This window comes from Gossypium hirsutum, chromosome D08 (genome assembly GCF_007990345.1).
Source record: "Gossypium hirsutum isolate 1008001.06 chromosome D08, Gossypium_hirsutum_v2.1, whole genome shotgun sequence".
NCBI classification, from domain to species: domain Eukaryota; kingdom Viridiplantae; phylum Streptophyta; class Magnoliopsida; order Malvales; family Malvaceae; genus Gossypium; species Gossypium hirsutum.
Genome location: NC_053444.1, coordinates 1125106 through 1197194, shown reverse-complemented (window position 1 = coordinate 1197194; position 72089 = coordinate 1125106). Strand labels below are relative to the sequence as shown.

Genomic DNA, 72089 nt, shown 5'->3' with positions numbered 1-72089 from the left:
GAGTTAAATTTAAAAACATAAACTGTCTCATTTTATTAACTGAGAATCCAATCCGAACTCCCGCACGCCGCCCAGTCTTAAGTTTGCTGATTAACTGAGAAGATAAAAACATATTCCACATTTGATATCTAAGTTGGTTCACATATATAAACATATTCCATACTTGATATCTAACTAATGTGGAACTAAGCTTTCCATTTTCCTCAACATAATTCACAAGTGGCTTACTTTGAGTATCAATTTCTCATTCATCACTCAACCATTTTGAGCATATGATATATCGTTGTAAAGATTTCATAGAGGAGAATATAGAATCATAGTTTTATGATTCAAATCTCCACATTTACTAATCGAGAATATGCCTCAAAGCTTCCAAAAAATCCATTTTTTCCAACAGTAGCTAACCTCAAAACGCACTTCAAATACAACACTAACTAAATTTTACTGAAAATGGGTCCACACAGCTTGGCACACGGTCAAGAACAATGTCGTGTGGCTCACGGCCTGACACACGACCGTGTGACATCGACAGTAGGTTTTTCGGCTTCGCGTCGTTCATTGATTTTTCGGGAATATTGTTACACACCTGACGTTTCTGGAAAACAACGATACGACACACTTTTAGACCCTAAAACCAGCATTCAAAATGAACTAATTAGCATCAATACACCAAAATTCAATCATTAAATTTGGCCACAAGCATTAAACATTCGACCTTAACACCAAGAACCAGCCCCTTCGAGGCATTCGATTACTTACCCAACAAAACAGCAACTCCTAAGGCTCACTAAACGTCGAAGGAAAGCTCATCTCAAGATTTTCACCTAAATAGATCCAAAATTAGTTAAACCGAAATCCCACAATCAACCCGCATACTTCGCATAATAACACTTAAGGAAAATAAACAGGGGAAACTTACAATGGGTCGAAGCAAAAACAGAATGGGTCGACGACAAAGGACAACTCCAAGTCAAAATGGCGGCAACAAAGATGAGCAAGGAAGATGGATCAAACCAAAATAGAAAATCACCGCGGAAGAGGGAGGAAATTTTTGCAGTAATTGAATGGAAAATTTGAAAAAGAACAATAGGAAGAATTTTGGCAGTAACAAGGAAACTAACGTGAAAAGAAAGAGCGGGAAGGTAGGGAGAAGTGGACGACAGTTTTCGAGAGATATTCAAAAATAATAGATAAGCTAGACATTCAAAGTCAAAGGTCGGAACAAAATTAATAAAAATTCAAGGGAAAAGATTCAATCGCAAGACCTTAGGCACACATAACTAACACTTAGCCACTTAACTAGTACAAATTACGTAACATAATTTTACACTTTCAAAATTAAAAATTTTAGAGCATTACATCTCTCTTGTTTTCTCCTCTTATTTATGGTGTTTCGGTCAATGAAATTCTTGTTTTTCTGTCGAAAAATTAAATATATATAAATATGAGTTAAACTTGGGCCAAAAACTTTCTTTCAAAGCCTAGTCCAAATAGAAAACAGACTTAAAACTTTGCTCAACCCATTTTCCAAGTCTTATATTTTTTAATCTCATTTTTATTCAGATGCTCTTATATTTCATACGAATATGAGTTGGGACAGATAACTCGACTCTTGAACAAGTCTAAACAGAATCTAATTATATTCAAAACCAATAACAAATCAAACACAATTCACATATAAAATTTTTGAACCATAGTAATTACCAAGAATATTTTCACAACCAAGGTCATATCCAACATATTTCCATTAAAACTCAATTCCTAGTTCAAGCATAATAGATTAGTTGTTTTAGAAAAAACATACAAATTCATACATACATACATACATACATACATACATACATACATACATACATACATACATACATACAGCTTTTCAATAATTAAAAACATAACCAAATTGATTATATCAAACAAAGGCTTGAAACTTTTCCTTTTTGTGAAAAATAAAAAATAAAATTCAGATTATAAAATTTTATTAATGAAAAACAATTGGGATCATATTAACCTAAATAGATTTTATTTTTCCAAATTCAATCTTATATAAAATAGATAAATAAACTGTAAAACTGAATGTCGATAATGGCAATATAGAACGATTGCAAAGCAATAAGGAAGAAAAATAAATTTACATGGAAGCCCTTTCGGGAAAAAAATCTATGGGCAAAGAAGAAAAAAAAACTCACTAATGTTGGAAATTGAATGATACAAGAGAAGTTTCGACTACATCTATTTAAAAGTTGAAAAACCTTATTCTAATCAAAGTAAAAAGTAGAGGAGTTTTGGCCCTCGACCTTAAACCCTCGACAAATCCCCTAATTTTACCACTGTATTATTTATTTAACACGAATTTGGGTCACACAACTCTAACATAAACTAATTTTTGAACAAATCTAAAAATACCCACAATTTTCATTTTTTTTCCCAAACAATAGCCAAAAATACAACAATAGATTTATATTCTTAATGGTATTAAGAGTTAATAAATTAATTTTTTTATTGGTTTTGTTATTAAAAACAGTAACTTAATTTAGGCATCCCCTCCACAGATAATTATATTGTTTAATTACCATCAATTTATAACTGAAAATTGTTCTAATTTATTTTTAATTTAACTGGGTTTCAAACCTTCAATTCCTTGGTTAATTAATTATCATCTTTGGTAATTTTAATCCTTGCTCCTACAATCCATGTCCAACCCAACAGAGGTAATAAACCTCTAAATCTTTTCTATTTTTTTTATTTTAGTTTTAATTTATTTTTTCTGCATTTTTTATAATTAATCCAGAATTGTTTAATTTTTTTAAAAAAAATGGTGTTTTTTAATTGGCAATTTGATAACACAGCTCTAGTTTTTAAGAATTTTAACCTATTCATTAATCGAATTTTAAGGGTGTTTCCGATGGCAGAACATGACATTAAGTTTTGGGGTCTAATTAATTTTTTTTTAATATTTAGAGTTCAATGAGAATTTTTTTTAAAAAGAAGGGGTTTAACTAATTTTTTTAAAATTGATGAGAATTTTCAAAAAAAAATTAAAGGATTTGATTAAAATTTTCAAAACCTTTATAAGGTTTAATTAGAATTTCCCAATAATTTTGTTAGCTTAAGTAAAATTTTGAAAGGTTTCAAAACCATTTTTCGCCCCCTCTTGCTCTTCTTATCTATAGTTACTGTTAGCTAAAAAAGTTGGCCAAACTGCATTTCGATCCTTCCAAAATTTTAAATTTTAATTTTGATCCCTAATTTCCGAGTTCGTTTCAGAACCGGCAGAAGGATGAATGGATAACAATTCCAGAATTCGGAGGGTGGGAACGTAACCCTCCAGGATCTACCAACTATTCCATGGAGTTCTCACAAGCTCGAGCCAACAGGAAGAAGCGAAAGGCTGATGTTTGGCATAGTCTTGGAAACGAACTCGATTTAACTGCAGATTCATTCCGACAAGACACCCAAGATTCTGTCTTTGTAAGATTTTTTCTTTGCATTTTCATCTATCTATTCACCTACATATCAACACTTTTAATTCATGCTTTGATGATATGTTCTTTGCTCAAAAGTTGGTATGAATTCAATTGATTTTAGCTTATTTAATCAGGGTCAAATACAATTTTAATTTTTAGGTCAATTTTGTATAATTAATCCCTATAATTTGTGCAAAATACATATTTAGTCCTTGTGAAAAGAGGAGAGAAAAATTTAGGCTAGGGTCTTTTTTTTAACTTTATTCAATTTATAAACCAGCGAAGTATAAAGACTAAATTCACAAGTTGAGTAAAATATTGGGACTAATTATAAAATTTAACCTAATTTTATGATTGACTTCAAGTTCAATTATTTCTACTCGAGTAGAGGTGTCCATGGGCCGGGTCGGGCCCAGAAAAATTTTGACCTGTGCCCGGCCCGGCCCGAAATATGGGCCTGAAATTTTGTCCAGGCCCGGCCTGGGAAAAAATTCCTAAGCCTGAGCCCGACCTGGCCCGGCCCATTTTTTAATAAACACCAAAAATTTATTTTAAAAATAAAAAATAAAAAAGTATATATTTATTATATTCGGGCCGGGCCGGGCCGAGGCCAAAAAGTGGTGACCGAGGCCCGGCCCGTTTTCTGAACGGGCCTCGTTTTTTGCCCAAACCCATATTTCGGGCCTATATTTTTACCCGAACCCTCCCATATTCCGGGCGGGCCGTCGGGCATGGATACCTCTATACTCGAGTATGAATTAATTTTTTCAGTATTAATTAAAAATAAAATATATTAAAAAAACACAATTAAGCTTAATAATTACTTGAGTCAAACATTAAGATAATTAAATTCGACTCAATATCAGGCCAACGGGAAGCAACAAAAGACGAAAAGCCTCGGAAACGAGCAGGATTTCATCGCTGCTTCATTACCTCCTCGTCATCCTCGACAACGAGACCATGAAGATTTTGTCACCGTAAGATTTTCATTTTCCATCCTGAATCATCAGTTGATTTAATACTAGTTCGATTATTTGTTTTCAAGTTTAGATTATTTTTTTTCAATATTAATTTAAAATATTTAAAAACTCGATTATGCTTAATAATCATTTGAGACCAACAATAAGATACTTAAATTCGACTCGGTATCAGGTGAATGATAAGCAACAAAAGACACAAAGCCTAGGAAACGAGCAAGATTTCATCGCTGCTTCAATACTTCCTCAACTGCCTCAACGACAAGACCACAATGATTTTGTCACGGTAAGATTTTCATTTTCCACCTAAATCATCCACTAATTTATCATGTTATTTTCTTAGGGATCTAACCCAATAATTGACTTAAAATGTATTCACGTGTCTGAGAATGTTCATTTGTATAGTTGAAGTCGGAATTGCAAGGTCGGGCCAACAGGAAGCAACAGAAGAAAGATGTTAGTCGTAGCCTAGGAAACGAGAAGGATTTCATCACTGCGTCGTCACCTCGTCGGCAAGACAACAATGATCCCGGGATGGTAAGGCTTCAATTTTCATCCTAAATCATCCATGGTCTATTTATTTAGCTACAACCGTCATTTAATATAATATTTTTAACCTTCGACCCTAGATTTTATAATTTTATCTCCACCCCTAATACAAAACCGCTTCTGGAAACCGAACTTCAGTTGGATTTGGTATAGCAACAAATTATATTTACATGTATATATGAATGAATTAATATAGATATGTCAAATTTTACCCAAATTCAAAAACTCAATTTAGTCAGTCCTAACTCAAATCCAACTCAACCCATTTTTATTATAAATAATCAACAACCAAAATCGGCCCAACCCAAATTTGAACTAATCCAAATCCAAAGTGACTTAAACCCGAAACAATTCAAACTCAAAATGGCCCGAACCTAAAATAAACAAAACCCAAATTTTCTTGAACTCGTAATAATATGACTAGAAAAATTTGGACCTCAAACCTAAAAACCCAATTCCAAAATGACAACTAATAAAAATGAGGTAAACTTAAAATTAACCTCAAAATTATAAAAACCAAATTGATTCAACAGTAAAAGTACGGTGGAGGCCCTTGTACTAAAAGTCGGATTATATTTTACACTCTCTACTCATAAAATGAGCAAATTAGTCAATGTTCGTTAAATCAAAGAGCAAAAAGGTCATTCTATCCATTTTTACGTTAAAAACTAGATCATAATGAGGTACATGTGGCACACCACATGTCACAGTTTGATTTTTTTGTCAATCTCGTTAGATTTTAATAGTATAAATGAATGAAATTGTTAACAGAAATAACTAATTTACTTTTTTATTTAACATATAAGGACTAATTTGATATTTTTTAGTGGATGAAATTCAAACCCAAATCGACCTAAAACTCTAAATGAACAAAACCCAAAATTACTTAAACCCTTAATAATGTCTGTAAGTTATTCTAAAATGGACAGAACAAGAAGTGGATGTCAGTTCCTGAATTTGGTGGCTGGGACAAACAACCTCCTGGTGCTACAAACTACTCCATGGTTTTCTCACAAGCTCGAGCCAACAGGAAGCAACAAAAATCTGATGTTTTCCGTAATCTTGGAAACCGCCGCGATTTTACAGCCGATTCATCACCTCAACCGCCGCAGCCTCACCAACAAGCCGACAATAACGACCAAGATTCTGCAGTCACCGTAAGATCTCCATTATCGCTATTTAAGTCACTTGGTTACAACCCGTTTATCTAGTAAAAAATGAGCTCGAAAATCTAATGACATTATTTGATTATTTTCGAAACCAACAGAACTATGCGTGGATGCTCGTCCCCGAATTCAGAGGGTGTGATCGGAAATCCACCGGATCGATGGACTACTCGACGGTGTTCTCGAAAGCTCGAGCCAACCGGAAACGACAAATGAGTGGTGATTGGCGTAGCTTAGGAAACGACGACGATTTCATCACTGTTTCATTACCACATGAACAACAACCTTACCAAAAAAAACATAAGGTTGTTTGTCTCCGTAAATTAAATTGCACATATTTTTTTTTGAGCCGAATTCGAATAACTAAATTGATATCTATTACAATGCAGAAGAGAAACAAGATATTTGCTTTCCTTCTTTGCTGCTTTTGGCAATGAAATTCTCGGAATTTCAGACATTGATTTGGCACGACAAGACAACTAAATTCCTGGGATTGCTAAATTAATTGGCCTTCATCTGTTGGGGAGCAAACAAATCAAAAAGGGTTCGTTTTTTTTTTTTTTGAATTGCCATGTAAATATCATTATTTGCATGTGCAATTGGATTGTAGGGGGCAAATATCTCGAGTAGCTCGCGAATGTAATCGAAATTTTTTTTATAATTTCAATACATATATATACTCGAGTTCGAAGTCAAATATGAAAATTCGAGAACCTAATCGAGTTTAAACATCGGATTTAAACTGATGTACCGGAGCTTTGAAGGAAGAAATGAGCTTAGCATCGGTTTTTTCGATTCCGTCGAAAAGAAAACCGAAAGGAGGCATTGGTATATACTTCCCAGAACCCGGTGCAACTTTCAATTCATCATCCTTCCAAACAATTCTTCCTCTAGAAATTGTGACCTCAACTTTTCCCTGAAAAACTCCAAACCCGAATTTATATTTAGTAATAATATAATTTTTGACCTTTCAACTTGGCAAATAAATCCACTTTGGTACATATACTATTATTTTGGTTCATTTTGGTACACGAACTTAGTAGCTAGATCCATTTTGATCCTTAAACTTGGATTCCATTAAGATGATATGACCAGTGTTCTTGAAACATGACTGGACTGGTCAATCGAATTGATTAGATCAATTGAGAACCGACCGATATATTGGTCCAAATAAAAAGGTTGCACTGATTGAATCAAAAATTGTTCAAAACTGATAAAAGTAAAATAAAAAATTGAGACAAAAACCAGTAGTTGAACAAATTAAACCGGTTTAATTTTTTATTTTTTATGAAATTTTAATTATTTACTTAATTATTATTGGTTTACCTGTTGAACCGGTCAAATAGTTTGAATTGCAAACCATTGATCAAACTAGTTCAACCACTAGTTTGGTTTTTAGAATATTTTATATGACATTCTAATATTGTACCACGTCATAACCTAAAAATAGACCTAGTTGTCAAGTTCAGAGGCCAAAATTTATATTATCCCTTATAATTATCCCGAGTTATTCGTATTTAAAACGCTTTGTAATCCGGCTAATGAGGGTATAATTTTTATACCTGTCCTTTTCTACCTTCGTATACATTCGTATTGGTTCTCGAATGATGAGATCTTGGATTTATTTCGAAGCTCGTTAAATATAATGATATCTGCATCGGATCCAACAAGAATTGCTCCTTTTCTTGGATAGATGTTGAAGATCCTAGCACTGCAAGTTACTGAAACATGACAACAAATAGACACAAAGATTGTCTATGAAGGAAAATTGTTCGAAGATGAAAAATCATTACCATTCAGTACTTGTTATCCGGACATAATCAGTGACAGAAATTTGGCTTGATTCCTGTAAAAATGCTCGAGGTGAGAACAGACTATAAATCTTGTAACCAATAGGAGGTAACTGTTACACTTGAAAGCTCATGTGCTGTTTGAGTTCGATGTGTGTACACACTTGCTTGCGTGTGTGTATGTATGAATGTTGGGGGTCAACTGTTTCCAGAAAATTTTTCAAAGTGTCGTCCATTAGGCAATCAACTGGTCTCTCAACAGTTGAAGGTATTGTCTCTCGTGCTCTATCGAGAGCCAACATATTGTGAGCAATTGTCATGATGGCCTGGTTCACAGAGCCGAGAGCTCCTCACCGTACATAGCCCAAGAGTGTGTATGTGTGTTGACGGGGGTGGATCTTTCTGGAAGAGTGTTCGAAATGTCGTCTGTTGACACCATTTTTTTGGATTGAAAACGGGGTCGACTTTGGCTTTTAAAAATGAAAACGAAAACAGGAGTCGCCACCAATCCTTTTTGATAAGGTGTGATTGGATCACCTCGAAAAGTGGTTGTTTTTAATAAACGGTTTGATTTTATTAAAACAACAAGTTTGGTCCACGAAATTCAGAAAAATGGATTCGGGAGTCGATTACGCACGAGGAAGGATTAGCACCCTCGATACGCCCAAAATTGGTACCTAATTGATTACTTAATGTCTTAGTGTCGAAAAATTAAAAATTTTAAAGAAATTTAAAAATACGATCCTTGTATTAAAATAAATTTTTTTGGGAAACGTAGCATATTTTACGTTAATTGAGAAGAAAAAAATGCTTATTTAGACACAATGTTTGGAATTCCCAAAACGCAAATAAAAATGCTTATTTAAAAGATATTTAACTATCTTGGATTAAAAAAGGATCACGACCAGTAAGTTAGGACACGATCCTTTTTTATTCCCGATATCGTTTAAAACCTGAATTTGAAGAGATTCGTGTTTTTTAGATTTATTGTGAAAATCGAGACCCAGTAAGTTAGGGTACGACATTCTCAAATCTAAACACAAGATTTTACTTATCCAAAGATCGTAATTTATGCGTTGAAAGAAATTAATCTAACATGAAATAATAAAACACGATGTTAATACTCGTAACAAGACGATATTGAATACAATAGTGCAAAAATAATACGAACAATTGCAACAAAAATAAGATAAATAAAAAGCACAAATCAATATTATACGAAATAGCAATGTATATGAGCAAATAAAATTAAAACATTCATTCACGAAAATGAAATAAATAAATAAACAAAGAAAATGTATAAAACTATAAAAAAATATAAAAGATATATATATAAATTATAAAGTATGAAAACATAAGTACATATATATAAATAAAAGTACGTGTGTATATATATTTCATAAAGATAAAAAGAGATACAAATATACATATTATAAAGTAAAACAATGTAAATATGTTCATATGGAAATATATATATGCATGTGAATTATGATAAAATAAAAGAGAAAAAAAATATATAAAAGTATACATATGTATTCATAAAAATTAAAAACAATATGTACGTATATATATATTAAAAAAAATCGTATGTATGTATATATATATATAGGAAAACAATAAAAAGGCATATAGATATATATAGACATATATATATAAATTATAAAATATAAAAATGCTTTTGTACGTATATATAAATAGATTATAAAAATGTATGTACAAGTAGAAAGCATATATATAGATATATATATAGAATAAAAAAAATACAAGAAATACAAAAAAACAAAGCTAATCAATATATTAACCCAATAGTAACGAATAAATAAATAGGCAAATAAAACTAATAATGATAATAATAAATAATAATAATAATAATAATAATAATAATAATAATAGTAATAAAACTAATTTAATAATAATAGAAATAACAATGACAGGACCAAATTGCAAATAAAACAAAATCTCAGGGGATAAATCAGAATCAAATAAGGCAAAGGATCGAATTACACTACGCTAATGAAACGGAGGGACTGAAATAGTAAATATCCCGCACTCCAAAACGCATCACTTTGCGTAGGACTAAAATGAAACGGGATTAAAGTTATGCAGCTAAATTAAAAAACGAAAAGGGACCAGATTGCACTAAGGCGCAAAAGCGAAAGGACCAAAAGAGTAAATAACCCAAATTTCAAAAACACGCGGATTTCCTGATCGGGTCGGGTCGACGCGCGGGTAAAAGGGCACTAAGGCCAAAACGGCGTCGTTTTGGCTACTGGGGTTAAACCCCAAAATGGCGCCGTTTCAACCCTTTATCAAACCAATTTTTTTAAAAAAATTTCATTTTTCTTTCTTCCCTAAAAAAAACTCAGAAATTTTCCCTCAAGTCTCTCTCTCTCTTTTGAACATTCGGCCAGGAGTCCGTTCATCAGCCGCCGCTTCGGCCGCCGCTTCGGCCGCCGGCTGTCGGCGACGGCGCCACCGCGCACGGTGGCCGGAAAACTAAAAAGCACTTTTTCACTCTTTTTTTTGGAGCAAAGCCCCGATTTGGGGTTAAGATAGCTCAAAAGGCTCTCAAAAGTCAAAAAAGAGAAGAAGAAAAAAAAGAAAAACAAAGAAAACCCTTTGGTTTCTCCTCGCCGCCGGTGGGGTCCTTTCGGCAAGCCAGTTGGCCTGACCACCCTCAAGACGGAGGAGTCCCCGATTACCCGAAAGGTAACAAATTTCTTTTTCTTATTATTTCCTTTATTTTGAAATAAAAAATAAATTAATAAATAAAGCACCTTTGTTTCTTTGAATCTGCTTTTTTGCTTTTATATTTCTTGAAATTGTGAAGAAAAGGGTGGGGGAACCCCTGTTACAGAGATGATACTTGGCTTTATAGCCAATGCTATTTTCATTTTCTTTTTTCATTTTTCTCTGTTTGCTACTGTTCTTTGCGTGTTTTCTTCTCATTGCAGGTGGAGCAGGTGCACGGCGCCGGTGCAGATGAGACGTGCGGCGATGGGACAAAGGCGGTGGCAGCAGGTCCTAGCATGCGGCGCCCTAGGGTTAGGTTTTTTTATTTTTGCTGAAATTGTTTTAAGTTTGGGCCGTTTGGGCTTGTAATATCATTTGGGTATTGGGCTAGTGTTTAAGTGGGTAATGGGTTAAGTTTATTGGGTAATGGGCCGGGCAAATATTGGGCTTGTACATCGTCTATCAGACAGTACTTGACCAGTCCCCAACAACTGAAGGTATTGTCCACGGGGGTTGTCTCCCGTGCTTTGCTAAGAGTTAGCATGTCGGTGAGCAACTCCCCTAAGGGTCTGCTTCACAAAGCTCGGAGTGTCTTGACTACACGTAACCCAAGTGGTATAGAGCACGGGAGACAAAATTTCCTAAGAGTCAATACATCAACTAACTAGCGAACGACACTTTGAAGGTTTCTTCAAAAAGAGTCAACTCCCCTTAATATATGTATGTACGTACGTATAATAACTTAAAGTTTGGATTATAACTCACCACCATTGTATCCCAAACAAGGTGCATCCTCTCCTCAATCCCTAATTCTAATAAGAAGAGTAAAAGTTCGGAAAGTATAGAGTGAATCAATCATAATTCTGAATGAAGCATAGAGGTGTTTATACACAAGGACGAATATAGAAATTCTTTTACGCGATCATAATTGAATTTTTTATAAGTCAAATATAATTTTATCATTTATTAATTTATAAGTTTATCATTTTTGAAGCGGTAAAAGAATTTCTATTTTCCATTTTTTGGGTGGGGCAATTGTCACTAATCTAGACTTTAGCCTAGCAAACAGTGTGGCTTTAGGCATTAAATTCACTTTAAATTTTTCTCAATCAACCTAAGTCCTCAAAAACGAAGTGTAATAACCCAATTTGCCCGGGCCCAAAAACACAAATAAAATAAACCAAATCAAGAAAATTAAAACTCCAAATGTCCATTTGCAAATAGCCCAATCTAACTCAATTAGCCAAGCCCATCTAATGTGCAAACAAAGAAACCCTAGTCTGCTTCAGCAGCCGTTCCTGCCCCAGCCACGCACACCTCTGTACGGCCACCTCCGTACACGCTACGTCCGCGCCTCTATATGTCGTACCTGCAAAAAGGACACGCAAATGAAACACAGCAGAGAACGAACCAATGAGGATTTTTTTATTTTCGTTATTGATTTTATTTGATTTTTTCGGTTCTTAATCGAATGAGGATATAAGAACCGAAAAACCCCTTTGTATTTTTCGCACAAGCAATCAGAATACAAAAATAAAAAAAACACCAAAAGGTGATTTCTAGGTTATTTTTCTTCCTTTTTATTTTCGCAGTTCGTTTTTTTCTTTTGTTTTGAGACTCCATCAGTTGTTTACTAAAGAAGGAAATGGAAGTAGTAAAAGAGAAAGGGCGTACCTCGTGACCGGATCTGTTGCTCTTTCTCCGTTGTCATCGGAGTTTGGGGCGTGGTCCGGAGAGTCTCTGAAGGAGGAGATGAACGTTGAGCGGCACCGAGGGAGAGAGCTTAAGTTTTTTCTTTTAAAAATGAGATAAAAGTGTTAGGTTGGGTTTTTTTTTGTTTTTTTGTTTTAGTTTTAATCACCGGATTTAAAACGGTGCCGTCTGATGACCAAACCCGAGCGGTGACCCGACCCGGGAAGGATCCGTGCACTATGGGTCGTTTGGTTTATTTATTCAATAGGTCCTTATGTGTTTACTCAGATTGCGATTTGATTTCCTTTAGTTGTTTGTAAATTGTACCGCATATTTGATTCTGTACTCACTTAGATCCAAACTTAAACTGTGCTGTTTTCTATGTTATTTTGATTATTTTAAATTTTTGCGCTAAATTGCTATAATAGTCCCTATGATTTCCAATGATTTTCAGTGCGGATGTTGGCTCATTTATTTCAAATTAACCCTTAAAATTTTGTTTGATTTCAAAATAGATCCACTTTCATTAAACTAATTGGTTTATTATCATTAATTTCATTTGTTGTTATTATTTTAATAGTATATATATATATTAGTTAACCTAATATTTCATATTTTCATATATATGTATATATAGCATGCGTTTTAGTATACGTATGTATATATATAATAACCTATTATTAATTTCAAATGATATTTTTATGCATAAAAACCTTATTCCTTTTAAATTTGTTATCTTATTTTAGTTATTTAACTTTTATATATTAGTACTGTATATACTTTTTTTATTAAGTTTTATTTATATAAATCCAAATGTAGATATTAATGTTAAGCTATTCACTTTTATTTTATTTCATGTTTTTCTATATTTTTCTCTTTTTTAAAATTTATGCAAACCTTTTATTTGTAGTTTGGTATTCATAAATTCTCGAGAGAATCGTGCCCTAACTTACTGAGCTTCGATTCTTCACTATGAATTTAGATAATCAAGTGTTTATTTTATTAAAACCATACAATTTTGTTAAAAATAAGGTTTTTAAGATTTCAAAATGTTGGATCCTAACTTACTGGATATGACATTTTGTTATCTCGATTTTAAAATAAAGGCAATATTTGATGTTTAAGAATTTCGAGAAATTGAACCCTAACTTACTGGATTCCGATTTCTCGATTGACTTAAATAATCAAATAACATTCTTAAAGTGCATGATTTTCTTTTAAAAAAAAAGGGGACAAATTTAATTTCAAAGATTGAATTGTAGCACCCAAACTCATTGAGTGTGACAATTTATTTCTTCGAAATAAGTGAGTCTTGTCGTTCAATTTAATTCATTCGAGTTTTCTCACCAAAAGATCGTATTTTAAAATATTTTCAAAGTATCGACACTAAGACATTAAACATTCAATTTGGTACCAATTTTGGGGCATTACGAGGGTGCTAACCCTTCCTCGTGCGTAACCAACTCCCGAACTTGTTTTCTCAAATTTCGCAGACCAAAATCATTTTTAATGGTGAACCGATCACACCTCAATAAAAGATCGGTAGCCACTCCCATTTTCCTTTTTAAAATCGATCCCCATTTTTTAAATCTAAAAAGGTGGTTTCAACACGAAGAATCTCACGGATAGTTCTCCAAGACACTGAAACTAAAAGGCATTTGTGTGCGGCTCATACCCCTTAAATTCGCCCCAATTTATATAGAAGTTATATCACAACAGACAATCACGAAAAGATCACAATGACAACCATTCGGAAATACGAAGGAAATTAAAATACAAAAACCTTTTTTGCATTTTACCATTGACACCATTCGGAATTTTTCGAAAATCGTCGATGCCGAAAGCTTTTTGTGAAGAGCTAAAGGTACAATGATCAGTTCCTACAAGCTTCCAATAGTACAAACACCAATATATGTTTGATACAAGTATATTTCAAGTTTAAATATGTAAATAGTTGAAAAAAATTGGCATACGTGCAAAACTCCAGTTGAAAGGGCAGCCTGTAAAGCCTTATTATGTCCTGATTCTCTTATAGGTGGACTCATAACATACCTGAAATCCTGGAATAAATTAGTACATGGTAAAATTTCACTTGATTGTAATCACCATTCTAATGTAACAACTCGAAATACTAAAATAATTAGGAAAGGGACTTGCTTTGCTGCAGTTATGAAATCAGGATCCCAAAGCTTAGAATCATCAAGGACCAATCCAGAAACCACAGGCTCTCCTATAACCTTTTTTCCCTGTAAAAACGAAAAAAAAAATCAGGCTTGTGTCGGATATTTATTTGCATCCGAGACTCGTTCGATAAAATACTAAAAGTGAAATAAAAACCCGTTTTTCGAGCTTTAGCTATCTCTTCCATAGCATCAATGCACATCACATGAACGACATATAGCGGCGTGTTCATGAAACTCGCCAAACGAATCGCCCTCATGGTTGCCTCGGCTTCTAGCTACCTCGAAATTACAATATATCAACCAAAAGAAAGCATGTGTAAGGTTGTTTAAATTGCGGTTGTGGTTGCGTTTTAAGTCATTACCATCGGAGGTCTAGAAAGGGCATGACCTTCTGGAATGGTAATACCGAGCTCGATCATTCTTTTTTGCCCTTCGAACACGGCATCGCCGTTTTCGGCATGAACCATAGCCAATGCACCTAAAGACTTACACCTCTTCATCCCTCGTAATAGAACCTTGTCGTCGACCATGAATGTCCCCTTGTACACCATGAAAAACTTGAAAGAGTTTATGCCTACGAAATTGTCAATAGCAATCGCGAAACAATAAGAAAAGAAAAAATAAAACACACCAATTTTACGGGCAGAGGTGTACAGGCCAATTTTGGGCCACCCCAAAACCCAACTAACCTACCCTAACCTAAACAGCCCAATACCCATAAGCCCAACTAATACATCAGCCAACCCAAAATTTAAACCCAAACAAATCAAAACCTTAAAGCCCAAATGGCCCAAAATCTAAAACATTTTTCAGCAAAATTTCAGCAGCAAACCCTAGCTGGCCGTCGCATGCCTCACGTGGCCTCCTCATCTGCCACGCCTCCATGCCACCATGTCGGCCACCATGCCCCTCAGCCTTGGCCACCACGCCCCACGCGTCTGACACTACCACCACCATGCCTTTGCCGCACCTGCAAACAAGAAAAGGAAAAGGAAAAAAATGGAGCAATAAACAGTAACAGAATATTGTATTTTTGGCTATAAAAGCCACAAGCAAAATCGAACTGATGGGGGGGGCTGGCCTTTCTTTCTCTTTTGTTGGCAGTTTTAAAAATCAAAAAATAAGAAAGATCATCAAAAGTCCAGAATCAAAATAGCAGTCCATTAATCGTTTGAATTCAATAGCAACGTTCAAAGCATACAAGTCAATCGAATACCAAAATCAAAAAATCGGAAGTTAAGAAAAAACTAAAGGTTATTTCTTTCTCCATTATTATTTCATTTTCGCTATAAAATCCATTTTACTGTATATATACATATAAAAGTATAAAAATATAAAAAAAATAAAAAAGAAATCAAATTTTTACCTTTCACCGGCGCCGGCGCCGGCGAGCTTCCGGTGACCCCCCGGCCGGAGCTCTCCCCTTCCCCCCTTATCCTCTCTTCCTTCTCTCATCTTTTTTTTTCTTTCATCTGCACAAATGAAAAAAAAAACAAAATTTTTAACTTATATAGGGGACCAAAACGGTGCGTTTTGGTCCCCCCCCAAGTAAACAAAAACGACGTCGTTTTTGAAGCGGGTCGGGTCGACCCGACCCGCACCAGGGAGGATCCGCGTGTTTTTCTTTGGAAGGGCTAATTGCACTTCTAGCCCTTCCGCTTTTCTGGGAGTTTACAATCAAGGTTTTTTTTATTTTTAATTTGGCCCCATGGTTTTGCCCCGAATTCATTCTGGTCCCCACGCTGTGCAGCGTTTTAATACCTGGGTTTATTGCGCTTTTGACCCTCCAAGTTGCACGCGTGTTACAATTAAGTCCCTTTTCTTTGTTTTTATTTTAAATTGGCCCCACAACTTCGATTTTATTTAAATTTTAGTCCTTTTTCTTACCTTTTCTCATTTTTAATGATATTGTATTTATAATTACCTATTACTTTATTCTGATTTTATTTTTATATCATTATATTTTATCCACTTTTATATTATTATTATATTGTTTTTATTACTATGGTTTATCTTTACTTATATATACATATATATTTTTATGTACATATAGCCTTTATATAGTTTTTTGATTACTTCATTTTAATATTATCGTTATCTTATTTTATTTTTATAATGTTTGTGTTTATGTTATTATATATGCATACGTTATATGTGTGTTTAAGGCCATGCATTTGTATAATCATGTTATGTATATAGTTTGCATATTGCCCCATATATATATTTAAAAATTATCTTTTATGCTATTATAGACATATTTCTGGTACCATTATTATATATATATTTATGTACATACTTATGTAATATGTGAACAGTTTTTTATTATATATTATATTATTATGATCGTCTCTAATACATATTACGTATATTTTATATATATTACGTAGGTATTTTAATGTTAATAATATATACTTATACCATTTCATGTACATATTCTTATATTGTTAATTATATTTTTTATACGCATTATTTCGTGTATGTATATGATTTTATTTAATAGTTAGTTTTGTATACTAAATTCCTACGTATATTTCTCATGTTATTTTATATATGTATTTTCGTTGTATATGTATGTATTATATAAATGTTTTAATCTTATGTGTTTTGCACATATGTTATGTATATAAGACTTTAACACTATATTTTATATATTATTATATATATTTTAATCTTATTTGTCATATTTTTCTTTTACACTATTATATACATGTTTCTAATATTATATTGTATATTCCTAATACTATTGTTTATATATCTATATGTATATATATGTGTGTGTATGTATTTGTGTAGTGTACAAAATAGTTTTATTATTATTCTTATCATTTCTAAGGTATGCATATACTATATATGTTCTATGTATGTTGTATGGATTTTTAATATCGCTAAATATATATGTCATCTTACCCACGCATTCTTAATATTATTATTATGTGTATACATTCATTATTTTAATTTCGTGTCCAATTCTATTATTACATTATACCTTCATCTTTTCTAATATTATTGTCACCTCGATTATTTGTTTCAATATATCCCTAGCTCTTTCATTTATTGATTTTTATTTCATATTATTTTACTTTGCATTATTTCGAAAATCGTATTCTTGTTTTGCTAATTAATTTCAATAATCAAGGCAACATATCGATTTAACATTAAGTCATCGAGTTCATCGCTACGTTGGGTGAACGTCAATTGACTCGTGTTAAAGCAATATACCCTTCTCAAAAACCGGAATAAACTAAAATTTCTCGTTTTTTTCCGGATCATAACTAAACTTTACATTGAATTCGCATTTTTGAAAATTAAGACAACATGTGTTTATGAGATACCAATTTTTGGGCGTCGCGAGGGTGCTAATACCTTCCTCGCGCGTAACGACTCCCGAACCCTAATTTTTTCTCTGGCTTTTAACGTAGACCTAAATTCAGCCTTCCTTTTGTTTTAAAAAATGAATCTAATAGGTGTCCGATCACACCTAGGAAAAAGGATCGGTGGCGACTCTCTCTTTATTTTAAAATCGAACTTCAGTTTCCAAACTTTTTCACTAGATCGCCACAATTAGCGACCGAAATCAAAATTTTTACGTCGCTACAAGAGGAAAAGAAAATTCACTAATGTTGAAAATTGAATGATACAAATTTCAATCATTAATTTAAAAGCATACCATTTTCCTTAACCATTATTTCCATTTCTTTTGAAACAGATTCATCCCAATGTCGAATCACCATATGAAAACCGTAATCCATACAAGATTTGCTTGCTTTCTTTTCATAAGCTTCGAACCCGGACATTAAACTACCATTAACAGGGTGAACAAAGTCGATATGCATCGTTGTTCCACCGGCTAGCGCCACGGCCTGACCACTAAAGAAGTCATCAACCGCCACTGTCCCCATAAACTCCGCATCTAGGTGCGTATGAGGATCGATACCTCCTATCGATGTCACGGTACATTAATGAAACGATAGAACACACTTAAATAATCGTATAAATCATATCTTATTCCTATAATTTCTCATATCATAATTATAAATTATAACCTGGCATTCCTGTGGCATCAAGTACCATAACCTCATCACCAACCTACCAAAACATGTTTAAAATGTATATTATGAAAGAAAAATTAAGATTTAAATTTGGTTAAAGTATTTGGGAGGTTCCTAGTAGTCCCTTTATTATTAAATAGATCAATTTAATCCGTATACTATTAAGAATTAACATTTACTGTATAAAAAATGTCATAAAAATTATTTTTCAACCGTAGTTGAATTTCAATAGTACAAGGACTCATTAATTTAGTGTTAGTAGTCAAATAATACAAATTATGGTTTTAGTCTCTCTATTATACTGAATTTTGGAATTTAATCTCCTACTTTAATTTGTCATATTTTGATCCGTTTACTTTTATAGTGTTATTAGCATCCAGTTAACATGTAAAACAAAAAACAGTGTAACAATTAACGGTGTTATCAATTTGGACTAAACTGTAAGAAATGAAACATGGACTAACCTTGATATTAGGCTTGACGGCAACAATAATACCATCCTCTACATAAACATCACCTCTCTCCTGCCGATGAGCATTCACCACAGTTCCTCCCTTAATCAATAGCTTTGATAACGACGCCGGTAACCATGAAATCCCACCGATCGAACCACCATTCCCGGTTCCAACTTCACACATCTGCAGCAACAATGGTTATGATCATTATTCTCAACCAATTTTCAAACAACCCAAAGGTGACAAATTCATAAATATATACGAGAAAATTGAAATTGTGTTTATTACCAGCTGGTGGCTTGATTGTGATAGGGAAATGGAGGCTAAGGGAAGGAGAAGATGAAGTAAAAAGAGAGAAATTATTTGAGAAATAGCCATGAAAATTGATCATTATCATAGATGTAGAATATATATATAGATATAGATATAGTAGTAGGCTAGTAAATGTGCGGTGTTCAATAATATAGAACCTACCTCAGTTAATGCATTTTTTAATTATGTTAGGAGTATGAAAATGATTGATTGTGTTATAGTAGCTTTAGACCTATGGGGTTACAATCGATAGAGTTTTGGACCTATATGTCACAAGATTCACTATGATTTTTTTATTTTTTATTTTTTGGTAAAGATCAAAATTGAATTATAAATTTTTAAGAAAAATATTGAGTCTTAACTCGATTGGTATAAATATTATTGTCAATATAGAAAAACATAAATTTAAGTGCACCGAAACACATTATCCTTCTGTTTATGGGACGAAACACTTTATCATTTCATTTATGACGCGAATGAAGTTGACATGAAAGGACAAAATCACAACCACATCAACTTTTAGAGTTGTGACCTAAATTCTAATTAAAATAAAATACAAATCGTAACCGAGGTACAGGGGCTAAAGACCCTTATGATACAATACAGACTGCACAAGAAGAATTCGTATAAAAATTTACTTCCTCATTGTATTAATTTAATTTAGACATCATAAAATTTCTTTTTCTTTACTCATGAATTTTTCCCCAAAAAATTTTCACGTATATTTTATTTTTCTCTTTTTTCTTATCATTACCGACATTCTATTTAATATAAAAAATTTATAATTTTCTGCACATTTTAATTTTTTATCCAACATCCCCATATTTGATATTTATTTTTCTTTAATTGAAATCAAAACAATTTTGTGCATGCCTTCGAAAAATAGAAAATATAAATGTATTAATCGGTTTGACGCCATTTGTAAATAATTTACCCAAACTATTAGATCGGCTCGACTCTAAATTTAATTAAGATCTAATCTCAATCCAACCAGTGAATAGCATAAGGTTAAACTAAAATAAAATTCAAATTTCCCAAAATTAACCCCCTAAACAAACATCAACCATGTTTATTTTTTCCGTAGTTGACGTACAAATTTGCAAACACCATTTGATCATGTATGCAGTGTTCATACACAGATTTTGTTTGAAATTATATCGAAGCTCAAGAAAATTCGCAGCCGGGATCATAACAATGTCGGATACGGATATATCTAAGCGCACGAAAACGAAAACAAACAACAATCGAACGAGCATTTTTAGCTGCTTTCGGCATCGGACGATCAAATATATTAACCGGAATAGATTCCAAAGAAAATTAAGCATGATTACAACTTATAGATCATCAAACATCAAAAGTTCATCATCTACAAGACAAAGCCGGAAAATCGACAATGCAATGCAACTTTGAGCGGTAAGTAGGGATCAAACATGCCATTAATCAGTTTCCTGATACAAATACGATACATAAATACGAGTAACTATATAGAGAAAGAATGACAAAGCAATTCACATGATGATTTAAGCACCCTTAGAAGCATGCCTGCAACTTTATTTTGATCCGCATTAGTCGACAATGATGCATAAGATGATAGCATAAGGATAAATTTGCAGCATCTTACGGAATACAGTATCGTTAGAAGCCAAACGCGATTCCCACATCGACCGTCCCGATTTTCACAAGTGACCTGCAAAACATCTTGAAGAAAACCTACAAACAAGTAAATTATTGCACACATTTCTCATACAAAACAAATGCAAAGAAACGATGTGTTCATGAAGTGTGCTGAATCAACGGCACACGGGACTCAGATAGAGCAATGGGTTTGGGATTCAGCATCTATAGAACATAACATACAAGAATCGGGCCAAGGGTGGAAACATTGGTAGGGATGATTTTGTCATACTAGGAAGAATTCATGAATGCATGCGAAATTGCAGATTTGTCCACAGATTTCCGATAGCGACATGGATCTATAGCAATGAATGATGGGGACAAAAAATTGTGGAAAAATGTTCTCAATATAAAATTGTTCTCTCATATAAAATCAAAAGCTTACAAACTATTTATAGGCTATAGTTTACCATTTAAAACAACAAAAAATTGAAAATATTAAAATCTAATAATAACCATAAACCAATGACTCTTGACCTTTCATTTTCCTAAACAAAAACTACTAATTTAAACCCATTAAAAACAATATAACTCTTGACCTTTCAACTCTTGACCTTTCACTTACATGACTCTTAACTTTCATTTAAGTTTATTTAACAAAACTCCCCTGTAAACTTAAATGCTTCTGCCATCCTTCATGCCGATTAATTTCTTGTAGTTGTTGAAGAGTATCATCGGTAGCGGTTTTGTAAAGATATCCGCGACTTGGTCCCGACTTGCCACGTGCACTAATTTCACACTTCCTTCCTGTACATGATCTCGGATGAAATGAAAACGAATGTCAATGTGTTTGCTTCTCTCATGATTCACTGGGTTCCTTGCCAACTCAATCGCTGATTTATTGTCAACTCGTATCTCAGTTGCACCAAGTTGTTGTTGCTCCAACTCACCCAACAAATTTCTGAGCCATATAGCGTGACACACACACCAAGATGCTGCCACATATTCAGCTTCACATGTCGATAGTGTCACGATTGGTTGCTTCTTTGAAAGCCAAGCAAATGCTGTTACCCATAAAGAACACATCCCGATGTACTTTTCCGATCATCTAAGTCTCCGCACCAATCACTGTCGGAATACCCAATCAACTTGTAATCTTCCATATTTGAATAAAATAACCCGTGTGACACCGTTCCTTGAATGTACCGTAGGATTCGCTTCAACGCCTTCCAATGTGAATAAACCGGCTCCTCCATGAACCGACTTACAATGCCAACACTTAGCGAAATGTCAGGCCTTGTGCAAGTGAGATAGCGAAGGCTTCCCACCAAACTTCGGTATTTACTTGCGTCGACTCGTTCTCCTCCATCGAATTTCGAGAGTTTTACACCTGGTTCTATTGGTGTTGATACCGAGTTGCAATGTGTCATCTTGTACTTCTTCAAAATTTCCTTTGCATATGCCTCCTGTGACACAAAATACCTGTCCTTTCTTGTCGAACCTCCAAACCAAGGAAAAATTTCATTAAACCCAAATCTGTCATCTCGAATTCTTGTGTCATTTTGCTCTTAAAATCCAGTATCATCTTACCATTGTTCCCCATAAAAATGAGGTCATCGACATAAAGAGCAACAAATAACATATTACCTCCATTCTTCTTCACGTAGAGGGCATGTTCATAAGGACATTGTTTGAACCCATTCTCCTTGAAGTATGTATCGATACGAGTATTCCATGCCCGCGGTGCTTGCTTCAACCCGTAAAGTGCCTTCTTTAATTTCAGCACCTTTTTCTCCTCTCCATTTTTCATGTACCCGGGTGGTTATTCGATGTAGACTTCTTCTTCGAGCACACTATTCAAGAATGCCAACTTGACATCCATTTGAAATATTGGCCATTTAAATTGTGCCGCTTGTGCAATGAGCAGCCGGATTGTCTCCATTCTTACAACAGGAGCAAATACCTCATCATAATCGATCCCCTCCTTTTGCTTATATCCCTTTGCAACAAGTCGCGCCTTGTACCGTTCTAACTCGCCTTGAGCATTCATCTTTCTTTTGAACACCCACTTCACACCAATGGGTTGACTTCCTTTCGGCAATTCTGTTAACCCCCATTTGTTGTTGCGGTCAATTGCTTTAATCTCCTCATCCATAGCAGTTTGCCACTTCTTGTCCCGTGCAGCCTCTTCAAAACTTATAATCTCGGAATCTGCCAAAAGACATACAATATGTACCTCATTTGTTGAATCATACAAATCTTGCAAACTTCGCATTTTTGGTTGTTGCGGTTCATCTTCATCATCGGTAGTTTCAGGATTTGTCGGTATGATTGTTGGTGTAGCGATTGATGATCCTCCATCTTTGGTGATAACCTCCGTTGAGTTATTCCAATCCCACTCGCTTGCTTCATTGAATCGTACATCACGACTTACCACAACCTTCTTACTTATCGGGTCGAGTAGCTTGTATTCTTTTCTTTTCTCATCATACCCAATAAAAATAAACATTTTGCTTTTGTCTTCAAGCTTCGTTCTTCGCTGATCCGGCACATGTGCATAGGCCTCACTACCGAATACTTTAAGATGAGAAATTGATGGTTTTTGTCCGCTCCAAGCTTCTTGTGGTGTTTGATCATCCAACTTCGCATGTGGACATCGATTTTGCACATAGATGGCACATTGTACGGCTTCCGCCCAAAATTCCTTCGGCATCTTCTTGCTCTTGAGCATTGATCGAACCATGTCGAGAATAGTCCGATTCTTCCTCTCGGCCACACCATTTTGTTGGGGAGAGTACGGTGCGGTTAGGAATCGTCTTATGCCTTGCTCCTCACAATACTCCATGAAAGCCGTCGAAGTATACTCGCCACCTCTATCAGATCGTACAGATTTGATGTGTCTACCAGTTGTTTTTTCGACCATCACTTTGAACTTTTTGAACACCTCCAATGCCTCGAATTTTTCTTTAAGAAATAAACCCAAGTTTTTCGTGAGAAATCATCGATAAAAGAAATGAAATACCTTTTACCGCTAAAAGATTCAGGGGTGATTGGTCCACATATGTCGGTATGAATCAATTCGAGAAGTTTCTTAGCCTGATATTCTGCCTTATTTTGAAACGAAGTTCTCGCATGCTTACCGAGCACACATTCTTCACAAAATTTTCCCTCATAGTCCATGTCTGGTAGCCCATGCACCAAATTCTTCTTTGCCAACTCGTTTAGACCACCATAATGTAGATGGCCAAAACGGAGATGCCATAGCAACGCCTTGTCTTCAACATCAACTCGCAAACATTTTCCTCGAACACTTCTCAGATTCAACCTGAACATGCGATTTCTCTCCATTTCAACTCGAGCGACCAAACACCCTTCCTTATCTTTCAAGTGTAACACCCGATCTTTCATAAGTACCGAATAACCTTTTTCCATGAGTTGCCCCATACTCAAAATGTTGCTCTTGAGGTCTGGTACGTAATACACATCATGGATTGACCCAATTAACCCATCATTTTGTAAATAACAAATGGTACCTTGGCCTTTTACCTCAACCTTCGACGCATCTCCAAATGACACATGTCCCGTTTCAACCTTTTGCATCTCTTTGAATAGGTGCTTGAGCCCACACATATGGTTGCTTGCACCCGTGTCAAGGTACCACACCATGTTGTTGGTGTTGACTTCGTTGTGTGCCATCAAGAGAAAACCTTCTTTTGCCTCCTCATTTTCTGTGGTTAGGTTGGTTGTCTCTTCCACCTTTTTCGAGAAGCGACATTCTTTCGCGAAGTGTCCCGCCTTACCACAATTGTAACACTTATCAGAGTTACAATCCTTCGCATAGTGACCATATTTGCCACACTTGTAGCACTCGACATTGGAATAATTCGACCATCCGCCTCTTCCACGACCACGTCTTATTCCCCGCCAATTTTGTTGGTTTGAATGCTCCTTCTCTTCATAATTCCCTTCTTGACCACGACCTTTTCCACCACGACCATTTCCTCGATCTCCACGACCACGGCCTCTACCTCGAAAGCTTTGAGAATAGAGAACCTTTTCGTCTTTGATTGATGCCTTGGTTTGAAGTGCTTGCTCGAGTGTCTCCTCTTTCTTCTTCTTCTTACGTTGTTCATGTGCCTCGAGAGAACCGGCGAGTTCATCGACTGTAAGCGTTGCTAGATCTTTTGACTCTTCTATGGCACATACGACATTTTCGAAACTGTCAGTTAACGATCTCAAAATCTTCTCCACAACTCGTGCATCAGTTAACGCTTCTCCGTTTCAGTTGAGTTGGTTCACCACGGTTTGAACACGCGTGATGTAGTCGGAGACACCTTCTGATTCCTTTATCTTCATGCCTTCCAGCTCGCCACGAAGAGTTTGAAGTCAGACTTGTTTAACTCGGTCGGCTCCTTTGTACACCTTTGCTAAAATGTCCCACGCTTCTTTTGAAGTTGTCGCACTTGCAATCTTCTCAAAGCCCGACTCATCAACGGCTCGAAATAACATGTACAATGCCGCCTTATCTTTCGACCGCATTTCTTTCAACGCCTTGTTTTGAGCCGCTGTATATCCCGCAATAGTTGTCGGTTCTACGAAACCTTCTTGGACCACCTCCCAACCATCTTGAGACCCGAGAAGAGCTTTCATTTGGATGCTCCAATTCTCATAGTTCACCTTTGTTAGTCGAGGCAATGGCACATTACTAGTCGCACTCTCCATAGCTCAGATACCAAATTGTGGAAAAATGTTCTCAATATAAAATTGTTCTCTCATATAAAATCAAAAGCTTACAAACTATTTATAGGCTATAGTTTACCATTTAAAACAACAAAAAATTGAAAATATTAAAATCTAATAATAACCATAAACCAATGACTCTTGACCTTTCATTTTCCTAAACAAAAAACTACTAATTTAAACCCATTAAAAACAATATAACTCTTGACCTTTCAACTCTTGACCTTTCACTTACATGACTCTTAACTTTCATTTAAGTTTATTTAACAAAAACAACTACTCAAACTAAAAAGTCCAAAAAAACAGCAGCATTGAGACGACGACGACAACAATCACAAATTCCACATTTACTTCATGCTTCATTACAAACCCGAACAACAAAACTATACCGGAAGAATCAATCGGAATCAAGTGAAAAACAAAACCCGCATAAATAGTTACATAAATACACTTAACACAATGTCATAATTTGATGATCAAAAAAGCACATTACAATGAACAAACATTAATTTCTTCTTCTTACCTATGTAATCTTCGATTCGAAGTTCGGAAATTGATAAAAAGAACATAAATTAACCCTTTTTGAGACCATTGTAAATATATGAGATTCAAGAGTTCTACAAAAGCAAGAATGTACCAAAAATCTTATGAAGAATAGACTACAATGCATCATCTTCACGAGTTTTTTTTTTTCAAAACTCAGTTTATTGGATTACCATAACCCAAACCACCACCGAGAAAACCACCACCAGTAGCGGCATAAACGTCGGAAGGATCGAGACCAGGTGACGAAGACGACCCGGCATTTCTCCCACCACCACCTAAATGCAATTCAGATATATTTGGAAACCCATCTCTTCCTTCAACTCCTTGATCATAAAGAAACCCTTTGAACACATGTCCACCGATCTTAACGACAGCTTGATATGCGTACTCGTCTTCACCGCCCTCAACTGCCGTTACTCGTACGCATTTGAACACCGCAGGCGCACGGACTTGCCCCGGCAATGTCTCCTTAAAACCAACATCTGCACAATGCATCCACATAAGTATTTAAAAACACTACAAAAGAATATTTTTGTTGATTTATATCAAAAATTTATATCGAAAATAATACGAAAGAACTTAACAAAACCTTGGTGGCTCGAGCTTGTATCAAAGCTTCGAGGAGGGGTAGTATTTGAAGTTGATGTATGTGAAGTGGTGGTGGTTTGTGAAGTTACAAGCCTTGGTTTTTTAGCACCGGAAGTAGACCCCGATGAGCCAGCTCCGGCGGTTGTAGCGGCGGCCGACATGAGCTGACGTTCTCTTCTCCGAGCAGCGGGTACCCATGTACTTTTAACGTGAGTAGGGCAATCAAAGCCTCGACTTTTACAACATGTTCTACACCTTCTATGGGTGCAATCTTTTTTAGCTTGATTCCCACAATCTTGACATGTTGCCCCTGAACTAGAACCAGAACCACCGCTACCTCCACCCATTCCACCGCCGTCACCGGCCATCATGGAGGGATTACTATTATCAAGGAATGAAGCTGGTTTTTTAAGATAATGTGAAGAACTTTGGTTCTGCCATAGTTGTATCCCACTGAACTTACCAGTGTCTTCCACATTTTGTGGAGGTAAACAAGGAGCCGCTGTAAGAAGTGGGATAACACCGACACCTAGTGCGGTGACAGCGGCGGCGGCGGAACTCGGACCGTTGATTTGTTCATTCACCATGATGGGATCTTGAGTATGATGATGATGGTGATGATGATGATGGTTAAAAGAAGCAGCAGGAGCAACGACGACAAAGTCCCGTAGACCAACCATCCCCATCTCAGGACCAGCAAGTCCATTGTTGATCGGACGTGCAGAAGGAGGCCATTGAGCCGGAGCCGCCGCAGTCGCCGCCGTAGAAGCGGCGTTGGGATTGAAACCGAGTGATAATAAATCATCGGGGCCAGCTCGAATTGCTGTGGACGATGACGTCGCCCAATCTGCAAAGGTTCCTCCTGTATCTGACGGTAGCTGCCCTCTTGTGGTAGCCACAATGACAACAACAAAAAAATAACAAAAATATATCTTCCTTCCTTTGTAATAAAAGAAAAAATCTTTTCTTACCATAAAACATACATAGATATCTATCTATGTGGGTGTTATATAAGGTAGAAGAAGAGGAAAAGTGGGGTCAAAAAAATCTCTGAATTTGTAGCAGAAGATATAAAAGAAAGGGTTTTTGGAAAGAGAGAAAAGAAAGAGAGATCTTGTTTGTTGGGTGCCTTTCCAATTAGTGCAGCAAGCAGTGTTTATATATATACACACACATATACACACATACATATATGTATATATTTATATCTTTAGCTTCTGCAAGCAAATCAACTTGGTACTGAAAGAGTGTGTTTTGATGAGAGACACTGTCACAAAGATTAGATTTTTGAGAGTGAAAAACAGCAAAATTTGCAGAGACTTCTTCTGCAACTGCTGCAGTCTTACAATATATAACAAAGCAAAGCAAAACAAAACAAAACAAAAACCTAAAAAAGCTCAGTGTATGTATGTATGTATATATAAACACACACACACACATATATAAAGCCAATTATGAACAACCCTTTTCCTGTTTTCTTCTGTTCTTTATCTCTATTATTCTTTTTCTGTTATCTCCCTTCTTCTTCATCATCTTCTTCTCTTCTTCTTTTTTTTCCTTCGATAGAAAGTGAAAATGAATTTGGCTTTCTTTTCAATCTTATTTCTTTCTCTTTCTCTCACTCACTCTCACCATCTTTCATTATTTCTTGCTTTCTTTTTTTCTTTTCTTTTTTTTTTTTGATTCTCTGACTCTCTCTCCAATAATCACTACTATTTACTATAGAAGAAGGAGAAAAAATAAATAAAGTAGGAAGGAGTTTTTGTTCTCTAGTTTTTGTCATTTTATGCCATCTTTTCAACTCTACACTTCTCAATTCTTTTCTTCTTCCTTTTGGGTTTTTCTACAAGTAACAATCATTTTTGTATTTTAAGTTGAGTTTTTTTTATTTTTTTAGATTTTAATACAATAATATATTAAGAGCGAATTTTAATGAGTAGCACATTTACTTACGATTAGTGTAAAATAACGGTAGCAGGAAAATTAAATACTATAATATAAAACAAAAAATAAGCATCGCACTTAGATAAATTGAAGTAGAGATCACCCAATTATATTTTTTTACCTAATTATGAAAACTATAAAATGATCATTCAATTATTCTTTTCTGGTCACGGGAAAATGAAAATACCCAAAAATCTAATATAGTCAAGTGATAAAAAAGATGAAATTTAATAAGTAACTGATTATTTTATAACTTTTCATAGTTGGGTGACAAAAAAACGTGATGGTATTAAAATAAATTTCTTATTATCAATATATCAAATGAGTCGATGTTTATTATTATTATATTAAGTATATAATTTTATGCATTGTCAATAAATCAAATAATGTCATCTAATTAGAAGTAAAAGATTTAATTTATTTTACCATTTGTCATCATCTGATTAGTTGATAATGCATATAATTGTACGTTGTCAATATACCAAATTAATTGCTCGCATCCTCGTACCTTTTGTATATTAAGGTTAGTCTTCTTTGAGTCGAGAGATATTCAAATAAAGTTTTCCTAATAATGACAATTTCGAGATTAAAATTTGGTTCAAATAAGGTTTTTAAAAAATAATTGGTGATCAAACCAATCAGATCACCGATCCGTCGGTCTGAATGATTCAATTAAATAGATCATTAAAAATTTCATAAAAATATTAAAAAAGACTCAACCATCAATTCAACCTATTTTTATCTCGGTCCATGTCAATTTGTAACTCAATTAATTTAAATTTTTCTTAATCGATACTTTAATCAATTTCTAATAAAAAAAGATTTGATTCGATACAACCCGTACATGCGTTATTCTCACACGGTCCTTTCCGTCGCGCGTCAGACTCCCCTTTCAACTATAAAAAAGCATAGAGCTTGGGACCGTCGCCTTTTGCTTCTCACCTACTGGAGCGTGTATTCCACGCTCATTAACTACCCAAAACTATTTTGTTAGTAACAATAAATTATTTTACCCACACAAAAAAATTATCATAAATTATTTTTAAAACACTAAAAATTGGGACTTCGATTCAACTGATAAATTAGTGGTTTAATCGTTTTGATTATCGATCCAATTTAAAAATTAGGTACATAAGTGTTGAATTTAGGGGTTTTTTACACAAATAATATGAAAAAATTAAAAAATTATCAAAATAATACAAGCTTTTTATTATGTATCAAAATGGTATAAATAGGAGTGGAGGGACTACCACAGGCAGCACCAAAGGTGCCACTGTCACAAGCGGCACCACCCCCCAATTATAATGGTTCCTTTCAGCCGCACGAGGAGAAGAAAGAAAAGGAAAGGAGAAGAAGAAGATAATCCATTATTTTTTTTAAAAATACCTTATTTTTTCTATTTTTTTCTTCTTTTTCTTTCTCCTTTCCCTATTCTCTTTCTCTCTTTTTTTTTTCTTTTTCCGGCACCGCCCTCTTCGTCTCTTCTTCTTCTTCTTGCCGCCTGTGGCAGTGGCACCTTTGGTGCCGCCTCTGCCACTGGCACCTTTAGTGCCGTCTGTGGCAGTCCCTCGACTACTGTTTGTACTATTTTGGTACATAATAAAAAGCTTGTATTATTTTGGTAATTTTTTATTTTTTTGTATTATTTGTGTAAAAAAACCCTGAATTTAGTCTTTATTCTCGAATTTATACTTTTCGACTTTTAAAATTTCAATCTTAACTCAAAACTATTAAATCTGTTAACTAAAACAACGTGACCTTTCATAAGTATTACGTGAAAATAGTGAGTTAACATAACATTACAAGCATGATAATATGTGTGTGGTATAATATTTTTTTATGTTATTCGAAATATAGATCATTTCAATTCCACCTATGATTGAAGTTATGAAACATACAAAATACAAGTACGATCCAACATTGTTTTTCATGCTATATAAAAGTGATATTAATATGAGGAATTTTTTTTAGAACAACAAATGTCTCGAATTAAATAGTGTGGTTGTGGCTCGCACCATTTTCTCAAATGATACCATACCCCACGATATGGTGCAAGAAAATATTTTCTATTTGCATAATTAACATTAAATTTATAATATTTTGGTTCACGATTCAAATAGTATATAGTTTTAATTATAAAAACTTATATAAACTTAATTTGGAGAAAAACTTATGTCAGGTTATATCCATTTTTATAATACACAAATTAAATCAAAATAATATAAAATTTATAATATATAACATTTATAAACAAATTATAAATTGTCCAAAACTTTCATAACATTACTTATAAATAATTTAATATTTTGTCATAATTTTAGAAAGTTTATTTTTTATACTAAACTTTCTAGCCTTAACTTTAGAATTTTTTGTTATAACTTTATAAAATACACAAATTATTTTTATAATATAATTTTTTAGGATTTACATTTGACCACAATCATCTCAAGCACTTATACGTGCTCGTGCTTATAATTTATTTTTTAACTTTTATAAGAATAATTTTTTAAAATTGAATTTTGGAGTAATTATCTACGTAATTACTTCAATTCTTACCCTTTCCCTAAGAATTGGAATTTGATAGGACCTATCAGTTATAATGATTACCCAAACATACTGCCACAATGTAATTGCAAGCAATTACACCCAAATCGAATTACAAGCAAAAGAGTGAAACATACCTCTAGTGAAATATAGAATATGACAATATTTGCAAAATTAAAATGTTTTTATTTTTGATATACCAAATATTAACATTTACCACCTACAAGTATTGAGTGCTGTGGTAAATAGGAATGACAATGGGGTGGGGTAGATTTTTGCCCACCCAACCTCAATCCCGACCTGAAGCTTGATCAATCTGACTCAACTTCGAACTAACCCGAATTTAGTTTAATTATTTTGTTTTTTTTTATTTTGAAGCAAATAAGATTATTATTTTTAGTTTAGACTTAAAACTTAATATATATATATCAAGAGTATTTTTGTAAGTATTTCAAGACAAGACAGATTTACCTTAATCCTGTCTTGTCCCATCCCGACTATTTTTTTAATTTTACCCAACCCAACTCCCCAAATCCAAAATTAAAAAAAAATCTGATTCTAAAATATCGAATTGAGTCGAAATTCATCAAATTCAGATTTTTTTACCATTCTTAGTAGTAAAGCACATTCTACTCACAATAGATAAAGAACGTAAATTCAAACCTTAAATACAATATTATCAAAAGTAGAACATATATCATAAAACGAATACGAAAATAAAATGTTAAACCTTTCACTTTAGCCTACCATATATTTAAATAAGTTGTGACATAAAAATAAAAATATTTATATGTGCTTTCCACCGTCCAATTTACACACTACATAGGCGTGTGCCGAAGTCTATCTTTTTGAAAGCACGCCCCCCCCCCCCTCTCTCTCTCTCACAGTGTGTGAAAGCACTATTTTTAAAGCCTCTTCCACATTTAAGTGTGTGTTCCTTTTCGAAGCCATTTGAAAAAGCCTTACACCAATGCTACTTATTTTATTATTTGCTCATGTCTTATCATTCAACCCACAAGGAATCATTTTTTCCTATCTATTATTTTATATTACTCAACAACATATATTTTTACCCATATCTCATATTAAAAAAATTATCCATAACCCTATAACCCTAAATTTTTAGATAGAAAAATAAACGTGTCACTGACAACTGTATCAATTGAATTAAGACTCGATTAATTAAAATTATTTATAACCCTAAAACATTGTTGGGGGGCCCATTATTTTCAAACAAATAATTAAAATTATATTGGTTTAATATTTTTGACACAGTACTTATAACCCCTTTTCAACTCATAAATAAGAAGATGATGCGCTTCCGCGCATTCAAACCCACGCCTTCCTACACTGACAACAATGCTCATACCAATCGAGTTTGGATGGGCGGTGTGGTGCAATGCGTTCAGTTTAATTTTTGTCTTGCATTACAGTATTCCTACAATATCTAATATCACAGCCACTGTTGTTTTTACACCAACTGCAGGTTAATGTATTGCCCATCCAAATCTACCCTCAATCAACGATGTTTGTGTACCTATTACAATTAGTAAATCTTATTGAATTAAGTGTAATTGTAGTATCTCGATTATTTGATTCAATTCTGACGAGGGTTTAATGATCGAAAAATTTACATATTATAATTCATCACCATAAACCCTATTAATTAAACATGTGGTAATTATGATGAGGTGTAATTAGTATCCTAATTATTCGTAATTTCAATACATTCTTAAGGTTAGGTGAGCTTATGATTTAAATTAGATTATTGCTACTTTAAGAGCACGTGAGTCACATAATAAAACCTAAGGAAATCATGTTTTCCACACTAAAGTTTAAACAATGTCAAATCATGTCTTAATTAACTTAACACAAAACCATTGTGTCATGTTGTAATTAAGTTAATACAAAACATGTGTCCAATTATCACATAATTATTATATTAATTAATCATTTAAACTTCATCAAAGAGATGTCACATCTTCAATTAGACTACACATATATAGAAGGAAATTCCAAAAATATTTGATGATGACATTATCAACCCACATCTTTATCAATATCTATAATTTGTATTTACCAAAACATTTAAACATGGAAATCCATTCTTAAACATAGATGAGTGATTCCAAAATAAATTAAATTGATGTGATTGATATAATTGTATAATTAATATTTAAATTAATAATTAAGTCGTCGGTTGAGTCTTAGCTCAATTGACATAGACATTGTTATTAATGCAAAAAGAATGTGGGTTTGAGTATACTGAAACGTATTATCCTCCTGATATGGGTAGTTCTAAGTTTTGTATAAAAAAGAACATATATGATCAGAACCTATAATGAAATTATTTATAAAAAATTATAAATTAACGATCAAATTGAGAAAGAGTCTGTCAAGTGCCATCTATCTGAAATCGAGAGATTCTTTAACTGGGTTAGATTCGATTTTAATTTTTTTTAACTTAGATTCATTCAAATTCGCTCAAATAACTGGGGGGTTCGAGTGCGCTGAAACACTTTATTCTTCTGTTTATGGGTTGAGAAAGGGTTATAAGTAGTTTTAAGCATAATGTTTAAAAGAGTTAGAATCGATAATAGAACTGTTAAATTGAGTCGACATGAGATAAAAAAGTATAAATTCAAATTTAGCCCACCTCTAATGAAAAGACAAAACTTTCTTAAAATAAAAAATGATTCTTTAGACTCTACTAAAACAGTAAAATTATAAGTTAATATATCATAAAATTACAATTTAACTTTTTGAAAATAATAAAATTTTGATTTAATTTTAAAAAAATTATTAAAATATCGTAATAATAATATTAAATTTCAACTCTTATAAATATATATAATTTAATATAAGTCCTTAAGAAAAAAAAATTCAAACATACCCTTGATAGGGTATCTTTGATGTTTGTAAATAATTCTTCAAATGGCAAGGTGTAAGCATTGTGATTGTATGGCAGAAAGAAGAAATTTCAAAAGATGGATGGAGTCCAGCTGGTATGGTTTGATTGGGGCAATCACATCACACATTAATTCCAAAATGTCAAACAAAATATCTCATCAAACGTTCCATCTTCTTTCCACCGTTGACCATTAAACAGTTTCCAATAAATAAAATCCATTGAAATAAAATTTAAAATTTTAATCAAATCACTTTATCCCCCATCTTTCATCAATTTTGCTTGTAGTCTATCAAATTAGAATCCGAAGCGAAATAGTTCGATTGATATCAGTATTATTATTAATATCGGTGATATAAATTTAATTCTACTGGAGCTCGTTTATTCTTATATTGAAGAGTTAAGTAGGGGTTACAACATAGTATTTTGTCACATTTTAAAAGTTAGATTATATTTTGCTCATTTTACTTAAAATATGACCATATTAGTTTCTGTGCATCAACCCTTTTTTTGTTAAAAAATTCGTCATTTTTTCTATTAAAAATTAGTGTAACTGACGAAATAACTAGAGAATTGCACGTGACGTATCACATGTACCTTATGTTAACTATAAAGATTAGTTTTTAATATTAAAAATAGACGAAAATTTTAACATAATGCCTAGTTTACTTTTTGATTTAATGTATAAAAGCTAATTTGCTCATTTTTTGAGTAGAATGGACAAAATGCAACCTAACTCTTAATACAAAATATTATTGTTTAAACTAACATCGTTAATGGCAATAAAATGATCGCAGAGCAAAAAGAAAATAAAGTAAAAAAAAAACACACACACAGATTATGTGGGTAGAGGAGAAAAAAATTCACTAATGTTGAATTCAAATGATACAAGAGGAGTTTCGACTACATCTATTTAAAGATTGAAAACCATTATTCTAATCAATGTCAAATAGAAGCAGTGTAGTAAGGTTGGAACACCTTATTCTAATCAATATCAAATGGAAGAAATGTAATTCTATACAAATTCCACTTGTTCACCCTTAACCCCCTAATTTTACCACTGTATTATTTATTTAACAAGAATCTGAGTCACACAATTCTAACAATTCTAAATTAAATTATTAAAATATCGATATTATATCAATCAAGTCATTTCATCAATCATGATCATTATTTTCAACAAATAATTTTACGACCGTGTTATTTCTGAGGATTTCTTTTCAAATATATAAAATTTGAAAAAAGGAAAACACATATTCATATAATATATTTGTATTTAAATATTCTTTAATGTGTAAGAAATATTGCAGAATCTAGATTCAAAAGAATATTTTGTTTATTTTTAAATACATAATGACATATTTAACCCTCCAACTTCAAAAAAAAATTATTTTAGCTTTTTATTTAATTTTTTGTTTTTTTAACCCTTACACTAGCAATTTTTATCAAATCACCTCAAATAAGTAGAAAAGTTAACGTTTGTTAACTTAGCTGACGTGACATACACATGGATTGTCATGTGGTTAACATGCAAAATTTAGGTTTTCTTTAATTTATAAAACTTTAAAAAATTAATTAAACGTCCACATTTCATCCACCTTGTAATTTATGTGTATGCCACGTCTTCAAAGTTAAAAAACGTTGAATTTTCCATCAATTTTAAAATAATTTGATAAAAAAACACAAAAAATTGAATAAAAAATTAAACTGATTCTTTTTGTAAAATTTGAAGGCTAAATACATCATTATGCATTTAAAAAAAATTAAATGTAACATTTAAAAAAGAGTCCCCATTTGTTGACGACACCCTTTTATAATTAAAATATTATTTTTATAAGTGATGTCGCCTGATATAATGGCATCAACTTTTACAATTTAAAATGTTTTATTCTTGTAAATAATCTGTAATCTATCCCATTTTCATAATTATTATTTTTCTCTATCATTAATGTAAAAACCCCCATTCTTCTTCTTTTCTTCATATATATATAGCATAGGCATGGGCATGGGTAGAGGTGTTCATGGGCCAGGTCGGGTCGGGTTCGGGTTTGGACCGAGCCCGTAAAATTTTTTTGACCTGGGTCTTAGGCTCGGGCTCGGCCCGGCTCGAAATATGGGCTTGAAATTTTGCCCAAGCCCGGCCCGGGAAAAAATCATAAGCACGGGCCCGATCCGGCCTATTTTTTTAATAAATACCAAAAATTTATTTTAAAAATTAAAAAAATATTTTAAAAATATTTTAAAATTAAAAAAATTTAAAAAGTATTTTAGAAATATTTTAAAATTAAAAAATAATAAAAAAGTATTTTAAAATTAAAAAAATTTTAAAAAATAAATATATTATTATATCGGGCCGGGCCGGGTTGGGCTCGGGCTAAAAAAGTGATGCCCGTGGCCCGGCCCTTTTTTTGCCCAAGCCCATATTTCGGGCCTATATTTTTACCCAAACCCTCCCATATCCCGACGGCCTGCCCGGCCCGTGAACACCTCTAGGCATGGATATAGTTTCCCTACAACAAACAACACCCCAACCACCCTTTTTCTTCCACAAAAGAGACAACTCCCCTATCACCTAAAAGATTTATTTATTTAAAAATCAAATAAAAATAATTTTTATTTATTAATTTCTAAATATTATCTTAATTTTAATTATAATAACATATAGATTTGTATTCTATTTTTATTTACTTAGTTGTTGGGTGTAAGAGTTAAAATTAACTCGAAAAAAATCGAATTCGATTCAATAATTATTAATTGACCCAAATTCTAACATTATAATATTTAATTCAAACAATTCATGATCCTAACAAAAATTAGTATCATTGAAACTAGATCGAATTGAATCAATTATTCGAACAAAGTATTGAACTAGCACCCAAGTAAATCATAAAAAAATTAGACGGTTTGATCAATTTGATCATTAGTTAAATTCGAGCTTCGAATTTTAAAGATAATATTATTAATAGAAACACGTGAAAATTCAAGTTCGACTCGACCCAGTTGTATGTGATAGTGAGAGTGTGGTAAGACACGCGTTTAGAAGAGGAAGTGGGGGAAGAAAAGTAGAAGAGCCGTGGTGATATTGTATTACAGCACAAATCTAAGATGGAAAAAAATTGTAGAATAGGGGGTTGATAGGGCAATAATAGGGTTTTATAGGGTTCACATGTCGAGGTTAATATGGCTCGGTTTTTTTTGCCCCTATAAAGAGATTGGTTGGGTTTATTACCTCGAGCCCAACGAAGATGACACACCGGTTCATAAAACCTGCGAGATCTTTCTTCTTCTCACTGTCTTTGTCTCTCTTTGCCCTACCAACCTTCTTTTTTTCTCCTTTACTTTCAATCTCACTCGCTATTTGATCCCACTTTTTTCACGTGCTCCTGCTTTGTCATCTTCTTAAGTTTTAATAGGTAAAATTACCTCTTCGGTGCTTCGCAATTTTAATATTGAAATTTTGATCCTTTTAAATAAAAAAAGGGAACGATTAAGGGGAATCAGTCACAATGTTTAATGATTTTTTTGTCAATTGTATACGTTTTTTGTTGGTATGATAATAAATTTAGTTCTCGAAATTTACTCATTTTGTCAATTTAGTCTCATTTAACAGATTTAGCTCACAATATTTACACATAATATTTAAAAAATCAATGTTTAAAATTTTAATTATAGCGATCAACATTTGGTGTTGATTTAACAAATTTAGCCCGCAACGTTTACACATTCTATCAATATCTACATGAAATATATAAAACATCAATGTCTAAATTTATTATCATACCAATTAGTATAATTGACAGAAAATATTAATGTCGTGATTAAACGTGGCAAAAGTTAAATTATTTATTAATTTGAAAAATAAATGTACCAAATTGAACATTAATGGCAAACTTAGGCGCAAAAGAGTATATTTACGTTAAAGGAAAAAGTATGGCGCGTGCAAATGGGCGAGTTTGGGGACAGTAAGATTTAAGAAGTAGCATTGGATTTACTGCAAAAAGGGAAGCCTACGAAAATAGTCAGTGAAAGTATGTTTAATAGAAGAAAACGTGTCAGTGTTTTATTGGTCTGTAGAGCAGTGGTCAGTCACAGACTGTCGTGCCAGATCTGGGAATTTTGTATTTTATACCATATGTAAAAAATGTCCAATTCCAAACAAAATGGAAGAATTACAAAAATAGAAATAAAAATGTCTGAGAAAGTTTTTGTTAATTCATATATAACTATTTGCCTAAGTCCGAAGGATCACTTATGAAAAAATATTAGATTCGAAAAATGAATTTGAAGAAAAAATAAATCAATTTAAAAAATAGATCAAGCTCGAACTTAAATATTTTAAATTTGGTTCTGTCCGATCAATTTTTAAAGTTTATAATATTTTATATTAGGAATTTTTATTAATTTATTTTATATAAAAAATTAAAGAATTACAAGAAAATATTTAGTAGTCGCATCTGAATTCGATTCGGGTCAGACAAACCTCTCGCAATATTATTTTTTCAATCCATTAAACTTGAACTCGAGATTTATTTAAACATGATCGAATTTATTACTATTTAAAAGTAAAAATATTAAAAAAAAAACCTTCCCTATAATTAGTTATGGGTAAAATTATTTTTCACTCCACTTGGTGTACAAATAACACAAATTTGGGCCTTAGGTTTAGCATTTGGGCCCAATATAAGGACAATAGTGACGCTTTGTTTGGGATTAGCTACGTAGACATGAATTATAATAAAAATTAAATAAGATATAAAATACAAGATAAATTTACGGTAAATTATATTCATGGTCACTCTAATTTTTTTTTTCTCAATTTACTCACTGTAAATAAGATAATTGTACAAATTAGTCATTACCGTTAAAATTTCTGTTTTTAAAGGATTGCTGACGTGGCACATTAACTCATTAAGTAATTGACATGTGCCATTTTTTGTTGACTTTTGACTAAAGTTTAGGGGGAGAAGTTTTGGACTATTTATAGGGAGATCCCTAAACTTTATTCAAAAGTCAACAAAAAATGCCATATGTCAATCACTCAATGTGCTAACGTGCCACATCAATAATCCGTTAAAAGAAAACAAAAACTTTAACAATAATGACTAATTCGCACAATTATCTTGTTTAGAGTGGCTAAATTGAGAAACAAATTTGGAGTGGTCAAAATAGGACAAACCTATTTTAGAGTGACCATGAGTGTAGTTTACCCATAATTTTAAAAACTAATATCATAAATGTAATGTAAATATAAGAATATAACAAAATTTATAAATAAAAATAAATTAGTGTAAAATTAAAGTAGTTTTTACATGCATTCATGATTTTTTGTATAATTAATATCTTAATGATTTAATCGTCATATTTTATGTTTCATCCAGGATAAGTTTAGAGTAAATTAATTTTTTTGATTGTTTACTTTATGTAAAGAAATTTAGATAATTTTTATTTAGATATGATATAAATATCGGATCAGTTCAAAAAAAATCATGCACGATAACCCTATAATTATATTGATAAATTTAACTATTTAATTGTTAAAATATAAACCATAAAAAAATATAAAATTTATAAAAAAAATCTTAAAAAATTATTATCTTATAAAAAAATTATGAAATATTTAATACCAAAAGCCTAAAATATGATGAAATGAGAAATACCCAAATCAAAATCACAATGGATGGACATAGATGTATTTGACTGCCTTTTACAGATGATTTTGATGGGCAAAGCTTTGGAGGCCCCTACCCTTTTCTCCCCACCCAATGGATCACTTTCTCCTTTATTTACTAATTTATTTTGATGGATGAGAGTGTTTGATTTTCAACCATACATTGCTATTAAAAAAATTAGAAAGTTTATGGTACATTAATATCAATCGATGAGTAGAAAAACATATTTTAGATTTAAGTTTATCTGATAGTAAGTGTTGAAGAGCGGGTAATAAAGCTGTTCAGATTTGTGAACTAGAATGACCCAACTCGAACCAACAACCTCAACCGCACAGATCATGTAGATTTGATTGCTATTTCCTTGACGGATCCAACCAAGTACTTAATTAGACACGCCAATATGTTTTTCGGTAGATTGAATACGACACACAGTCTATTCAGTACTTCTAACTGTATGTCTATCAACACCGAATCAACGAATGCTTTTTTATTTAGTGTTAATACAACTTTGTGAAACGACAAAAGTCTATCTTTTAAATCGGAGAAGCAAAAAATACAAAAATAAAAATTTTTAAGTACAATTTAATTAGGGAAAGGAGATGAATTGAAAGCAATTCTCCAAAACGAACGTATAGGGACTGCCAGTTTATGTAGAAAAAAATATTAAAAAGTTATCAATAAAAATTAAAAGATAAAATACTAGAAAATTAAAATATCATCTTAATAAAAAGTATAAATATTATTTTTTTATAAATAAATTCCCAAAATAAAGTTATCAAAATTATGTCATGGTAGCTCAAATTGTTTACGACAGTTCGGATTCTATCTCTTTTTGACTATTCGATCTTACTTTTACACCGGATCAAAAATTAAATAATTTATCAAAATTAAGCACAATAAACATATAAATTGGGTCTATTATCACATGCTAGTGTTTAACGATACTTTCGTAACACCTTTAAATCAGGGTTACGACGTAACAAGACTAAAATATTACAAATCAGTAACGTTAGTGACAGTTTTTACATTTTTTTTTTGTTTTTATCGTTGGTTTTAAGTTAACTAATTATATATTTTTAGTTTATTTAGTTAATATAAGTAATTATTATTTAAAGAGACACAATTAGTTGATTTTATTTATTTAAAGACACGCAAGGTTACAATTTGATTTCTGATGATTTTGAGCTCCAACATTGGTTGTGGACTCGAAGATACATGTAACACGGGTTTAGCTCGAACGAGTAATCTAATGTTGTTTTATAGGTTAAGCCCGAACGGGTAACCTTACGTGTATACACAGTACTGGTCAGGTTATTTATTGTGTCGATAAAGGTTTAGTCCGGACGGATAAACTAACACTAATGTATGTGATTAGCTCGGACGAGCATCAAATGTGATATGTACTTATGTATTGAGTTCTTTTACAATAATTCGTAAGGTAGTATAAAAGATAAGAAATGCGGAAATTATAATATCTACATTGACAAGTGGTGAATAGAATTTGGTATATTACCATTTGGAAATTATAAATGTGATTACGTACCAAATCTTACCTTGTTGATGTTGTTGTGTTATGCCATGATAGGTGTTTAGACTCTGCCTAGAGAAGAAGCATGTATCACACCCTTAATAGGCCAGGTAGGGCGGATGGTGTTGGCGATGATTACAACAATTTTGTTTTTAAATTCATTAACGTCCACCATGTCTAAAACGTGTTAGAAAATTCCTAACAAGCTAGACGTGGAAATTATTTGAGTAGAGTCGACACTAATCAATTTAAGGCTAAGCGTAATTAGTTACTTATGTAAAATCGAGAGTTTGGTATACATACAAGTACATGAATATATATATTGTGTTTAAATGGGCCGTGAGAATTGATTATCGGCCCATATAAGCACCACAATCTTATCTCTAAATCAAGAAAACAGAAAATCCATTTGAATTTTAGTGTTGGTTTGGATTCCCATTTGAATTATTAAATTTTAATGATAAATGAATATTTTTTTTTAAATCCAAATAAAGAAAAAAATGTATAGTGAGGCCCAATGGGTAGGGTTGGCCTTATATAGTTGCCTACCAGACCTATCTAAGGGTAGGGTAGTTTATCCAACCCGATAGGCCCGACTCGACTTGAGCTGGGATTGGATAATGATTTTGCACCTCAAGTTCAACTCGATCTGATTTCAATTTAAATAATAAAAAATATTTTTTAAATTTAAAATTAGTTATAAAATATATAAAATATCAATTAAAAATATATATATTTTGAATACTTTATTAATTTTTGAACATTAAAAAATGAACTTTTTTAGGCAGGTTGAGTTGATCTAAAAATAGGCCTGGGCATGAAATTTTTTTTTGAAACCGAGCTTCTGCCCGACCTATGAGCAACTCTACTGCCTACCCATCTGGGGTCACAATTTAAATTAAGAATTTGGATAATATTTGAACTTGAATTTTAAAAATATTGTTTACTGCATATTCAGACAGATGAAGATAATTATTTCATATATGTATTATTTAAATCTGCATTGATTATCCGAATAACAAATGTGGACACGGATTCGAATATCTGAATCCACCAATCAATTCTGATTTTATATATAAATAAAGAGAATTTGAATGAATTTGGAATTTTATAGATTTGGATATATGAAGAATGATTTGAAATTCTGGTTTTTTTTTTTGCATTTTTGAATTTTTAACTGATAATAGTATTTAACTTTGTTTTGATTAGTATATTCAATTAATTTGTGGACGAGAAATGTACGAGTTTTTAAATAAATTCACATATTTGAATTCAAATAATTCAAAAAATACAGATATCTGACTTGCTGTCATTCTTAACTCATGTACGAGGTTTCTTGTGATTTGATGTTTAATCTTGGTCTAATTTTGCTTTCAATTTCTATATTTTTGACATATTTAAAATTTAATCTCTCTACTTTTAATCCAATAATTTAATCCCTTCACTCTTTGATATTTTAATTGAAGTCTGATTGACAATGTTTGATAAGTCATTTGGTACCATAATTTGCCCCTCTTTTTTTTTTGGTAATGTAGTACCTGTATTTACTGAAAGTTATACATTTTAGTACTCAAAAGTAACAATCTTAACTTATTAGTGTTTAATTTGGTTTTTAGGGTTAATTTGACGAAAATTCATAATTAACTAATAATATTAACAAATAATTTTCATGAAATTAAGGGAAAAGTACACCGTTAGTCATTAAAATTTTATTAAAATAACATTTTAGTTACTAAACTTTCAAAAGTGACAAATCAATAAATAATGTTTACGAAAAGCGACAAATCAGTCACTAATGTTTTCGGAAAGTGACAAATTAGTCACCCGAGCCCATTTTCTATTACAGGCTAATGGGACAGCTGACGTAGCGTATTAGGGTGCCATATTGGACATGACTGAATGTCCATTCAATGGGTAATTAATTTCCATCGTGTGATTCGAAAAAAAATTAACTTAATGTGCCAAAAAAAAAATAAAACATGAGAAGAAACTAACAAGATACAAACAATTTGGTTAAATAAAAAAAATCGTTTAGGAGAAAAAGGAAAACGATTGAAATTTTTAGGGAATTGTTGGAGAATGGATTGAAATTATTCGAAATTGGGAAATCATTATGCAAATTTTCAACATCGTCAGAATGGTTAATAGAAGAGAACCAGCCGAAGGTGTTCCATCGATTGTAACGGGTAGCACAACAAAATTACAAATAACAACATCATCAACCATATTTTTCTCTCCCTCCTTGCATCCTCCATTGCCCTGACTTTTTTCAAAAGACTCAACAACACGATTCGTGAGTGAAGCGTCAATGGTGGATCAAACTAGGCGAAAAAATGACATGCATTTTGAAACCCATTCCCATACTTATTGCACCCAAAAAACTTCCTACTTGAGTTGTCATTGGACCAAGAAGAAGTCCTTAAATTGGCTGGGTTTTCACAGTAGCACATCAAAATCACAGTGGGTATCTCCATTTATTCTCATTCTCATTCTTCTTCAGGCTAGGGTTCCTCTATTTAGTTGGTAATCCTTATAAATTGATAAAAGCATTTGATATGGACATTAGGTCATGTCTAATGTGGCACCCTAACAGGTCACGTCAACTTTCGGTTACGTTTGTAACGAAAAATGGGCCCGGGTAATTGATTTGTCACTTTTGAAAGTTTAGTGGCTGAAATGTTATTTTAATCAAAGTTTAGTGATTGCTGATGTACTTTTCCCTAAAATTAACCATAAAACTAAAACACACATAACCATTGGATTATATTTAACAAATTAAAAAAAATAAATAGTTATTGGACATTGGATTAAAGAGTAAATTGGTCATTTTTATTAAAAATTTCATTCATTTCTACTGTTAAAAACTGGCATGTCTGGCAAAATAACCAATGACACGTGCGTACCCCTCATGTTGACATATAAAGACTTAGTTTTTAATAGTAGAAATGGATAATTTTGTTAACAGAATGATTAATTTACTCTTTGATCTAGCATATAATAATTAATTTGCCATTTTTTAAAGTAGATTAGTCAAAATGCAATTCAACTCTTAATATAAGAGCCTTTATGGTACTTTTATCCGATTTATTTATATTTTCCCAAGGCTTTATGTTGGTCACATGAACAAAATTTTAAAACGAAATATCATATAATCGATAAATTAGAGTTGAATTACATTTTGTCTTCTCTACTAAAAAAATGAGCAAATTAGTCCATATACATTAGATCAAAGAGCAAATTGGTCATTCTGTTAAAACTTTTATCCATTTCCACCGTTTTTAATAGAAAGAACAAATTTGCTCTTTCATCTAGTGTACACGGGTTAATTTGTCTAATTTTTAGTAGAGAAATTAAAATGCAATCTGACTTCTCGTATAAAAGTTTCCAATTCAATGAAACTCATTAAACAGTGTTATCAATTACACTTCAATTATTGAACGAGATACTAAATTTTAAATATTTGAAAAGTAAGGGGAATAGTAGCAAAATTAGACTTCTAATCTTTTGACCCCTACTGGTAAACAAAATTTGATTTTTCTGGGGAAGAAAATGGTGACTAAAAAAAGAATGGACAAATCATTGAAAAAGGAAAAAAGAAAAGCCAAAAGCCAAATCTGGGTTTTTAATTAAATCCAAAACCAAAACAAAACTACGACCGTTAAATTCTTCAAATAATCGAAAACAAAATGGAAATGAACAAGAAAATAAATATAAAAAAAACGCCCCCAAAACAAACAAACACTTCCCTTCTTTTTCTTCTTCTTTGTTCTTTTCATTTTTCCATCAGAATCTTTCTATTCACCTCTCTCTTTCCATCTCTTGAAATGATGTTTAAAACGAAGCTAGAATTGCAAAATTGAAAACCCAGATTTTGCATTCGCTGAAATGGTGGTTCCCTTTTTTAAATCGAATCAAAGGACCAAATATTGAAGGAAAAACAAAAAACAAAGGGGTACCCAGAAAAAAATAGGGGAAAAATTCAGAACCCATGGAAGGTAAATGCTTTAGTTCCTCAAAGCTTAGATCGAAGTTTTTTTTTTTTTGAGATTTGGGTTTTTTAACTTTGAGTTTTTTGGTGTTTAAAAGTTGCATGCACTGAGAAATTTTGATATTGGTTGGTTCAATAGAAAATGGAGTCTAAAAATTCTAGCCATGATCTATTTTTTTTCCAGCATTTAAAAAAAACTATGATTTTTTTTTATATATTTTTTAGTTTTTTTGTCTTTATTTGCTTGGATTTCATTTTATCAATTATTTAATTTTGTTCTGGAGGTGAGATTTATTCTTGTAATAATTCATTTGTTCTTCAAATATTATTATCATGGTTGAATATTTCCTTTAGAAATGTTGTTTATAATCTTAATTTCTTATGATTAGATGTTGTTCTAATCACTTGGAAGTTTGAACCATTGTAAAATTCATCCATGGCAGCCCTTGTTTTTATTAAGTTATTCGAGGAAAATACGCGGTATTCAGTTCTAATTGTTGCATGTTGTAAATTGGAAATGCCATCAGATCATGAACCTTAGATTGTTTGTTGTATTGATAGGTGATTGTATCAATGAATGGCATCGTGTTCTAGGTTTCAAGGTTAATCTGTATAAAGGGTGTTTATGTGAACGTCTGAAATTTACGCTAATACGTTCGGTTGATGGATTAGAGAAATTTCGGATACTTCACTAATCCGACAACCGATCCATGAATTTTTTCGTTTGGTTCACTGGAAGATGGGACCAATGCATGAGGTTTCTTGGTAATGCAGAAGTTATCTAATGGGGAAGATTGTGTATAAGATCGTGTATTGGTTGGAAGTTTAGTCGTATTAATTTCTGTATGTTAGATTGCAGGGAGCTATAATAATGATACGAAAGAATCTAAGAATGAAGATATCGATCTTTCTTTCTTTTCGATATTCGAGGTTGAAGGACAGCCGGATCCAAGAGGCTTGGACTGTCGATGCTTGTGCTTAAAATGCTACGTGTTTCCATTGGTTATTTCTCTCGAACCTGAGAGATCAGTTCGAGAGAAAGATAAAGTGCGGCCTTCTGGAGTTATTCGTGCTATGACCCGTCTATTCGTTTTGAATTGTTGCATGTTACCTTAGATTGTTTTTGTATTGATAGGTGATTGTACCAATGAATGACAACGTCTTTGAATCATGTTTTAGGTTTCGAGCGTAGTCCAGATTAAGGGTTTTATGCAAAAGTCTGAAAATTTACACATTTTCTGGAATTCAGGACGAGAACTGCAAGAGTTCTTTAATGGGGAAGATGCTAGCTAACAGCGATTTTGTGAAAGGTCATAAGTTCATGTATTTGGTCGTAGGTTTAGTTGTACTATTTTCTGTATGTTACATTCAGGGAGCTATAATAATGATATGAAAGAATCTAAGAATGAAGATATCAATTTTTCGTTCTGTTTTAGTATGGGTGTTTAAAATGGCAGAAGGAATATTGTGAAATTGTTCGTCTGATTCGGAGTAGTTTACGTGAGGTTTTTGTTTTACTTTTCGTTAATCTGAATTGCCCTCGTTCTCGCTTTTATACTATTTTATGTAGTTGGCTAGTATACATTGTACTTCTTCTCCTATTATGCTTAATGTTATTGAATCTATTACTTTTTTTTCTACTTCTATGCACTCGTTTTCAATTCAGGTGAAGAGCAGACCGAAGAGAATAAAGTTTCTCTAGACGTGAATAAGAAACGAACCGTAAAGACACCGGCTCAGGTTATGGCTCTGGAGAAATTCTACAAAGGTATTATGTAGTTCTTCATTTCTCATTTTATTTAAATGTATTCATCCATTATGTTTAAAATAGAGTTTCGGGTGTTTTTTCAGAGCTTCGGTTTCCTTCTGATGAAACGAAAGCACAAATCGCACTTCAAGTAGGGTTGACTGAAAAGCAAATATCTAGTTGGTTTTGTCACAGAAGGTTAAAAGACAAAAAGAGAGATGAATATGTTAACGGGCGATTGGATCATTCTAGTGGCATTATTCAGGATCGTGGTAGTGGACTCCGGCAAGATTCTTCTGGTAGTATCAAGGAACGGGATTATAGGAATATTGATCCGAGGGAGGTTGAAAGTGGATTGATTTCTAGCCAAGAGTTTCTAGCTACTGATCACGTATATGACCGTAGGAATCATCAAAATCCATACGATGCTTGTATGGAAGATACATCTTCTGAAAGTAGTTCGTCTTTACAAGATATGCATTTTTCCGAAAATCGGGGTCCTTATGACACTAAACTTGGACAAAACGGAACCATTACACAGATAAACCCAAGGACGACTAAAAACACGGTTTATAAGCCATCGGGATATTTGAAGGTTAAGTGTGAGAGTGAAAATCCTGCTATTCTTGCTGTTAAGAGGCAGCTCGGGAGGTATTATATAGAAGATGGTCCGTTACTTGCTACTGATTTCGATTTACTTCCTAATGGTGCATTTGAATTCCCGAGTAGCAAGGCGGTCAGTGGTTAGTCCAATACCAAAATCTGTTTGCTATATTCACAATTTTTATAGAATCATGAATATTTGAATCTCGTGTTTGCGTCATCAGAGCCAGTAGATGTTGGAGATCATCCCCAACAGCCCTGTTCTCCTCGTATCTCTGGAGCTATGAAGCAGCCAAATCTTAACATTGTAAGTTGACTCTTGGATGCATTTTTTTCATGTTTTGATGTATGTAGTGTATATGCAAACTATATTTACATTATATTCTGTAACAATATGGCCATGCTAAACGGTATTGACAACTAGGAAGAGTTCATTTTTACCGGTTCAATCGGTATTTGAAATAACTATGATGTTAAGGTGTCATATTCAAATCCTGTCAAGAGTCTTATGATACGGCGTTTTGTTCATTCAATGCCCTTGTAGGTAAATGAAGTAAATAATTCAAAGACAAGTTCTCAGGATCCTTATATGGAGAATGCAACCTTCAAAACCATGTACGGGCTCGAAAGACAGAACAAGAAATCTCGTCACCAATTATACAAGTCCCATTTTAACTCATTCCGGGGCCAGAACTCTTCATCGAATATCCACAGAAGTTCGGCCGAAAATGCCGGTACCATCGATTGCAAGCGAAGTAAGGCGAGCTCTAAGCTTGCTGTTGAAAGGATGAGACCGGATTCTTTCACTAACCATCCTGGCCCCAATATTGGGAAACTCAATAATGAACAAGAAAAGACTTGTTTGCATGACAACGATAATCGTACGTATAAGGCCCCGAAGAACAAAATCCCATCTAAAACTTCAAATTCTAAACGTGGATGCATTGAGTCCCCGGGTGCAAGGATGGCAAAGGTATTTCTCCTCACATATGCTTCGTCTTTCAACAGTTTTGTGCCGTGAATGTTTTGGCTTGAAAATTCATTTTCTTTACTAAGGTGGAGAAGCTTGGTGGACAACGGAAGCCGAAAAAGGAGTATCCTGTAGGAGTAAAAAACCGATCCAACAAACGAATCGAGAGTAAGGTCAAGCTTTTAGTCGACTTTGGGTCAGGGGCGGCGCCAGGGGCTGGCAGGGTCCCCGGTCCCCCTAAAATGTAAAATTTCACTTTTGACCCTTTAAGTTTTAGAAGATTTTAATTTAGTAGAAGGTAAAATTACACTTTGGCCCCCAAAATGATAAAATTTTGATTTAGTCCTTTAAAAATTATCAAGAGCTAGTAAAATTGTGAAATTACATTTTAACTCCCTTAAAAACATACAACTTAATTTATGTCATCCCCAAGAAAAACTTTTTGGCTTCGCCCTTGCTTTGGGTCAAATACGCATATCAGGCACTGATATTTTTGTATCTCAAAGGTTGCCAAGCAAGTCAATGTCGATTTCCCGCGACCGAGATCCCCTCCGTCAATGAATCCCACTAAAAGGTCAGCGTGTTGTACATTTTTACCTTGCCCCGGTCCATCAATTTTTATTACCTTGTATTCATCATCCACATCTTTGGACTGTGTTTACATGTTTCAGCTATAGAGCTTCCATGGATGTACCATCAAGCTTCAGTGAAGATGAAGTCGCAGACACTAGTTCATCCTCGGGTTGACACGACGTGTATGGCCGACTGGTTCGTAGAGAAAAGGGTAGGGATTATATCGATCCCTCGGAGGCCTGTAAAAATTGCCATACGGAGTTTTTGTACATTAGGCTGAGAGAGCAATTTTGTTGGTTGTATTTTGTCCTTGAAATATTTGCTCAGCTGTTAATATATGTACAAATCCCCATCTTCACATTGCAAGATATGAGGTTTTTAATATTTTCAATTTATTTTATTTTTTTTAACATCCTATTACCAAGATTTTACTTTAAAATAATGTAAATATCGGCACTTGAACTTGGCAATTAGGTCTACATTAGCCTCTGAAGTTGACAATTAGGTTCATTTTGATCCTTGAATTTAAAAAATCTAAGAGTGTCGCATCATTACGTGAAAAATAATGACGTGATACAATTTCAAAGCGTTATATTCAATATTTTAATAACCGAACTGATGGTTGAACAAATTAGACCACTAATTCTTGATTTAAGTAGTTCGACTGTCGGGCCAACAATAATTAAATAAATAATTAAAAATCTAAAAAATTTAAAAAGCCAAGTAAAACTGGTTTTATATGTATTACTTTTTTTAATGAATTCTTAATTATTTATTTAATTATTGTTGGTCCAATGGTCGAACTGATCGAAGTGGTTGAATCAAGAACTGGTGGTCTAACCTGTTTAACCATAAGTTCGGTTATTAAAACATTGAATATGATATTCTGAGATTGAACTGCATCATCATCTAAAAACTTTTTATTTTCCAAACTCAGAGTGTCACATCATCAAGCTTTTAGATTTTTCAAATTCAGGGATCAAAATGGACCTAATTGTCAAGTTTAAGAGTTAAAGTAAACTAAAAAAATTACAAGTACCAAAATGAATCTAATTCTCAAGTTCAAGGGCCAATGTGGACCTACTTGCTAAGCTCAATGGCCAAAAGTTACGTGTCAAAGTGGATCAGAAAAAAATTCAGGGGCCAATATGAACTTACTTGCCAAGTTCAAGGGCAAAAGTTACATTATCCCTTTTAAATAAAGATAAAAATCTAAATTAACTATTTTTCATAATTTAAAATATACATTTATTAAACAATTCAATTATATTTTATATTTAATTTTTTAAACCCTTAATTTTTCAATATTCAATTAGTTTATATTTTGAAGCTTTATAATATTTTTTTAGGGATACACAAGTTTGGCTCAATGTTCAATTTAGTAATTAAGTTTTTTTTTTGGTCCCAATTTGGAACTTGAGTTTGATTTTAATGTTCATTTTGGTACTTGATTTTTTTAATTGATACTTGATTTTTTTGTCCCAATTAAATACCTAATTTGTTTTTACTAGAGCAAGCGTGTCAAAACATCATTGGTCTATATGATACCATTTGGTCTGGGTACCAAATTGAATATTGAAGCCAAACTCAAGTATCAAATTGATACAAAAAAGATTTAGGTACCAAATTAAACATTAAAACTAAATTTAAGTACCAAATGATATAGTAACCCGTGTTTTCTATTTTCGATTTATTGAAAATGACTTAAGAAAAAAAAAACTTTTTGGGTTTTCCCCAAACATACCCAATTGAAAATCCTACTGTCTGTTTCCTTGTTTGTCCAAACAAACCCAATTGTCCAATTGGGCATAATTAAGAATCAATGTTCACTTACTTATTAAGGTAATTTAATTATTTTCTTTGAATTCTTTTGTCAAAAGAGAAATTGTATACATAAATTACCTAAAATAATTTGTTTTTGAAATTTTTTTGAGGTATTTAATAGGACCAAGGTTACTAAATTATTAGTAAATTTATTTTTTGGTCACTCGACTTCAAAAAGTTATAAAATGATCATTGAATTATTCGAATTAAGTCACTAACTATTCAGAAACTTTTATTTAACTCACTGGGCTGTTAAGTTTTTCTTTTTCAAAAGAAGTTCGACTAGTCCAAGCTATGATTCGACGATCAGTACGGTGGATTAGTACTTATTGATGAGTAGAATAACATATCTTAGATCCAAGTTGATTTGACGGTCAGTATCGATGATCGAAGAAGAAAGTTGTTTGGATTTTGGTTTGTAAATTCGTGACAGTCAAAGCTATTTTATGGAAAAAAAATTGAACTGTAGAAGAAAAGGGAGTGAGAGCTTTCAATCGGTGTAAGTGGTACGAACAGAGAAGGCTATATAACAACGATTTTAATAATCCAATGACTTAAATGAAAACTTCCGAATAGATTAATGATCATTTTATAACTTTCCGAAGTTAAGCGACCATAACGTAAACTTACCAGTAATTTAATAACCTTGGGTGTAGTTTACCCTAGTTAGTATTGTAACATTATGTATTTAATATTAGCGTACAGTTCCATATTTTTCATATATTATATATTATATCTATCAACACGGGCCAATACGTAATGGTACAAATTAATATTAATCGAAATGATTAAAATATTTTAAAATTTTAACTGAAACAAAACATAGACTACTTAATAAAAATTAAAAACGAAACTATAAATACGGGCCGAACTATACTGATTTTTTGTCCAAAAAATAAGCTTTGACCATGTGACAAAAATGGGGAATTTTGCAATCTCAATTTTCTTCAACCTAACCCATTACTAAAAAATAATTATTTAATGTTTTTTTAAATGATAAAACAAATTAGATAATCCTAGTACAATTTTGCATTAATTTGTATATATTGTAATTATTTATAATAATCTTAAAAAATTAAAATGGAAGTCTGATTTTTAGATCAATTGATTTAATTTATCAAATCGATCGAGTTGATCAAAATTCTATTTTTTTTAACATGAAAAATCCAATTGCATGGAGGAGGTTGCCTCTAAGTGTCACAAGGGAAAGCATTCGATTTTTTTATATTGGTTTGGTTAAATTTTTATTAAATCGACTTGATTGATCATAATCTACAAAATTTGACCTGATCAACTTAAAGCTCAAGAATTGAACTGACTTTAAGTTAGTCGGTTTTATTGGGCTTGAATAAATTATATTTATTTTATGCATTATAAATTATAAATATATTTTAAATAATTAAATATATATTAAATTAAGTCAGTTTTTTTCAGTCGGGTTAGTTGGAAATTTTAAACATCAATAACTGACTGAAATAACCAACAAAACCAAACCCATAACTTAAAAATCGCATAAGCTGTCAAGCCAAAACCAACTAAACCAATTGAGTTGATTTTCTCAGTTTTAACCGAAATTTGCTCTCCCCTAAGTGTTGCCCTTGTCATGGAAAGATCCATCTTACAATGTTGTAATTTGGAAATCATTGCATAAAGCGATGCCCTCAATTTTCACATCCTAATACTATATATTAAGCCTTAACGCAGTTGGCACCGTTGTTCTAGCAACAATTAGAATGATATGAAGAAATTTGCTCTCCCCTAAGTGTTGCCCTCGTCGTGGAAAGATCCATCTTACAATGTTGTAATTTGGAAATCACTGCATAAAGCGATGCCCTCAATTTCCGCATCCAAATACTATATATTAAGCCTTAACGCAATTGGCACCGTTGTTCTAGCAACAATTAGAATGATATGAATTCAAACGTGATTATGCACATTTTTCTTCCGATTTATGAGTTGGGAGGAATTATGAATAGAAATAAAAAAATTTGTATTTATTAAAAACCCTCAGAGATGAGCAAAGGCATAGTACTACTAGAACTGCCTTTGCTTCTACCAAATCCGCATTAACATCTTTTCGAGTTTATATATTATATTAAATCAAGTAATCGATCAATTTTCAATTCAATCGATATAATTCACTATTCCAGTTCCATCTTTACACCCTAACTTCAAAATTAAATTTTTATTATCAAATTGGATTAAATCGAAGTAAATAAAATTATCAAAATTTGTAGGACAAATCGCTTTTAAAACTGAGTTGCATGGGTGGTCCATAGAAAAAACATGCTTAGAACATGGGGTTGTCCTCAAAAGGACAAAAATTAACTGCTCAACCCTTCAATCTACACCATCCAACTTAATTGTTGGACAATATAATTTAGATTTTTTTTTCCTATATCTTTTGCCTTTTTTTTAAAGAATTGATATACATACATATATATATTATATAAAATAAAATGTTGAAATTTCGCCGATTGAGTCTTAACCCGATTGGTATGAGTATTGTTGTCCATACAGAAAGACGTGGGTTCGAGTGCGCTAAAGTGCATTATCTTCCTATTTATGAGTTAGAATGGGTTATGGGTAGTTCTAGATATTGTGCCATTGAACTATTTGATACTTAACAACTCAGTGAATTAAATAAAAACTTTCGAATAATTTAGTGATCATTTTGTAACTTTTTTAAATTGAGTAACCGAAACGATAGTTTAGCGATTTTGAGTGCATTTTACTCTTTTTCTTATATTATATATAATATATAATGTGCTATCCTCAATTAGATTGAGTGGTAAAGAGTTTGATATCTTTTAATCAAGGTCTTGAGTTTAAGTATCATAAATGAAAAAAAAAATACAATTCAGTCCTTTCATAAATGATGAAAATATAAATTAATATAAGGTAGAATTACACTTTTAACTCCTCAAAATAGAAAAAAAATTATATTTAATCATTTTATAAATAATAAAAACATAAATTTATATTTTGACCTCTCTAAAATTCATAATTCAATTTCAACCCATCATTTTTAAATTTATTTTTGTTCATATTATTGGACAAAATTGAAAATGGGTTAGTATTTAAAAAAAGAGTTAAATGTATAAATTATAAGTGCAAATAATATAGCTAAGTATTTATAATCAGAATTAATCATTATAAAACACGAATGTATTAATAACTAAAATTTATTAAAAATAATAAAAAAAGATAAATTTTATCAAAAAAAATTACTCCTAAAAAAAGGAAATTATAATAAAATTGATGTTTTACCAACTCAATAATTTTGGTTCCTTTATAAAAGAAGGGTTTCATCATTTTTTTTTATATAACAAAATTAAAAAAGAAACATAGTTTTCCCCCTTTTCAAAGGACCAATCCTTATCTCATAACCACACATAAATATATTTTACATTGACATATGATATTTTCATTAAAAAGTAACCCTAAATCAAGCTATGAAATGGACCAAACATAAATCAATTCAAAGTATAAGAACTTTTTTTTAGTTAAAAAAGAAAACATTTTATTGCCCCAATGGTCTCCAATGGTAAGGATGTGTTCATACACGAGTCTTAGAAGGTTGTTGTGGCTTTTAGGACGGTACGTTATCTCATCTTTGTCTTTTTATTTTAAAAGGGTGCGACGACTCTTGAAAGCCGAAGGACAATGGTGGCTGCGACGCATGTCTGGACAAGATAACACAATTGCGGATTGCTTTGTCAAATTGGGTCCTACGTGAAACCTTTGATTTGGTCCTTTATGAAGTCTCGGGCATCTTTCAACAAGATAAAGCAAGGGATGCTTTTGATCTTTTCAATTTGATGTAATTTTCTGTTTATTTGTCAATGCGAAAGTTAGCTTTTATTACTTCAAATTTATGAGACATTAATGAATGATTTTTTTACATTAATGTTTAATTTTATCTATTAAATAACAGTCTTATCATGTCGGACCAATTTAAATTTTAAATATTTTACCATTAGCCTAATTAATTCAAATTCATATTTATCATTATATTTTTAAAATTAGGTAAATAGTTGAACCGATCATATTATAGATTTTTGGTCTGATTGATTCATCCAATTCAAATTGAATAAATTATTAAAAATTCGACTCAATCAATTTATTACCTTGTTTCGGATTAGCATACTAGCTGGTTACTGATTCAATTCGATTATGAAAACACTGATGAGAAAAAAAGTATGATGGGTTAGGGTCCTCCCATTATTTTAGTGACAGTTAATATTGTACTGAAAAGTAATGAAATAAATAAGAGGAAATAAAAGGAATAAAAGATAGATTTAACAAATCACATATTTAAAAGTGAAATAGGTTAATATTTTGTTTAGGGAATTGGTATAAAATTATAAAATTATAAAGTTATATAAATTATTAAATTTTTTCAAAAATAAAAACAAATAATTTAAATTGAGTCTCTTAATCAGATTAAAAAGCCGATTGAGTATTAACTCAATTGTCATGGGTATTATTGTCAATGTAGGAGGACATGGATTTGAGTGCGCTGAAGCGCATTATCCTCCTATTTATAGGTTGGGGAGGGTTTATAAGTAAGTCTAAGTATTGTATAAAAAAGAACAAATATGATTAGATCCTCGCTATTAAGGTGAAGGTTGACCTCTTTGATTATTCGTGACTACATCTTTACGTGTATTTATATTGTGTTCAATTTTTTTTTTAATTTTGTGTGGCTATTTCTTTTTATCACCCTTTTACTTTTTTTTTTTGCAATTCAAAATGGGGGTGGTGTTGGTCTCAATCAAATAGGGGCTGCAAAAACAAAAGTGGTGAGCCATTATGGATGTATATGACAAACTTCAATCAACCCACCCTTTTATTGACATATGCTTCTTCACCAATTTTTTTTTAATTCTTTTTTTTTAAATTCTCATGTCAATTAAAAATGTATTTTTATTGTAATTTAGTATTGAATTTTATGAATATACAATTTAGAAAATCTGAAGGTGAGTTGATGAAATTTAAATAATAAAATATATTGATAAAATTAGAGATTCATATATATATGTATATATTAATTTATTTCTCGTGCGATGTATGAGCTGATAATATGTATTAATTGACATATATACAATTTATTTTTAATTTAATGCTAAAGAATTTAAAAAAAAATCGATGTTACATAGAAAAAAAATTGAAAGTAAGGACATAAAAAAAAGGTATGTTAAATTTGAAGAAATTAACATGATATTCTTTAAAATTATTTTATACAATGATTGTAGACATTTTTAGAATTTTTTAAAATTAAAAATTTATATATCTAGTTGTTTTAAATTTAAATTAAATAATACATATTTTTTAATAATTTTTAAATTTAATGAAATGATGAAAAATAAAATTTTAAACCAAATTTAAATTTAAATTAAATGATAATGATAATGATAATTTTTAAAAATCTAATGATAATAAATTTAAATATTAAGATAAATAATATTTATCTTAATGATAATTAAATAATATTTATATTTATGATAATATTATTTATCTTTAAGGTAGTTTTATATTTTTATTTTCTTACATAAAGTAAAATTTTCAAATTTTATTTATTTAAAATTGTTAAAAATAATAATTATTCACATTTCAGTTAAGTAGGTGTAATATATATATAAATATATATATATCTTTTAAATATATATAATTATCCTACTAAATATATAAATTTATTACATAACTTTTAAATACAGATATAAAACCAAACAATAATTAAAAATATAAATAGTCTATGGAGTCTTAATTCAATTGACATCTGCATTGTTATCAGAGGACGTGAGTTCAAGTGTGCTAAAGCATATTATCGTCCAATTTTTGAATTGGAGAGGGGTTATGGATGGTTCTAAACATTTTATCAAAAATAGCACATATGATAAAAAAAATTAAACAGATAATTTTTTTTCATTTTATGATATATTATAGTTTCTTGTATTTTTATTTTAACATTTCAATTGATTTTTTCACTATTATTTTTAGATTCATGATTGCATTTATAATTATAATTGTACCTTTTAAAAAAAATTAGTATCTAAATTTAAAAAAAACATATATTTTCGGATATATGTATATGTTGTCATTCAAAAATATAATCATAAATTGAACACGAAAAACAATCACGAAACTTGAACATAGGCTGAAAGATATGAAGAATACCAAAAGAAATAGTAAGTAATGTTATTTTTATACAATTATATATATTATTATAATATGACCTTATTTTTTGCTTTATGTTTTAACACATTATACATTTAAATATTAATATAAAATATAACTAAACTTGCAATTTTTTAAGAATATTTTTAATTTTTATATATTTAAAAGATTATATTCATGAAAATAAAAATAAGTGAAAATTAAACATGTTTAATATGAAAAACATTCAAATAAAGGACAATTAGTGTGAGATCAAACTCGAGTTATTAGGTTTGATATCTCAAGTTTATATGTTTTAAATGTGTTTTAATTTATCTAAGTATTTTTTGGGTTAATACCAAAGCGTTGTAACATGTTTAATTTTGGTATGCAAGTCTTGAGATATACAACTATATGTCTCAAGACAAGAAAACATCGATGCAAATTTTGCTCCAAGGGCTATTGTCTTGAGACAAAAGTCTGCATGTGTTGAGACATCTTGCTAGGTCTCAAGACATGACGTGCAGAGCCAATTTTTAAGCTGGAAATTAATACTTCTAACGACTAGAATTTATCCCCAACGGTCATAAACGTCTACAAACTTGTTCTTTGATATAAATACACTTCAAAAACACATCAGTACTTAAAATTGAGATATCCAAGCATCAAGATCAAGAGAAACATATTCAAATATTTATTCTTTCATTTCTCTTGTAAATATTATCTAGGAGCTTATTGTTAGATCTTTTATCATTCACATTTCATTTCTTTCAGAGCTTAATTTTTGTAAACACATACCTTGTAGACAGTGGCGGAGCCAGAAAATTTTTTTAGGGGGGCGGAATTAAATTATATAATTTTACGATAGTAAAAATACAATTCATCATTTTAATAGCCTATATATTTTTATAATTTTTAAAGGGTTAAATTAATTTTTTATCATTCTTGAGAGTCAATGTGTAATTTTACCATTATTAATTTAAAATTTTATAAATTATAAAGAGCCTAATTTAAAATTTTACAGAGAGATTTGATAGAATTAAATAAAGAAAAATGTAAAATTTTATCGGTAAAATGTGCCATCAATCCCTTTACTCGAATGATGTTTGTGATATGATCCATATATTTAAAAGTTAAAAATTGAATATTTTTATTTTTCTAATTTAAAATTCGTAATTGTTAGTATTTTTGGTCAAAATTTATCATAAAAATATTTACGCAAACATACCAACTCCATAAGCAAATTATTATAAATTTGTAAGCAAACCTTATAGTAAGCAAAATTTCATTAACAATAAGGATAGTTAGACTAGAATTTTTAAATAAAAGATATTTCAAAATTAAAATTTTAAATTTACTTTTAAAATATAGGGACTATATTGCAAACTTTATCAAAATAAGGGACTAATTACATATTTTAATCAAATTTTATGTAGGTTTTATTCATAAATTGACCTTGAACTATATATCTTAATTCTCAAAACGATTCCTAATATTTTTTAGATGTGATATTTAAACTATTAATTTTGTCCCATTTAAAAAAACCGAAGTCAAATAAAAATAGATGATGTATCACATCATTATTGTCTTATATTGTTTTTTTTGGGTAAATTGAGATAATTTATTTTTGAAAGATAAATTCATTAATTCATTCAATGAATGGAACCATACAATTTAGGGGAAACATTAACAGCACTCATTGTAGATGGTAAATGACAAGCTCGATCAACACAACAAAAGTTTTAGCCTTAGCATCAATAGAACATTATGACACGTTGCAATTGGCTTTATCACAACTCAAGCACGACATTTCTGGAGTGATTGCAAACACTTAATATGATAAGAAAATCAGTCTCGGATGGTCCAAATCGGCTAGCAAAAATCGACAAAATAATTAAGTATTCTCCAAACCAAAGAGGACGACAATAAAATCATCCCTAAAATCACTTGCAAAAGGAAGATTACATGCATAAGCAAAACTAAAAATCGTGCTATAAGAGCAGACAAAAACTTCTAAAACTAAAGACTAATTAAACAATCGAAAAAAAACAAAAAATTAAGACAACATGAGTCCAAATCAACTCGTGTAATCATTTATTATTCTGAAATACTCTCAAAATGAAAACATATTAAAAAGCTGATGAAGAGCCACCCACTTTTCTGGAAAGACTACTGGTAGCCGATGGAGTTTTGGTGACCAATATGCTCCGTCATCTGTCTATCACAACTTGTGAAGACAACAAAAGTATCCGCAAAATAAATCTTCAAATTGAAAAGAAAGAAGGCATGTAGAGTGAATGAGAAGAAGAAAGAAAGAAAAAAAGAAATGGTTGGTGGGAGGGAAAAAAAGGCGGTCAATGCCAGTCTCGTTGGGCAAAACAAAAGATAAAAAACTAAATTGGGATAATTTAGCCATTATTTCTTCAAAAAAAATTTATGGACCAAATTGAAAATTTAAATATGGTTTAGGGGCTAATTTACAAATAAAAAATAGTTTTACACAAAATAATGTTATATTAACTCTTTTTAATTATATTTTTAATTTTTTCTATTAAGAACAGTTTGACTAGGATTTTACTATTTACATTTCACTGTCTTTTCTACTTTTTTTTTTGTTTAACAACTTTCTCAGTCACCAAACAGAAACAAGAAAATTAAAAGAATATTCACTGCAAAGTTAAGCAAAGGAACAAAAAAAAAAAAAAGAGTCTTAAAATAATGAAATTCAGATTAAAATTTTTTGTGGGTATTTTTTGCAATTTGCATTACCCTTTTTTTTCTTTCTTTCTTTCACCTTTTTTTCGTCTCTTATTTCTTTATTCTCTGTCTCTCTGTCTCTTAACTCTTTAATCAGATCAAATATTATTACTTAAAAACATTTTTTTTCTCAACGCTTTCCCAGATTTTCTCTCTTTCCAGACACCCATTTTCGCTTCACTTCCCTCACTTCATTCCCATTCTTTAGCTACTTTCAATACAGAAAAGCTAAAATTTTCTCCATTTTTACTTTAGATTACGATGATTGAAGCTTCAAAAGAGGTATAAGAAGTGGAAGTACGATTTGGGGTTAGTGAAATTCTCTTAATGGTGGAATCCAAATTATTTGGAGATTGGATGGGATTTGTGAGGTTGAAGTTAGTGTTTAGCTATGGTGAGGAAGGAAAAGTGAAGGGTTTTTTGGATGGAAGGGTTTGGTTTTGAAAATGGATGAATTTGTTCTTAACATTTCTTAACTGGGTTTTTATTTTTCTTTTGGATCCCATTTTTTTTTTGGGGAGATTTTTTTTTAGTGTAGTTTTGGTTTATGTCAAGAACTGATAGGATGGCTTCCGATCTTAGTAGAACTGGCCCCGTTGAAAGAGACATAGAACAGGTATTCTTTTTTCCTTTTTCTTTTTGCTGATTTATTTGTACTTGTTGGATCGAATTTGTTGATATTTTTTTCTTGTGATTATTGTTTGAAATTGCCTTACATTTGGGGCTTTAGGAGGTAATTGAGTTGCTTAATGATTGTTGAGTGATGTATACGAGTAGATTATGCTAGACCTGTTAATATTCCTATATTTTCTTTTGTCATAATATATATATTCATATAAATTTTGATTAATAATTTGTGTTTACATATATTTTGACATGTTTGCTTATTCTTGTTGTGTCTGTATAGATTATGCTTAATTGTAGGAGCAAGTAGAAATAATAGTGGAGTGATGAAGTCTTGCTAATAGTATTAGTCATCTTAAGTTCAAACCCTAGAGGTAACATTGTTGGGAGGGGTATCCACGAAACCTGAAAGGATTAGTCTTCATGGACTGTAAAACAAACATAAATGATACCTTGATCATACCAAAAAAAAAAGAAAAAGAAAATATTAGTCAGCTTATAACTGTAAAACTTTGGACGTTGAAATGAAAATAGATAGGGGAAACCAGCTGATCTTAGTATTATGTTGATTCCATGATATTAGAAGTTTCTAGTTGGGTCACTATGTAGCTAAATCTGCTCTTGCGACAAATCAATGGAAATACCGATATGCTCCATGACTGGTAAAATTTGTATGTATTTTATAATGCTGCTACTTTATGTCAACTTGCTGCTGCACTTTAGTCCACAACATAGTTATGCAACTCGAGTAATTATACTTCTTCTTGGTTGATTAGTGTTTTCTGTTTCACCCTTCATACATGGTTAACCCTTTAATTATGCTATATATAAATGACATTTATTGTTACACGCAGTTGCATTTCAGATATGCTAGCATTTTTAAACATGGCCTGGTTTTTAACAAGTCCATGATAATTACAATCCCATGTACCACTATGTGTTTGTGCTACTATTGCGGATGAAAAAGTGTCTGGTGGACCAGAAATAACTTTTTAGTATATTATCATAGCATTTTCCTTTTCTGAAATCACTAAAATTTCTTTCCATTAATTCTTTTTGTCCTTCTATTTGAGTGAGTATTTTCTGAACAATTTGACAATCCCTTGGATATTTTCATTAATTTATCATTATGCTACCTGTAAATTGATTTTGAAGCTATGATCATGTTTCCTGCCTGCAAATGTCCTAAAAATTGCTAAGGTTATTGGGTACTCTTTGTGACAGGCAATTACTGCTTTGAAGAAAGGGGCTTGCCTGCTTAAGTATGGAAGAAGAGGGAAGCCAAAATTTTGCCCCTTCCGCCTTTCGAATGTAAGTTTTTTCATATCTTCAGGTCACATACTCGAAAAATTTTCTTTTAATATATTTCATTGTCAGTTAGCCTGTGTTGAAAATGTGAGAATGATTTACACAATGTTCAAGCCAAGAACAATATTTGTAAAGTAGTTTTTACTTTTAGCCATTGTAAGTGATGAATTATGGAATGACTAGTATATAGAGGAAAATCAGGTTCAAAGTTGCTGATATAAGACTATTCATAGTGTTGACCTGAGAAGTTCAAACTAGTTATTTATTCTGCATGGAAACCTTTCCCGTTGTTTACTGTTTAGAACTCTTTGGTGCTATTCCTTTGTTGTTGAAACTGACTGAGATACTTGTATTAGATAGAGAGAAATCAGGTTCAAAACTGCCGGTAAGAAGACTATTTGTATTTCTTATTGCCAACTTGGGAAACACAAACTAATTATACTCGAATGAACTTTAAACTATTCTGCATGATAACACATTATATTTGTCTATAACTTTGTTCTATCGTTCCTGTGCCTTCCTCGCTCTCGCTCAAATGGTGAGAGCGCAGTCCACTTGCCATCACAACTCATTTTCACTTCTTATTGACTTGTTATGTATTAGAGTGATTCCTCTGTTGGATGCTGAAAAACCCTTTTGTGTAAGATAAAAAGTGAAGGTAGGGATGCCATAATTTGCCTGTATATATGCATCGTTGATCATGTACTTGTCATTTTGCTGCTGAATATGAGTTATGTTTTCCTTACAAATGCCTAAATTGTTGATTGTTATTTTTTCAGGATGAGTCTGTTTTAATATGGTTATCAGGGAAAGAGGAGAAACATCTTAAACTAAGTCACATATCTAGAATCATATCCGGGCAGCGCACTGTAAGTGGTTAATATATGTTTTTCCTTGTTCACCAGTTTCGAATGAAGTTGCAATTTGAGTTGGTTAATATATGTTTTTCCTTTTCACTCCAATTTTTTGCTTGCTTATTGCATTACAACTACACTCGAATCACTTTAAAAGCATCGCAGTGATCTTTAACTTAAAACTATGATGATGTGGATTTGCATGTTCTTTGTTTTTAAAATATGATCATGTTACTTTGGCACTTGGATTTGGATAGCAGAATTAAGACAATTATAACCTTGAAACTGTGATGCTATACTTGGTACTTTTTATTTCTAGGTCTTATGCATGTAATTTTGTGACCATTGCGGCTTCTGTTTATTCTCTTGCCTTGGTGACACCGTGATGACTATATTCATTTTTTTAAAAATTTTCTGCTATTACTCATAAATATGGTCTATATTTCTTCCAGCCTATCTTTCAACGGTATCCTCGGCCTGAGAAAGAGTACCAGTCATTTTCACTGATATATAATGACAGATCACTGGATTTGGTAAGAATCTTCTTCTTTTTAATCATGACTTCTCATTTATCTGGTTATTTATTGTTGCATTTTTCCTCTCCAGTGGCATATACAGACAGGTCAAAGTTTTTATTTATTTATTTTCTTAATAAAATTATTCTAGATCTGCAAGGACAAGGATGAAGCTGAAGTCTGGTTTAGTGGTTTAAAAGCATTAATCTCTCGCAGCCATCAAAGAAAATGGAGAACAGAATCAAGAAGTGATGGCATTCCTTCTGAAGTAAATAGTCCTAGAACATACACGCGAAGAAGTTCACCCTTACATTCTCCATTTGGTAGTAATGATAGCTTGCAGAAGGTATGGTTCTATTTTATCTGCAAAATCTGCTTTCGACACTACAAGATTGTGAATTTGAGTCGTGTTTCTACTTAAAATTCAGGATGTTGGAGATCACCTTCGCCTTCATAGTCCATATGAAAGTCCTCCAAAGAATGGTCTTGGTAAGGCGTTTTCAGATGTAATATTATATGCTGTTCCTCCCAAGGGTTTCTTTCCTCCAGAGTCCGCTAGTGGTTCAGTTCATTCTTTGTCTTCAGGAGGATCAGATAGTGTACATGGCCATATGAAGACAATGGCAATGGATGCTTTTAGGGTTAGTCTTTCAAGTGCAGTTAGTTCATCAAGCCAAGGATCTGGCCATGATGATGGTGATGCCTTGGGTGATGTTTTCATTTGGGGTGAAGGCACTGGGGATGGTGTTTTGGGTGGCGGACTTGATAAAGTTGGCAGTTGTGGTATCAAAATGGATTCTTTACTGCCTAAAGCTTTAGAATCTGCAGTTGTACTTGATGTTCAGAATATTGCCTGTGGTGGTCGACATGCCGCCTTGGTAACCAAGCAGGGGGAGGTTTTCTCCTGGGGAGAGGAATCTGGAGGCCGGCTCGGGCATGGTGTAGATTCTGATGTTTTGCAGCCAAAGCTTATTGATGCCTTAAGTAATACTAACATTGAGCTTGTAGCATGCGGTGAGTACCATACTTGTGCTGTAACACTTTCTGGTGATTTGTACACTTGGGGTGATGGCACTTATAATTTTGGTCTTCTTGGTCATGGAAATGAGGTAAGTCATTGGGTGCCAAAACGAGTGAATGGGCCCTTGGAGGGCATACATGTCTCGTCAATATCTTGTGGCCCTTGGCATACAGCTGTTGTAACCTCTGCAGGTCAATTGTTTACCTTTGGTGATGGCACATTTGGTGTTTTGGGTCATGGAGATCAGAATAGTGTCTCAATACCAAGGGAAGTGGAATCCCTAAAAGGGCTCCGGACTGTCCGAGCAGCTTGTGGAGTGTGGCATACTGCTGCAGTTGTTGAAGTCATGGTTGGGAATTCAAGTTCTAGCAACTGTTCCTCGGGGAAGCTCTTTACGTGGGGAGATGGGGATAAAGGTCGACTTGGACATGGCGATAAGGAAGCAAAACTTGTTCCTACTTGTGTTGCTGCTCTTGTTGAACCAAACTTTTGTCAAGTTGCCTGCGGACACAGTCTGACAGTTGCCCTTACAACATCAGGGCATGTCTACACCATGGGAAGTCCTGTTTATGGGCAGCTAGGAAATCCACAAGCTGATGGAAAAGTTCCTACCCGTGTTGAAGGAAAGCTTTCTAAGAGTTTCGTTGAGGAGATTTCTTGTGGTGCTTATCATGTTGCAGTTTTGACTTCGAGAACTGAAGTTTATACTTGGGGAAAGGGAGCAAATGGTCGATTAGGTCATGGGAATGTTGATGATAAGAACTCCCCAACATTGGTGGAAGCTCTGAAAGACAAGCAAGTCAAAAGTATTGCTTGTGGCACGAACTTCACTGCAGCAATCTGTCTCCACAAATGGGCTTCAGGCGTTGATCAATCAATGTGTTCCGGGTGTCGCCTTCCATTTAATTTCAAAAGAAAACGTCACAATTGTTATAATTGTGGACTAGTCTTTTGTCATGCATGCAGCAGTAAGAAGTGCCTTAAGGCTTCCATGGCTCCAAACCCGAACAAACCTTATCGTGTCTGTGACAATTGTTTTAATAGACTGAGGAAAGCCATTGAAACTGATGCATCATCTCAATCTTCTGTAAGTAGAAGAGGAAGCATAAACCATGGGACTAATGAATTTGTTGATAAAGACGATAAGTTGGATTCTAGATCTCGTGCTCAACTTGCTAGATTTTCACCAATGGAGTCGTTTAAGCAAGGGGAAAGCCGATCAAAGAAAAACAAGAAGCTAGAATTTAATAGTAGTCGTGTCTCACCAGTCCCAAATGGAGGCTCTCAAAGGGGAGCACTTAACATTTCTAAGTCTTTCAACCCGGTATTTGGATCATCCAAGAAATTTTTCTCGGCTTCTGTTCCTGGATCAAGAATCGTTTCTCATGCGACATCCCCAATATCAAGACGGCCTAGTCCTCCTCGTTCAACAACACCAACCCCAACACTCGGAGGTCTCACCTCCCCTAAAATAGTTGTGGATGATGCTAAGAGGACCAACGATGGCCTTAATCAAGAGGTCACTAGATTAAGAGCACAGGTATTTTCTCTTCCATACTTTCAATACTCTTTTGGAGATTTATTTATATGCTTGTTTAACTAAGGCTCCGTTTGATCGCTCCTTGCATTTTCCTTTTTAAATCCATGGATTTCTCAAATGCTCGTTTTGCTTGACCGATGAGTTCTCACAATGGATTTCCATCTAAAGTGAGTGCATGGTGCTTCTGCAATGCAGTGTAGTAAATTCCAAGTTCTTTCAAAACAACAGTCAAGATTTGGCTTCCTATTACAATGCTAGATGCTAAGCGTTAATTTCAGCCGGATATTTTTATGGTTTAGAATATTAACTCTTGTTTCCTTTGTCTAGCAAAGAAAGCAAGGCTCTTTACTTGCTTGCAAGGTTATTTAGGATTTTATTTTATCACGCATCACTAATCTTTTATCTCTCAGGTCGAGAATCTTACACGTAAAACACAACTTCAAGAAGTCGAGCTGGAAAGGACAACCAAACAGCTGAAAGAGGCGATTGCAATCGCAGAGGAGGAGACGGCAAAATGCAAAGCAGCAAAGGAAGTCATCAAGTCGCTTACTGCACAAGTAAGATGGTTTAATTTTTTTGTCTTCCATGTTCTGGGTTTTTAGACTTGTTTCTTCTTATTAATGTTTGAAGCTCTTTGCTTGCCTTTAGTCACAAACTGGGCATGTCGGTTAGTTGGACTTTGAATACTTTCATCGTGTCTTTATACTGATGTAGATTATATTTGATTTGCCGAACAGTTAAAGGATATGGCTGAAAGACTGCCTGTTGGGGCCACACGGAACATTAAGTCGCCTTCATTTACTTCATTTGGCTCTAGCCCTCCTTCCAATGATGCCTCTAGTGTTTCTCTTGAAAGACCGAATGGTCAAATAGTGTACCAAGAACCAGATTCAAACGTATCAAGTGGCCAGTTACTTTCTAATGGGTCCAACACCACCAATAATCGTAGTACAAGCCATACCAAGCAAGGCCATAGTGAACCAGCTACTAAAAGTGGAGGCCGAACAAAAGAAAGTGAACCTCGAAATGAGAGTGAATGGGTTGAGCAAGATGAACCTGGTGTGTATATAACACTTACCTCACTACCAGGTGGTGCCAAGGATCTCAAACGAGTCCGATTCAGGTACGTTATTGCATTGACAAGCTATAATCCTGAATAATGGGGATTTGGATAAAAGTACCATGGTGGACCTGTACTAAGAGTCAGATTGTATTTTGTCCCTTTTACTAAAAAATGAATAAATTAATCCCCATACGTTAAATTAAAGAGCAAACTAGTTTTTTAGTTAAACTTTTCATTCAAATCTACTGTTAAAAACTGGCGTGGCTGATGGAATAACTAGACAGTTACACATGGCATGTCAACGTACAAGGACCAACTTTTAACAGTAGAAACGGATGAAATTTTTAATAGGACCAATTTGCTTTGGTCTAACGTATAGGGACTAATAATTTTGCTCATTTTTTTAGTAGAGGAGATAAAATGCAATCCGACTCCTAGTACAAGGACCTCCATGGTACTTTTACCCGAGAGTTTTTCTGTGATTTGGTGAAAAATTAAATGGTTTGGTAAAAACTTTGAATGCAGTCGTAAGCGGTTCAGCGAGAAACAAGCAGAACAATGGTGGGCAGAGAACAGAGCAAGAGTATACGAACAATACAATGTTCGGACAATCGACAAGTCTAGCGTCGGTGTCGGGAGCGAGGACTTAGCTCATTAACACAATGAAAGTAGTAACTATATGATTGTACATTCATTTGTCTTTCTGAGATTCCGATCCCAATATCGGGATTTCGATTGATCAAAAACCATACAACACCATTGTTGATCAAAGAGTTGTTTGAAGGGAAGCAATAATGGTATAAAGGAAGATAATTAGAAAAGTTTGTTTGGGATGTTTTTTTGGATCATTTTTTTCCTACTTGATTGGATTTGAGGGGTGACAAAAGAAAATGTAAATTTTTATTAGGGTTTTCTGGCCTTTGTTGATAGCAATTTGCCATGTAAATTCATAAGCAAGTTAAAATCTGCAGGGAAAAATGAAAGTTTTTCATTTTGTTTTGGGTTTATATAATTTTAGTTATGCCGATGGTATGTATAGTATATTTAGGAGTCATAAATGAATCGCGCTTGAACTAATAACGGGTTTTTGTTCATGTTTGTTTGTATTTGGTTGTGTTCATTAAAAATTTTAAAATTAGTTTTGTATTTATTTATTTAAAATTGTGTATAATCGTTTATTTAAATTAAATGAATTTATTTACTCAAACAAATATATATTCATAATATATATTGAAAATGTAAGTAAATAATTAAAATTCTAATCATAAATAATAAGAAAAACTAATCTTGAATAATAAAAAACATAAAGCATAATTCTTATTTTTTTAAAGAATAAATATTAATTATATTATAAATAAATAGATTAAATGTGCAAATTGGGACATAGCCTTTTTAAGAATTGTCGAACCAAAATTTTTCAAAACTGAATTCTTTTAAATGTACCAAAATTTTTTCAAATATACTCAAATAAATTTTTTTAAGTGCCATATATATATATATATATCAGGTTTTTAAATTATGTTTTTTATTTATTTTTCTTTTTAAGTAATATTTGTTTTAACTATAATGTGTTTTATTCTAATCACGTATCATTCACTTACTTTTTACTACAAACAAAGTAAAAGCGTGTGAAAAACTCTTATTTGAACATTTTTGTAAAAGTTTGACCTTTCTACTAGCAACCTTTAAAATATTAGATACAAAGCAATTGAACACTTTTTTTATTTTTTAATAACTTTTAATTGAACCAATGGTTTAACCAGTTCAATTTAAAGAATGTTGATTTTTAATGGAAATTGCCTGGAGATGGTTGGATAAAGGTGAATACAGATGGTGTTGTCTGTCAGAATTCTGAGATTGCTGTTGCGGATGGAATTGTTTATGATCATGTTGATTTTTAGATTGTGGGATTCACAAGGAATATTAGGTGTTGCTTAGTGACCAATAACGGAGCTGTAGGGTATTCGGGATGAGCTCCAAATTGCATGGAGTCTTGGCATGAAGGAATTGATCATTAAGACAAATAGTAAAAAAATTATTGAAGAAATTCAAGTAATTGAAGAGAAGCAGGATTGCTCATTAGTGATTCACGCCATAAGGACCTACTCTAACAAAATTGGAGATACAATTAACACATGTATTTAGAGAGGACAACATGATAGCGGATGGATTGACAAAAATAACCTTATGAGTTATCAAACTTAAAATAATTTAAATATGTATGACTCCGCTTGAAAACTCGAACCAAAAATCACTCAATAACCAAAATTCCCTATCTAGTAACTACCACCGGAAAACATGGCCATCTGCACCTCAACCGCCGAAAACACCAGCTTTAAGTGCTTAAACTAAGTCGTCTCCGTCTTCGTTTTCAATGATAAAAATTCCATCACCCTTTTGAAATGGACACTGTAAAATTATTATCCCTTTTAAAAACCTGCAAGTCCTTAATAAAGGGTAAGCTCATTCACCAGAAAATAATCACTTCAGGCTTTCACAACAACATTGCCTTATGCAAAACTCTCATCGCCTTTTACTTCTCTTGCAATTTACACCGCTCGGCCGGCCGTGTTTTCGATACCATCGACAACCCATCAGACATTTCTTTATGGAACACTTTAATGGCTGCTTACACTAAGAGTTTCATGTTCGTTGAAACTATTAAGCTTTTCGATAAGTTATGGAAATACCCTTTGTTGAAGCCTAATGGTTTTACTTATCCCAGTTTGCTTAAAGCTTGTGGTGGATTGGGGCTGTTGGGTATGGTGAAATGATTCATACCCATTTGATAAAAGTTGGGTTTTTGTCTGATGTTGTTATTGGAAGCTCTGTTGTAGCCATGTATGCAAAATGCAATATGTTTGAGGAAGCTACCCATGTGTTCGATGAAATGCCTGAGAGAGATGTTGCTTGTTGGAACACTGTAATTTCTTGTTATAATCAAGACGGGAAAGCTGAAAAAGCGTTGGAATTGTTTGAGAAAATGAGGGACGATGGACTCGAACCAAATTTAGTAACGCTTACTATTGTTATCTCGTCGTGTGCGAGGCTTATGGATTTGGAAAGAGGGAAGAAGATTCATCGAGAATTGGTTGAAACCGGGATTGGTTTGGATGGTTTCCTTGGCTCTGCTCTTGTTGATATGTATGGAAAAATGTGGTTGTATAGAGATAGCTAGAGAGGTTTTCGAGCAAATACCGAAAAAGGATGTGAATGTGATCACTTGGAATACCATGATTGCTGGTTATAGTTCCATAGGTAATAGCCAATCTTGTATTGAACTCTTTAAGAAGATGAATATGGAAGGGATTGAACCTTCTTTAACTACTTTAAGCAGCATCATAATGGCTTGTTCGAGATCAGCCAACTTCGGTATGGGAAATTCACACATGGTTACATGATAAGAAACATGATTGAAACCGATATCTTTGTTAACAATTCCCTTATTGATTTATACTTCAAATGTGGAAATGTTCATTTAGCTGAAAATGTCTTTAAGTTAATGCCAAAGACAGATGTAGTCTCGTGGAACGTTATGATCTCGGGGTATGTTTCTGTTGGAAAATGCTTTGATGCTCTTGGTATTTACGATAGTATGGTAAAAGCCGGTGTAAAACTGGATGCAGTAACGTATAGTAGTGGCTTAGCCGCTTGTTCGCAGTTAGCTGCTTTAGAAAAAGGGAAGGAGATTCATAGTTCTATAATTGAGAACAAGTTGGAAAGAAATGAAGTTGTTATGGGGACACTACTAGACATGTATGCAAAATGCGGTGCCGTAGATGAAGCATATAGAATATTCCGTGATTTACCGGAGAGGGATCTAGTGTCTTGGACTTCTATGATCACTGCTTACGGTTCTCACGGTCGAGCTTCCGAGGCTTTGAATCTTTTCGATAAAATGCAGAAATCCAATACAAAATCAGATGGAGTTACTTTCCTTGCGGTTTTATCTGCTTGTAGCCATGGAGGATTGGTTGATGAAGGCTGTTCTTATTTCCATCAAATGATCAATGAACATAGTATTAAACTGCAACGGGAACACTATTCATGCTTGATCGATCTTCTTGGACGTGCTGGTCGATTACATGAAGCATACGAGATTCTCCAAAGTACCCGGGAAACTAGAGAGGATGTTGAGTTGCTAAGCACACTATTGTCTGCGTGCCGTTTGCACCGGTGTTTAGAGCTAGGGGAAAAAATTGCTGGATTGCTTATCAAGAAAGATCCCGATGATTCATCTACGTATATCGTTTTATCAAATATGTATGCTTCTGCTAAGAAGTGGAGCAAAGTACGCGAAGTGAGATTGAAGATGAAGGAACTAGGACTGAGAAAGAACCCGGGTTGTAGTTGGATTGAGGTCGACCGGAGGATCCAACCTTTCTTTGTTGAAGATAATTGACACCCGGAATCAAAGATCATGTATGAATATCTATCATGCCTCAACAGTTACATGGAAAAGGATGCATGGAAGCTTTGGAATCGAGCATAGACTAAGGTGTTGTTTGATAAAACAGAAAATCAAACATCTGAAATTCAAGCACTAAGAATAATAAAATACTCAAATTCTGAATTAATCTTGTGTTTTAATTTCTAACGGTGAAAGTATCCTTAAAAAAATTAAGGAGAATGATTGGGAATATTTTTAATGAGATATAATTTATTACTTAGGTAATCTAATAAGATAATTTAATGTGAAAAATAATAAAATAAATCATACATGAAATTAAAAAAATAACTCTTAATTTAAAGAGAATAAATGTAATTATCTGAAAAAAGGTTTCAAAATAAATGCATTTTGTTTTTTGAGAGGTTTTGAAAATATAATTAATTAATCAAACCGAAAATATTGAATATTTGCATTTATTTTGAAACCTTATTTTAGATAATTACATTTATTTTCTTTAAATTAAGAATTATTTTTTTAACTTCATGAATTATCTATTTATTTTATTATTTTTCACATGTAATTATCTTATTGAGTTATCTGAATAATAAATTACATCTCATTAAAAATATTCCACATATGAAATTCCGCATCATCCCGTTAACTTTTTGTAACGGTACTCTCGTCAAATCTGTTAAAAAAAAT

At 32.5% G+C, this 72089-nt stretch overlaps 5 protein-coding genes and 1 pseudogene across 16 annotated transcripts; 4 read left to right on the top strand and 2 right to left on the bottom strand.

The window, feature by feature from the left end:
* The first annotated feature begins 2628 nt into the window (after window positions 1-2628).
* LOC107943435 (uncharacterized) lies at window positions 2629-6861 on the top strand. Its single transcript, XM_016877189.2, has 8 exons — window positions 2629-2708; window positions 3265-3468; window positions 4331-4441; window positions 4617-4727; window positions 4847-4978; window positions 5920-6147; window positions 6258-6461; window positions 6546-6861. The coding sequence occupies exons 1-8, from the start codon at window positions 2691-2693 to the stop codon at window positions 6591-6593; spliced, it is 1056 nt and encodes a 351-aa protein (XP_016732678.1). The 5' UTR covers window positions 2629-2690; the 3' UTR covers window positions 6594-6861.
* A 7846-nt stretch (window positions 6862-14707) lies between these two features.
* On the bottom strand, window positions 14708-19490 carry LOC107943436 (dihydropyrimidinase). Of its 6 annotated transcripts, none has more exons than XR_005917358.1 (8): window positions 19347-19490; window positions 19068-19241; window positions 18598-18640; window positions 18222-18491; window positions 15921-16026; window positions 15387-15524; window positions 14917-15128; window positions 14708-14833 (listed from the first exon to the last, which is right to left on the bottom strand). XR_005917358.1 is itself a non-coding variant. In XM_041099390.1 (7 exons), exons 1-7 carry the CDS (start codon window positions 19434-19436, stop codon window positions 15041-15043), a joined length of 909 nt encoding a protein of 302 aa, XP_040955324.1. In that variant the 5' UTR covers window positions 19437-19490; the 3' UTR covers window positions 14909-15040. The 6 variants fall into 6 exon arrangements, 2 of the variants coding, with proteins under 2 accessions (XP_016732682.1, XP_040955324.1); XR_005917356.1 differs by having other exon boundaries at window positions 14708-14829; XR_005917357.1 differs by having other exon boundaries at window positions 14708-14825.
* A 6646-nt stretch (window positions 19491-26136) lies between these two features.
* LOC107943439 (protein LATERAL ROOT PRIMORDIUM 1) lies at window positions 26137-28571 on the bottom strand. Its single transcript, XM_016877196.2, has 2 exons — window positions 26860-28571; window positions 26137-26752 (listed from the first exon to the last, which is right to left on the bottom strand). Exons 1-2 carry the CDS (start codon window positions 27830-27832, stop codon window positions 26424-26426), a joined length of 1302 nt encoding a protein of 433 aa, XP_016732685.1. The 5' UTR covers window positions 27833-28571; the 3' UTR covers window positions 26137-26423.
* A 16454-nt stretch (window positions 28572-45025) lies between these two features.
* On the top strand, window positions 45026-49698 carry LOC107944727 (homeobox-DDT domain protein RLT3). Of its 6 annotated transcripts, XM_041099385.1 has the most exons (10): window positions 45048-45446; window positions 46292-46486; window positions 46619-46749; window positions 47106-47207; window positions 47291-47929; window positions 48014-48096; window positions 48334-48762; window positions 48846-48932; window positions 49266-49333; window positions 49431-49698. In XM_041099385.1, exons 3-10 carry the CDS (start codon window positions 46713-46715, stop codon window positions 49504-49506), a joined length of 1521 nt encoding a protein of 506 aa, XP_040955319.1. In that variant the 5' UTR covers window positions 45048-45446; window positions 46292-46486; window positions 46619-46712; the 3' UTR covers window positions 49507-49698. The 6 variants fall into 6 exon arrangements, with proteins under 6 accessions (XP_040955320.1, XP_040955322.1, XP_040955323.1 ...); XM_041099386.1 differs by having other exon boundaries at window positions 45026-45446; window positions 46292-46749; window positions 48846-49003; XM_041099388.1 differs by having other exon boundaries at window positions 45036-45446; window positions 46292-46749; window positions 48846-48927.
* A 10301-nt stretch (window positions 49699-59999) lies between these two features.
* Window positions 60000-67988, top strand: LOC107944888 (PH, RCC1 and FYVE domains-containing protein 1). 2 transcript variants are annotated; one of them, XM_041099383.1, is made up of 10 exons: window positions 60066-60688; window positions 61921-62007; window positions 62784-62873; window positions 63311-63391; window positions 63525-63719; window positions 63802-63862; window positions 63959-65934; window positions 66345-66491; window positions 66672-67057; window positions 67523-67988. In XM_041099383.1, exons 1-10 carry the CDS (start codon window positions 60620-60622, stop codon window positions 67653-67655), a joined length of 3225 nt encoding a protein of 1074 aa, XP_040955317.1. In that variant the 5' UTR covers window positions 60066-60619; the 3' UTR covers window positions 67656-67988. The 2 variants fall into 2 exon arrangements, with proteins under 2 accessions (XP_040955316.1, XP_040955317.1); XM_041099382.1 differs by having other exon boundaries at window positions 60000-60688; window positions 63802-65934.
* Window positions 67989-69257: 1269 nt separating this feature from the next.
* Window positions 69258-71574, top strand: LOC121220140 (pentatricopeptide repeat-containing protein At5g27110-like; annotated as a pseudogene).
* Window positions 71575-72089: the final 515 nt, after the last annotated feature.

Bases quoted from the DNA above. Each gene is read 5' to 3' on its own strand.
- LOC107943435 (XM_016877189.2), top strand. The intron at 4,728-4,846 runs GTAAGATTTTCA...TCATTTGTATAG, and splicing joins ACCACAATGATTTTGTCACG to TTGAAGTCGGAATTGCAAGG. The intron at 6,462-6,545 runs GTTGTTTGTCTC...ATTACAATGCAG, and splicing joins CTTACCAAAAAAAACATAAG to AAGAGAAACAAGATATTTGC.
- LOC107943436 (XM_041099390.1), bottom strand. From the start codon at position 19,436: ATGGCTATTTCTCAAATAATTTCTCTCTTTTTACTTCATCTTCTCCTT. The intron at 18,492-18,597 runs GTTATAATTTAT...TGACATCGATAG, and splicing joins TGATGCCACAGGAATGCCAG to GAGGTATCGATCCTCATACG. The intron at 15,129-15,386 runs GTTTGCTGCTGA...ACAATTTCGTAG, and splicing joins GCATGCGACGGCCAGCTAGG to GCATAAACTCTTTCAAGTTT.
- LOC107943439 (XM_016877196.2), bottom strand. From the start codon at position 27,832: ATGGTAAGAAAAGATTTTTTCTTTTATTACAAAGGAAGGAAGATATAT. The intron at 26,753-26,859 runs GTTTTGTTAAGT...TGCATTGTGCAG, and splicing joins TACAAGCTCGAGCCACCAAG to ATGTTGGTTTTAAGGAGACA.
- LOC107944727 (XM_041099385.1), top strand. From the start codon at position 46,713: ATGGGGAAGATGCTAGCTAACAGCGATTTTGTGAAAG. The intron at 46,750-47,105 runs GTCATAAGTTCA...TTTTCAATTCAG, and splicing joins TAACAGCGATTTTGTGAAAG to GTGAAGAGCAGACCGAAGAG. The intron at 47,208-47,290 runs GTATTATGTAGT...GTGTTTTTTCAG, and splicing joins TCTGGAGAAATTCTACAAAG to AGCTTCGGTTTCCTTCTGAT.
- LOC107944888 (XM_041099382.1), top strand. From the start codon at position 60,620: ATGTCAAGAACTGATAGGATGGCTTCCGATCTTAGTAGAACTGGCCCC. The intron at 62,008-62,783 runs GTAAGTTTTTTC...TTATTTTTTCAG, and splicing joins GCCCCTTCCGCCTTTCGAAT to GATGAGTCTGTTTTAATATG. The intron at 65,935-66,344 runs GTATTTTCTCTT...TTTATCTCTCAG, and splicing joins TCACTAGATTAAGAGCACAG to GTCGAGAATCTTACACGTAA.